Source organism: Callorhinus ursinus, unplaced genomic scaffold, assembly GCF_003265705.2.
Source record: "Callorhinus ursinus isolate GAN/ISIS: 27379988/994484 unplaced genomic scaffold, GSC_fseal_2.0 scaffold10, whole genome shotgun sequence".
Taxonomy (NCBI): Eukaryota; Metazoa; Chordata; class Mammalia; order Carnivora; family Otariidae; genus Callorhinus; species Callorhinus ursinus.
The window spans coordinates 33,616,021-33,688,109 of record NW_027397072.1 but is presented as its reverse complement, the minus strand read 5'-3'; positions in this window follow the sequence as shown (position 1 = coordinate 33,688,109).

Genomic DNA, 72,089 nt, shown 5'->3' with positions numbered 1-72,089 from the left:
TCCCAGATAAGCATAAAACCCTCAGCTGCTACCATCTAGACTTAGCTTTCCTTTTATGTGAAATAGAAAGAAACTTATTCATGGCTTAACCATTTTTACTTTTATTTTTTAAAAAGATTTATTTATTTGAGAGAGAGAAAGCAGACACAGAGAGAGACAGGCAGAGAGAGAAAAAGCAAGAGCAGGGGAAGGTGCAGAGGGAGAGGGAGAAGCAGACTCCCCGACGAGCAGGGAGCCTGATGTGGGACTCGATCCCAGGATCCCAGGATCATATCCTGAGCGGAAGGCAGACGCTTAACCAACTGAGCCACCCAGGTGCCCCCATTTTTACTTTTAAAATGTCTTGTTTTGAGGCAATTGTAGATGCACATACAGTTGTACAAATTAATATAGAGATATCTTATAAACCGTTCAGCCATTTTTCCTTCAATGGTGACATAATCAAAACCAGGAAATTGCAATTTTATTTTGCGTCTCAATTACAATCTTATTTAATGAATTAATACTTATTTGGAATGCACATTTAGGTCTCTGTCACAAACTAAGCCAAATATATGTCCTAGCTATTATACTTCATGCTATGAATTACTTAGAAATAAATACTGGGTTAAATATTTTAAAGTCCTTTAAAAATTATAATCGTTCTTGCATGAAATTTAAGAATTATCAGAGATTTTAAAAACTAGAGTATGACGTTCTCAGACTGATGCAGAGCAGGACTGGGGTGGAGGTGGGAGGGGCTGGTCTCTATTACTGATGAAATTCTATAGTAGAAGGTGAAGATGTGACTGTCGTTCCTCAAAAGATGGAGAGTGGCTGTACCTTCAGTGAAGGGGTTGACTAAAACCAAAGTAATCAATAATGGCCAGGACAGGAAAGAAATGTTTCTCAAGGTGTTCACCATCAACTGCCCACCTACCCAGAATCTGGAGGTCACATTTTTTACTCCCTGGATCCATCAAGAGCCTTCAAGATACAAAAAACAAACATAAAAATTTAGTGATACCCCTTAGACTTCAGGAATAATTAGATGTACACAATATACAAGTATCCTGGACATGAGGATCTAAGCAACCATGAGTAAGAGTAAGCAGATACAAGAAAAGGGAGGTTACAGTCTGTATTAATCTCGAAGGGATGCCTTAACAGATGACCATGAAGGGAGAGGCCTAACACAACAAAGATTTATTCTCCCAAGACCAGACATCTGAAGTCAAGGTGTCAGCAGGGTTGCACTCTTCAGAGGCTCTGGAGGAGCCCCTGTGCATTGCCTTTTTCAGCTTCTGGTATCTGTTGGCACGTCTTAGCTGCCTCCTTCATCTCCTCCTCTCTGGAACTCCTCTGTGTGTCTCATCTAAGGACACTTGTCATTGGCTCTAGCGCCCACTCAAATAATCCAGGGTGATCTCATCTCGAGATCCTCAATTTAATTACTACATCTGCAAAGACCCTTTTCCCAAATAAGGGAACATTGGCAGGTTCTGGGGATTAGAACAAGAGCATGTCTTTTTGCAAGTCCACCATTTAGCTCACTACACTCTCTAAAGAATTTCAGATAATAGGACCAGCAGAGAAGTTATTATATGTTTATTTAAAATAACTGCATTCTTTAATAAAAGAGGCACTAATATGACACTCTGGAAAAATACCTACCAGTTTTACAAGACCAAACTGGAATTTCAGATTATAGGTAATATAGTCATTGAAATAAAATAAACCAGTGGATGGATTACACAGCAAATTAAACACTGCTGAGTTCATTGGTTATCTGTGTTATATATATGAAAAATTATACAGAAATTATATAGTAGTAAGGTTAAAAACACAAAGGATATAAGAAAGATTTTTGTGTGTGTATATATATGTATGTACATGTATAAAAATATACATATATGTAATAGAACTTTCTGGAGAGACCTGAGTGACTGAGAGAGAGAAAATATAACAATGAGAATTTTCAAGAATTATTGAGGTACATAAATCCTTCTTTCAGGGATCAAAATGAGCCTTAAAAAGAGTAAATAAAAATTAATCCACACCTAGAAATGACAGCAAATCTGCAGCACAACAAATAAAAAGAGAAGATACCAGGTACAACCACAGACCAAATTTTTTTTTTCATCTATAAAGGCAAAACATTGAAAACAGACTTCTCAACGGTAACAATGGAAAATAAACTACAATAGAATAATACTATAGAGAGTAAAGATAAGCTTTTTCAATACTTCTCATTTACTTATTTTTTATCTTTATTATTTATTTATATTTATTTATTATGTTTTCTAAGCTCCTTCCTTTATTAGAACTCAAAGTGTTAAGATTCCTCAGACTCTCTTGCAGAGTTACAGATGTGTGTTAGATCCCACGAATCAGATGGGCACATACAGGCCTTATATATTTAGAACGTCATGAAGTGGAGTTCAAGGTAGTGGAATGAGAGGTGCCCATTCCTGGGTCTAGCAGCACAGCCTGAATCAACAGTTCCAGTGATGGTTTCCTAATCCCTGCACATGGCTAAGGTACCACAATCCTGGAACCAAAAGTTGTGATGGCCATTTCCAGATTCCAGCAAAGTAAAATTTCCATCGGTGGTCCAGCTCTGAAGTGCTCTGTAGGAGTCCTTTGGAAGGCCTAGCGTGGAACTTGCTTCTCCAGGCCTTCCAGTAATTTTATAAATACTCATTTCCCCATATCTGTTTAAAATTGCTAGAGGATTTTGTTATCTGAAACAAAATCTTAATCGGTAAACCATTTGGTAGCAAAAGCATTTGCAGGTTAATAGACTTTTAAGGATGGGAAATTGATTGCTCCTCTGACATGGTTGGTTGAAAAGCAAGAAATATCTTTTTCCACTACAGAATGGCATATGGCATAAGGGGTGCTCAGTGTTAAAAGCATCACTAAAAGTTTCACCTATGGATGTATGACTCTGGCAGATGACCTGGTAGCTTCCATAGTGTACTATACGAGCCACATCAAATTGGAAGTCTAAGAGATAGACTATTTCTAATAATACTGAATAACATACAAATGAAAATAATAGAGCCAAGGCTTTAAATTCTTGGCCCAAGTCACAATCAGAGAAACGGTAAATGTCTGTGATCCCTCTACAGTAATTTCTTTTCTGAATTAGCTGGAGAGCTAATACAGACAAAGATCAAACAAAATCTGATCCAGTGAGATGCTAAATTGCAAAATACACTAAATCCACAGACTCCCTCAAGACCCTAATGTGAAAGTTGATTGAGAAAAAAATGATGACCCCCAAAATAGAATTTGATATTTGAATGATTTTATAAGGGCAAGATTTTTAAATGCCTAAACCCCAAAGAGCCACACAGGAAAGCCAAAATAGCCCCTCATCTCTGAATAGGGGTCTGCTTTATTGGAGAGCTGAAATGATCTCACAGGTCACCTTGGAAGGGGATACCAATTATCTTCATGCTCTATCACTACTATCTAATTTCCTCCAGAACTATATTTAGTATCAGATCCCAGCATGCCACAGAGGCCAATTACAATGTCAAACCAAGGAAAAGAAAATTTGCATGCCAAAATAAGTGTAAGATCATGGTAGATTGTATTTTTGTTTAAACTATTTTCCGTGCCTTCCCTCTAGAGCAAATTAGCACATCCCTATCCATTGACTTAAGCCTTGGCCTTGTGGCTTTAATGTGACCAACGGAATGTGAGCAGAATTGACGTATGCAAACTTCCGAGAAGCTTTGAGAATCCCAAAGTGTAGTCAGCCATCAGGTGTCTTTTCCCCTGCCCCCAAACCAACGATGTTTAGAAAGATCCTATGGCTCCTTCAGCTTGGGCCCTGAGATGAAAACAACATAAAGCAGACTGTGGCCAACCCACAAAGGAGACATAACATGAGAAATATTTTGTGTGTGTGTGGGCAAGGTGTGTGTATATGTCCATCGTCATTCCCATGCTCGAAGTTCAATGCGTAATTCACTTAATCATTGCCTTTTTTCTCCATATTATCTTTTTAAATGGAAATTGTTCTAGAAACAATAAATTAGAAGCAAATATTTACCTTAGTGTAAATAACTTCATCAGTTGTTTTCTTTAGATGACAAAAAATAAGAAAACTTCAGTATCAAGAGAAAAATTAAAAAAAGAGACAAGCACCCCAGGGAGGTGATGGAACACCAAAGAAAATTGCATTATTGTTTCCAGCCAGAGGGTTTGATGATTATTTTTGATTGAGAATACACTGCTCAGAACTATTCCAATTCTGTTCAGAGCTACCCTTTGATGACTGTTAATGAAGACAGTAAATTTTCTTGTTTTCTTACCAGTGTTCTCTTTCAGTATTTCAGTGCAGTATTGCTAAGATTCTGTGACCAAACTTTAGAAGACACCCTGATTAATTCGCCTCCACTCATGGATGACACAAGCAAGCATTCTAATACTGTGACACTGTGAAATGTGTAAACACGGGCATTGGCGGTGCTGCAGTCTTCAATAGCAAACTGATGAGTGATGTTGGGTGCTCTGCACTAGTAAGGAACAGCCTGGCAGTGAGTCCTTTTGAGGGAGGGCAGATGCTTCTTTCCAGAGTATCTCCAAAATGTAACAGGAGTAGCATTTCCAAAGTAAGGTGGTGAAAACAGAGTGTCTCCACCTTTCTTTTGAAATTTGCTCAGAAACAAGGCAAACAGAAATTAGAAACACAATATAAACTCTACCTGTAATTAAAAATCAGAGATCTGTTCATTGTAACCAAAATAGATGAAGATAAAGAATGGAATAAAAGTAGATGATTTACCAAAGGGAAGAAAGTTCAACTCCTATTGCTATGTCTAAGTTCTGTTACATTGACCACCTCCAAATATCTACTGAGAGTTGGGGACTAGAAAATTATCAAATAAAGATCTTTTTATAAGGTAATTATTACTACACCAGTAACCTGATGCCAAGGCAGACTGATTACTCGTTGCTCACCCATTGTCAATTCCACACTTTTTCATTACTAATGGAACCTGATGGCATCCACTGCAATAAAATAACTAAATAAAAGATTATATTTCCCAGTCTTCTTTGGATCCAATGAAATATAAGCAGAAGCCATCAGAGAGGGTGTCTAGGGGGAAAAAAAAATTGTTTTTCAGAGAGAGCGTGGGGCTGGCAGAGGGAGAGGGAGAGAGCGAATCCTAAGCAGGCTCCCAATGTGAGGCTCCATCTCACAACCCTGAGATCGTGACCTGAGCCGAAATCAAGAGTTGGACACTTAATTGACTGAGCCACTCAGGTGCCCCTCGGAAACTTTTTTTAAAGACAGAGATTTATTCCTTCAGCTTTCCCTGTTTCCCCTCTCTTCCTTTCTGGAATTAGAGATGTATTGTCTGGAACCGCAAGTCTTCTTGTGCTGTGCGGCAATCTCAGTGATGGGAAACGTGCTAGGAAAGGCAGAATAGAAAAATAAAGCGAGACACTCTTCCCTAACACCAGTGAAGCCGCCATACCAGTCCTGGAATCCTTCTCTTCACGATTTCTGTGAGACAAAATTAAGCTTCTATCCTTTTAAGTCCCTTTAATTTGGGTTTTGCTTTATATGCTGCTAACTAAAGTCAGTCCTAACTGGTACAGAGATTTCATTTGGCACATAACAAGAATATTCTTAGAAAGACTGGTGATGGAGTAAAAAAACAAAAGTTAAGCCTTTAAAATAATATAAATTCAGAATTTACCACAGAGCTTTCCATGAGAAACATTTTTCAGTTAGTTTATTTTTTTGGATAAGAAATTTCTTTCTGTTTGTTTTATGATTATGTTTCTCCTCTGTATCATCAAACAGAGTGGCTTTTGTTTATTTCTTGTGAAGCAGATACAAAATTTGAATCCTTGCTTTTACTATTGTTTTTCCCAGTGTTATGAGCCCTAAGCTTTGATCAAGATTTGTGTCGGCATTGCGTGCCTCAGGCTACCATGCAGTAATGAACAGTGGACCGTTGCCGTGCTCATTATGTTCATAGTCAATAAAAATGCCATCGTGTGTGTGTTTGTTGGCAGTGCATGCATATGTGGGTTGAAAGACTAGGGGAGAGGAGGAACAGTAGCTTTTCTTATTTGAGTTCAAGTCTCTATTTTTGAGGTCTTGCTGAGGTCCTGCATATTATATATATATTCTTGGCTTCCAGTAACTTCAGAGATTTTATCATCCTAGTGCCACATGGAGATCCACAAATAGTCCCTCAAATATTTAACAAAGGTATGCATTTTTTACATAGACATGCATAGGTCAGAAGAAATTTTTTCACACTGTATATAGCCTTACATACCCTCATTACCGCACCAACATGATATGATAGGGACTAAGAGAAGATGTGGGCTGTTTGTAGAAGCCATTACAAAGAGGAACAGACAGAATAAAGGTATTTGCTACTGGAAATACACTATCCATAAGGTATACCTCTGATCATCTCTTTATGAGATTTTGCCAACCTTTATATTACAAAACCAGCCATCAGCACCAAGGGATCTGGACTTGACTGAACTTCTGCTCTTTGAGCTTTTTGCTATGTCTACGAGAATAACAAGATCTTATAGTTCCTATACATCGACCAGAATAAAGGAAGATAGGGAGTAAGCATTATTATCACTAGGTACCACTGTTAAAGGAAGAGGGAAATCCAGAAGTAATTTCTTCTGGAACACAGAAGACTGTCCTAATTTGGTAGATGCCTATCTGCCATTTTCACAGAAATACTATTTTTCCAAGGGGAAGTAATAGGGGAGAAAGAGAGGACCCACAATATCTTTAGATGCAAGTTATCTCAAGCCAGTTTTATTTTCACTCTGTCTCAGCTTCATTTTGGCAATCTTATCCTCCTTTAGAGAGTGGGAAGAGGGGGATCCGGCCAAGCATTTACTCCCTGGATTGGAAAAGTCAATGGAGGCTTGTAGGAACAGCAGTACTAGTAGTACAGTGATTCCCAAGGGCACAGCTGTGCCAGATGCCTAAGTAAGCACCGTACTTGTAGGCTACGGATTGGGTATGCAGGATAGAGGAGGCTAAGCAAGATGGAGAATTTTACAATACATGCTGGGCCAAAGTACCATGTTATAATAATAACCTTAAATTTTGGCTAGATTGTACATATATTATTACAGTTAATTATCAAATATTTCTATGTATCGGCTCACATATAAACTCTCTGAAAGTTCTCAATGATCCTGGTCCAATGGTATGCTAGACTGCTTGATGCTATTCCACCTAACATGGATACAGTATTAATTTTTTTAAAGATTTTATTCATTTGAGAGAGAGAGAATGAGAGAGAGAGAAGTATTAATTTTTAAATGTTTTTTGTGTGTTTCCTATGCATAGTTTCTATTGCTTGGACTTCAAGCACACTGATATTTTCCTTGACAGTGTCTAATCTATCATTCCCAGCCAGTGTATTTTTCACCCCAGACATATTGTTTATACCCAGAAGTTTGATTTGGATATGTTTTAACATCTTCCGTATCTCTATGTACATGCTGGATTTTCTTCTACCTTCTTGGACATATGGTATTAAGTAAGAATAGCTCTTTCAATCTCATTGTCTAGTATTTCTATATCATGTATCTGTATCATTTGTGGGTCTATTTTATTGGTTGATTTTTCTTATCATAATTAGTTGTATTGTCCTGCTTTTACATATTTGATGATTCTTGATTGGATGTAGACATTGTAAATTTGTTGAATGTCTGATACATTTTTATTCTTATAAATATTATTGAGCTTTGTTCTGGGGCACAATTTTTTAAAAAAAAATAGTTGATTCTATGAAAGCTCTACTCTGAGTAATTTTTGCATTAAGTTACAAGAGTTTTCACTCTGGCTGGGAAGACACAAACCATTTCTAGTCCTATGTAAGATTTCTGCTTGTCTGTTTCTTTTGGATAGTTCTTTCCTTGACTTCAGGCATTTTTTATCATACACATTCATCAGTTCTCATTGAAGACCAGGGGAGACTCTTGACAGAACTCCAATCTGTTTTTCTGCTCTGCGAACTCTAGCCACATTGGCCTCCCTCGATACCCAGCTTTGTCTCTTCAATTCAGAGAGATTGCCTTGTGCACCTGCTCCACCCCACCCCAGTCCTCCTTACCTGTACTGTGGCTTGGAAATTATCATTAGGTAGTAAGCTGAGTCAATTATAGGGCTCATCTTGTTTGACTCCCTTCTTTCAAGAATCACTGTGCTGTATTATCTAACATATGATGTCTGGAAACCATTATCGTCACATATTTTTTTCTTTTTTGTTCTATATGTGCTTTCTCTGTGTCAGAACCTTTGATCGATGATGTGTTGTTTTGCTGCATGTTTTATGCATTTTTTTAATAACATGGCATGTGCTATTTAGAGAAGGCATGCGTTAGAAATTCTGACACAAGTGCTTTAAAAAAAAGTCAATGCTTTTGCATTTTGACTTCCTATATATATTTTTTTCATTTTCTTTTTTTATGACTTTTTCATAAGGTAGAGGATTCTCGTCTTCTCTATTTTGGCTGATGTCTTAATTTTCCATGAACATAACTGAATCAATTATAACTTTGAGACGGGTTGGTTATGTTACTTGGTCATCAAGATTAGTAAATACCAACTTGTGCAGCTTGGGCATAATGACTGATAAGAACAGTTTTATAAGTTGTGACTCTTACTTTGTATCATATGACTAACTGTAACTTCTCATGGTTTGAAGATGTTTTGCATTATCCGTGTACAATTACAGTCTTTCTCTTATCTCAGCCCAGAGTTAATATACCTTAATAAGATTCCTGCTGACACAGACTGGTCTGTGTCTCAGACGCTGTCAGACTTGTTGCTTTTAGATTAGCTTTAATTATATTTAATAGCAATGATAATCAACAACTATCTAACTTTCTGGGTTTTTAATACCAACTATAATTAAGTGTTGTAGTGACTTACAAAAGATTTCCATAAATACACTCCTTTATTTTGAGAACTCATCCAGCAAACTAACTCTGTGATGCATGGAGGGGACCAAAAATCCCTTTGCACAATTAACATTGAGCTTGATTTGGAATGTCTTTATACAGAAGCACTTTGTTGCACTTGCACATGTACTTCCTTATAAAGGAAGAATTTCTTCCTTTCACACAAGTTGCTAATCTTAATAGGGTCTATTTCTAGAAAACTGTGTGGGTTTTTTTTTGAAAACTTATGAGTTTATTAGAAACAAAAAATAGAAAACAATTGGGAAATTTACTAGGGTCAGGTTCTATCAATTAACTGTGTGGAGCCTTCTTGAATGGGCAAAATCAAAAACTATAGACAACTAGTTAAAGATCTGAAAAACATTACAACCTAGACACCTATGCCTGCACTGTCCAATAAAGTAGCCTTAAGTAGCATGTGGATATTCAAATTTAAATTAATTAGCACTCAGTTGCACTAGCCACACTTCAAAATGACACAAATAAATGATACAGAAATACTAGACAATGAGATTGAAAGGACTATTATTACTCAATACCATATGTCCAGGAAGGTAGGAGAAAATCAGCCATGTTACATAGAGATATGGAAGATGTTAAAACATATCCAAATCAAACTTCTGGGCATAAAAAAATATGTTTGAGGTGAAAAATACACTGGCTGGGAATGTAGCAGATCAAGGAAAATATCAGTGTGCTTGAAGTCCAAGCAATAGAAACTATGCAAAGGAAACACACAAAAACCATTTAAAAATTAATAGTGTATTAATGTTATGTGGAACAACATCAAACAACCTAGTATACCTGTCACTGGAGTCTAAAATGAAGGGGTGGATAATCTTTTCAACAAATGGTTATGGAGAGGGGCACCTGGGTGGCTCAGTCCTTAAGCCTCTGCCTTCGGCTCAGGTCATGATCCTAGGGTGCTGGGATGGAGCCCCATGTCCGGCTCCTTGCTTAGCAGGGAGCCTGCTTCTCCCTCTCCCACTCCCCCTGCTTGTGTTCCCTCTCTGGCTGCCTCTCTCTCTGTCAAATAAATAAAATCTTTAAAAAAACAAAACAAACAAACAAAAAACCAAACAAATAGTTTTGGAGGAATTGGCTAAACATATACAAAAAGGAACCTTGACTCTTTAAATTGTATATAAAAATTAATTCAGAATAGATCACGGACCTAATTATCAAAAATAAAACAGAAAACCTTGGTGACCTTAGCCTCAGCAAAGATTTCTTTAAAACAACGCAAAAAAGCATGAATTATAAAAGAAAAAAAAATAAATTGAACTTCCTTCAAAGGCAAAAAGTTTGCTCTTCAAAAGACATGTTTAAAAAAAGGAGGGTGACAGCATGGGAAAAAATATTTAGAAAATCTATATGTGACAAGTAACTTACATCTAGAATATATAAAGAGTTCTTATAACTTAATAAGAGGCAAAAAAGAAAAAAATAAAAATGAGGAAATATTTGCATGGACATTGCACCAAAGTAAATACATGAGTAGTAAATAAGCACATGGAAGGATATCCACCCAGTATCATTAGTCATTTAGGGAAAGGCAAATTATGCCCATGGTGAACTATTGGGCTTTACATACCAACCAGAATGGCTAAAACTAGAAAGATTAATTAGATTAATTAATTAGAAAGATTAGAAAAAGTATATGGAGCAACTGGAACTCTCATGCTGTTTGGAATATAAAATGGTAGATGCATCCACCACTTTGGAAAACAGTTTGGCAGTACCCAGGAAGTTAAACATATACCTCTATATGATCCATTCTGCTGTATTTACTCCATTCCAACGGTACTTACTCAATATCATTATTGACTCAATTCTGGTAAACATTTATTTTACTAAATACAATCTAGGCACAATCAACATTTAGTCAACAGAAATGTTAACAGTAGGTTTAAAAAAATAAAAATAAAATGTTTAAAATAAAAAACTCAATGCATAAAGAAAGTTGCTCTTGTTCTTTCTAGTCTTTGACACAGAAGCTTCGCATTTCTTTCTTGGTCTCAAGCTGCAGTTCCTGTCCCTCTCTGCTCAGCCTAGGGACACTGACTGAGGGAAAATGTGGTATGATAGTACTGATGGCTTTTGTTACAATTGACCCATCGTTTTCTGTCTCTGCCTAAGATGGAAAGGTATGAGACTCAATACAAAATTCAATAAATTAACGAGTCCTAGTAGAAAAGTGAATAAAAATGATACATTAATTCCATTTCTCAGAGCTTAGTCATTTTTTTCAATATTGTGTCCCTTAGCCAGTGTTTTTGTAACTGTTTCAGCTTAGCAGAATTGAGGAAACTATGACCAACCAAATAATAACAAAAACAAATCTATTGATTCTCTTTACATTTTGAGAACTCTAAATAGGGTATATTGCAGAGAATTATGTAGGTCAAGAAATGCTTGATTGAGCAATAATCTTATTTGGAATTTAATTTAGCTTCTATGTGCTATTGCAGTGACCTAGAATTTAAGACACCAAGTTGTGAGACAGTGTTCAACTTGCTGTCAAGAACTGCTACTCACCATGAAGCTGATTTTCTCTGTGTATCTATAGGTAGGTCATGGTAACCTGAAAAATGAACTTTAACTATTCTCTCCAAGGAATTGCTGAGGAAACGAACAAAATTGTGACCCTAACAATGTGCCTGTATCCTTTTAAGGGTTTGTACTGCAAATGAATTCACAATAAAACAGAGATAAAGGGAGAAAAAAGTCCTCTAAATAATTTATACCAAAATTTGTCTTTTCCTGAAGAATCATGGACAAAACTCAGAGGGGTTCCACTGCTGCTTTTTCTTGTTCAAGAAAATTCTGGAAGTGTTATATTTAATTTGCTTTGTCTAGAGAGGAATGAAAGTAGGGCTTTCCACTAATGCAGTAGCTTTGGACTGATTAGAGTGCATAAGGTTCACTAGGGAAGCTTGATAAACATACAAGACCTATTTACATGGTATGGAGTGAGAGCTGAAACATGCATTTTAACAGATGGCCTCCAGATTATCCTTTCAAGGCATGATCTCCTCTTGGCCATTCTTGGTTTCATTCAAATGAATATTAGGTAAATTCCTTTCTCTGGAATTGGCATACTATAAAGTCTTTTAGGAAGATGCTCATGGGTTTTTGACAATGAGGCCTCAACCTCCTATAACAGGTTTTTTTATAACTGAATTACACCTGAATATACCTGGCCAAAGCGTAAAATGCCCATCAGAAGTACCATGAAGGTGTAAAATGTAGGTAACCCGCGGGCTGGTAAAACCAGCTGCTCCTCCCGAGGAGATATATGTAGTTGACCTGTTTTCAAGCTTTCAAAAGACAAGCTAACTCCATTTCTTTGTGTGTGCATGTATAATGGCATGTTGAGAAATCAGTTTTGTATGATGCCATCATAACAACAAGTTCATAATTGTCTCCCACTGTTCCTTTAACACTAATAATGAGCAAGAAATGAGCAATGAAGGTCTTTCTCAGCTCAAACTCATGGCATTTTGGGGCTACTCACAGGTAATAATAAGAAATTCTATACTTCATTAGAATAAGCAGAGACAAACCTAATTCAGTAAACATAACCTCCAGTAGCAAATAATAATAATAATTAACTATAATAATAAATTTGAACTTGTTAAGTTCAGTCTTTCCCCCTCTGCAGCTAAGGTCTGCTTGTGAGCTGGCTGCTTGCAAAGAGAGAACAGAATGTGGTACTTCCTCACTTTTCTCCTAAATTCTGCTTCTTTCCACCTCCTGAAACTGGCTAACAAGAATTTCCATCCTCTTAGAATGGAAGAAAGAGAAGGGGAGGGGGAAATGTATTAAAAAGATCATATGCAACTGGTATAATTATAAGAGGACCTTTACTTTGTGAAGGATAGCTAGATTTTTAGGCAGATCTTTCTTTCTTAGACACTTCTATTAGCTCTTTGGAAACTCCCTGCTGGCCCCTCCACCTGCACTTCTATTGAGAGGACAAGCAACTTCTTTTATCTCTGGGTTTTCCAGTGTCCATGCCAAATGCTTTCTCTCTGTGGGTGGCCCTTCGCTCTCCTAGATAGTTGCTTAGGCAAGATTTTTTCTTTTTAAAGATTTTATTTATTTATTTGACAGAGACAGACACAGCGAGAGCGGGAACACAAGCAGGGGGAGTGGGAGAGGGAGAGGCAGGCTTCCCACCGAGCAGGGACCCCGATGCGGGGCTCGATCCCAGGACCCTGGGATCATGACCTGAGGACGCTTAACGACTGAGCCACCCAGGCGCCCATGCCAAGCTCTTTTCTGAATGGCATGTCCTCATACACCTTGAGTTCACATGTGCTTCTGTCTAAAATAATAAGATTCTTATCTCTGCTTGCTGAAATACTAATGGGCCATTAAGACCCATTATTTCTTCTGTGACACTTTCCCAACACTCTTAGATAGAGATGACTTCCTTTCCATCAGGCTAATATAGCACTTGGGGGTACCTATTCTATTATAACTCTTGGCACATTACATCATAGACATTTATTTGTATGTTTCCTTGAGTATGAATTCCTGTAGGACATGAACCACATTGATCCATCCTTGAATCCTACTGAACAGCACAGGCCCTGGCACTCAGTAATGAAAGAGTGAAAGGAGAAAGCAGTAAGGACTATTTTTTGCCTTTCGCCTTCAAAATGGTGTAAGCTTCTGGAAGTTGCTTGAATTTTTCATTCCTGGATTGTGCTTTCAGGATTATTTTTGTTCTTCGGATATTCATGTTTTAATATTATGAATGCTTCTTAGGTTTTTCCAAGCACAACACTCATCAGAAATAACATTGTACAATATTTCTAATTACTGCTAATTGTCATTAATAAAAGAAGTTTTAAAACAACAAAATTAAATTAATATGGAGTTTTACTTTAACAGGGATATAATTTATATCTCCAGCCTGGAGTCTTCACTAAACTTCAGACTTTGTAACCAAAAATTTCCTTGATATTTCTACCTAAGTGCTAACAACATCTCAAACTTAACATGTCCAAAATTGAGCCCCTAATCTTCCCCTTCAGATGTGCTTCTTCCTCAGCCTTCCTTCCCTCAGTAAATGACATGGGTTCTCTTTCAGTTTCTCAGGCTAAACACCTGTATTCATCCTTGACTCATCCCTTCTCCGATTCATCAGGAATACCATCAGTTCATTTTAAAGTACATCTGAATTCTGACTGCCTCTTACCATTTCCCTCATCATGAACTCTTTTCAAGACATCATTATTTCCCACCTAGGTGATTCTCATAGCCTCCTAAATGGTCACTGGTTTCTGCCTGTGTCCCTGCCTCATACACGGAAGCAGAATAATCTTACTAAAATATAACCTAGATGATGTCTTTTTTCTGCTCAAAACCCTTCAGGAATTCCAAGTTGTACTTGAGGCAAAAGCCAATGTCCTCTCAATGACTTACAGGCCCTAAACAATGTAGCTTTGTCTTCTATTTTCCTCTCTAACCATGTCTCTCTCTACTTTTCTCCTGGTTCACTCCCTTTTGACTATATCAGCCTCCCTCCTTACCTCACACAAGCCAGATGTAGTCCCACTTCAGGGCAGTTGTTCAATATCACCACTTTACCTGGAATCTCCTTCACATAACAACTATATGGTTCATTCCTTCACCTTCTTCAGGTCTTTGTTCAAACGTCAGCCTCTTGTGAGATCTTCCCTTGTCACTCTATCTAAAACTACAACAGCCCCACTGATTGTGTCCTTGGAGAGTTTAAATGACACATGCAGTGATCTAATTTATGCCTTGGAAACTTAAAAGTTTGAGAGGTTGGTTGAGGTATATTTCCATCTAAGAGAGAGGTACCAGTTTAGTACATGCAGTTCTGATGAAGAGCCAAGGGAGAGTATCCCAGAGGTGGACCATGTGCATGAAAGAAAAATCCAGTTGGAAACTCCTTAAAGGAGTTTTACCCACGAGGGTCAACTGAGCCCCAGCAGAGATATGGTCTGTGTGGAAGTTGACCACCAAGCAGCCAACCAGTGAGGAGTGTATCATCTACATCAAGGGAACTTCAGGGGAGGGTTGCCAGACAATAAGGATCTCTTCTAAGAATCCATGAGTGTGTTGCGAAAGACAGTGGCGACTTGAAATATGTTCAAACCTCAGAGAGTATTACAATTATTCACAATAATGGATGTCAAGTGAGAACTTTTCCTGTGCATTTTCTTCTCTCATCTTCTCTCACTTATCAGCCCTGGTGGGGCCAACAACCACTGTTGGGGAGATGCAGAAGATGAGGAGGGAAAAAGTGATTCTGTCACCTGCACCCCATTTCTACTGGTGCAGGATCAGGTCAGGACTTAGGAGATGCTGGAATCAAGAAGGTTCAAATTTTATTACTATATTAATGGATAGGTTAATTACATAAATTGATTTCAATTTCTGAAAATGACACCAAAGTCGTGAGACTAATGAATTTCATCTCAGGGGCAGGAGGGAGATATTAACCTTACAGAATAAACTTGAAGCAAGATTGAGAATTGAAAAACTAAGTTGCTTGTAATTCTATCCCATGAAACATATTTTCCCAAAGATATTGTTACATTGAGAACCAAAACAATGTTCTTAGTATAATCATTTCTATAGAAAATACTTGTCTTTTTTGCATATGAAATATTACCCTATGAAAATTTTCTTATCAAGACTCAATTTCCTTCCTAATAAAATTTGTTCAACTTTCACACACAAGAAAATCATTACTCTTACCTCACTCCTCTTCTTGACCAAGGAGAAAAAATACCCATGCTTCAAAAATGTCACCAATACAAGGGAAAGACAACTGTGCTCAGTGTGTAGGTAGACTATAACAACAATTAACTGACTTTGGCGAATAGGAGAAATTAACCCACCTGTTCAGATCACTCTATAAGAATACCACCGAGCTTAACAGAACAGTGGCTTTCAATGCTGTGGGATAAATTATAACTTACTAACAAAGCACCTAAAATTGCTAATGCAAAGCATAGTCTAAGTATAGTCTTCAGATTAAAGGGAGTAGAAATATGATTTTTTCTGCATTGTTCGGATCATGCTGAGTTTCATTCTCAGTGTTGTATTATAATAAGGAAGAAACCAATCTAAAGTACCTACAGAAGAAGTAATCCAAGAAACTGCAATTTAATGAACATTAAAGAACAGAACTAAGCAGAAACCTGAAGGTTGACTTCATTTTAAAATGCTGCCATATAGAAGAAAAAAGGCATATTACAAAAAAGAAAATTCAAACAGCCAATAAACAGAGGAAAATATGATCAACTTCAGTGATCACTCAGGACATGCAAATTAAAATTATACTCACTATAAAGGGCAAAATTTTTAAATCTGATAGTACAAATGTTGGAAGGATGTAAAGGAAAGGGAAATTTTGTGCACTGCTGGTGGGAATGAAAATTGGAATAATAACTTTAGAGAACATTTTGGCAATATCTAGTAAAATATAAGATACATGTATCCTATCACAGAGAAATTACAGTCGTGGGTATATATCCCACAGAAATTATATACTTACATATTCAAGACACATGTACAATGATGTTTAGTGGCTTTAGGAATAAAAGCAAATTAATTGTGGTGTATTTTTACAAAGGTATACCGTAGTGCACGAAAAATGAACAAACTACAGTACAGCATCATGGTCAACTCTTACAACTATAAAACTGAGTTCAAAAAGCAAGACACAAAATAGTACAAATAGATTGATTACATTTAAATAACGTTCGAAGACAGATGAAATGTGTAAGTGGTACAACTACAAAGAAAGACTAGGAAATTCTTACACACCCAGTCAGAATACCAACCACTTCCACAGAAAAAGGATGGAGTGGGATGGGAAGAACACATACACATCTTTTGAGTGCTGACAGGGTTTCGTTTCTTGATTTGTATGGTGGTTACATGTATACCCACTTTAGAATCATTCAGTACACTCTTCTATATTAGTGTTATAATTAGAGACCATGTACACAAAGTGGTAATCATTTCAAATGTTAAAAACATGAGAAGACATAGTTGTTCTCTATCATGTAAGGGTTGGAAATTGTATGCTGGAGTACCTGCTGACAGTGATACAAACTCCATACCAATGAAGAATGTACTTTCTAATACTTAGAGCAATCCATACAGAAAATGAGTTGCTTCTGGTCCTTTGATCTTCCTGTCACCCAAGAATTCAAGCGGGTTCTAGATGATCACCATTCAGAACTATGGAAAGAATGTGTGATGTGGGTGGAGGTCCGACTTTGGTAAATTCCCTTTGACATTCTTGAATTTTGTAATTCAAGGATTTTGTTCTAACCATGCTCAACTGACCTGATAAAACTCATCCTGAACATTCTCCTGCTTGTTACATAGAAAATTTCCTGGGGACGTGTCATACCTTGTTCAGGATTTGAAGCCCTGGCTTCCTTGTTAGTTTCTCACCTCTGCTTTAAGGATTACAAATTTAAAACATCTAAAGAAATGAAAATCTAATGAGTGTTGTCATCTAGTAGGTGCTCCTTTGACCTAAAGGTCAGAATGTACAATTTAAATCAATCCTATACATGAAGCTCAGCTGCAAAAATATGGGAAGAAAGGTCATTGTGCACTTCAACCCTCTGAAATTAAATACTTAAAGTACAAAAAGGGTCCCTGAAAAACATACTGTTTTCTTCTTATTTGGCCAAATTATTTTTAAATGTAAAACTGAAGTAATTTCCTTGTCATTTATAGTTCCTAAAAGTACATGAAGCTTCTCTGAAATATAAAACATTGGAAATTGATTCCTCCACTAAGCAAAATTTAAGTAGATGAAATAAAGGGAAAAAAAAGTGGGAAGGAAAATGAATTAGCAAACATTGACAGGAATATAACAATGCCAAGAAAACAGGTAGAATTTAATAAATTCTACTTGAGATGCTTTGTCTCTTTCGGGAAAAATAAATACTGCCTAAAACAATTTTTCCCTGTTTACCTTCGAGAGAGGATGAATTAATATTTGAATTGTTCTCTGGTTGTTTTGTCATATGTGATATGTCTAGGAAGCAATAATTTCTTTGAATAAATCTGTTTCCACATATAAAAATGATTAGAAGTTCCATCTGATAATAAAGTCAGCATATCTCAGTAGTTAGGGAGGATAATGACGAAAACAGATGCACAGTTGTGTATCAGTCAGGATGGATTAGATTATTGTACACTTATGAATGACTCCCAGATCTTAGTACTTTAAGTTAATAAGGTACAGTATATTTCTCATTTATATACCACACATCCATTGTAAGTTGCCTGAGACCTCTGCTCCATGCTCTTCAGTTTTGCCTCAATTCAATATCTCAAATGCTATCAGGTCCTGTGTCTAAGGGAAAGAGACTTTTGAAGGTTTTTAATCTGAGAAGAATGCCCCACTCTGAAAGTGGCACAGGCTATTCTGCCCACAATTCCTTGGCCAGAATTAATCAGAAGGACCCACTCAACTCCCAGAAGGTAAAAAATTGTGGTCCTGATGGGGCCATACATTCTTTGGCACTCCTCTCCTTGAGAAGTTCGTTCTATGACCTCTGTTCTTGATTCTGGGAAGGTTTTATGACTACTTTTATGAATAGAATACAAGGAAATGACCCTGTACCAGTTTTCAAGTCCAGCTTTTAAGACACTGGTAGTTTTCACTTCCTACTCAGGATACTCACTTTGGGAGAAGCCAGTTGCTACACAACATTTCTGACTACCCTGCCCCTGCTGTGAGACCCCAGCCAAAGCAAGATCCATGGAGAGGATGTATGGAGAAAGCTGCATGGCCATTAGGCATAATGTAGAGAAGAACTAAAGAACCCATCCAACACCCTGACCTAAGGCCCCGGCTTTAAGGCTCCAGTCAAGTGACCCAGCTGTGTCCAGCCACTGAAGCCACCACAACTGAAATGGCACCAGTAATCATAGAGCAAAGAGCCCTTCTTTAATGTCTGACCCACAAAATAGAAAATATAATAAAATTATTGTTGGTTTACCCCGCTAACTTTTAGGATTATTTGCTATGCAGCAATAAAAAACTAAAACATGTACCATAAACTTAAATTGGAGAGCAGGAAATATTTTGTACCAAGATGACTATCAGAGTCTCTTTCTAAAATGCAGTGCACCTTTGTGTATATATTATGAATGGTTTCTAAATGCTTTCCCCATTTGATTTACTTACTACAATTCTTTCTCCTCCAGTGATAGGGATAAATTTCCTCTATAGAGATTTTAATCTGAGGATTTTGATTGCATCCACTATATTTCCCTAAAAGAACTGAAAGTTTATATGTCCCTTGAGCTTTATAATTTGGGAAAAATTCAGGGCAAAGATGAACTCCTATGCTTTTATGCACACATGGAACAGGAAAAAAATGAATAGAATAGAAGGATTATATAAATGAGGTGAAAAGTCTGGATATCAGAAAATATATTTTTCTTCCCCCCAATTCCCCTCAAAGCAGTCAAAAGGGAGCTGAAAATCTCTGTGAGCTCTGAGTAAGAACATCTTTCTGGCAAAAGGGAAGAGGTGACTGTCAGAATTCTGCAAGTTCCTGGCAAGATGTTTGTCTGTTCCTTGTCCATAGCACTTACAGTCTTGCTTCCACTCTCCACCTGAAACCATCGGGACTAATCTCAGCTTGCCTTTCATTCCCAGGAATCTGGTTCTCATTGGTTTCTAAGCATACTGGAGACAGTACCCAGCCCGTGCCCCCTTGTGCCATTTCTCCTCTTCTCTTCCCTTGCAATAGCACTTACCATATTTGACATATTGTACTGTAAATTATTTACTTGACCATTTTTATTCTACGCCCTTTTCCCCAGAATGTCAGTTCCATGTAGGTGTGGATATTTATCTGTTCTATTGTTTGTCATATTCCCAAGACCCAGAAGAGCATTAGATCAGATTAGATTAGATCCCCACTAAATTTTGTGAAGTGTGTGGTTGCATGGATAGATGAATAAATGTAAATGAAAAATAAATACAAGTTTTTAGTTCCTGTGGATATGACCCCACACATTTAGTTATTGGGAATGTCCTGTAAACTAGATGTATTCCACTTTTTGATTTGATTTAATGCCGTAATCTCAATGAAGCTTAGGGAAGCCTTTCCTTTTTTAGTTTTTATTTAAATTCCAGTTAGTTAACACACAGTATAATATTAGTTTCAACTGTACAATTTAGTGATTCAACACTAACATATAGAACACCCAGTGCTCATCCCACGTGCCCTCCTTAATCCCCACCACGTATTTCACCCATCCTCCCCCACCCAACTGCCCTCTGGTAACCATCACTTGGTTCTCTAAAGTTAAGAGGCTGTTTCTTATTTTGCTTTTTCCACTATGATTATTTTTTTTCTTAAATTCCACATATGAGTGAAATCATATGGTATTTGTCTTTCTCTGACTTATTTCACTTAGCATAATACTTTCTAGCTCTATGCACATTGTTGCAAATGGTAAGATTTCATTGTTTATAGCTGAATAATATTTTATCATATACATATACATATACATATACATATACATATACATTCTTTATCCACTCATCAGTCAATGGACATTTGGTGTCTTTGGGCTCTTTTCATATTAGGGAACTCCGTATCTTTAAAAGTGTACAATGGTTGTGAGAAATCCTAAAAATAAATAATAGAGGACATAGAGACTTATTTGCGTCAACCAGCAATCCTCTTGATGACTTGAGATAATGGGGTTACTTTTGTGTCTGTTATAACTTTCTTTCTTTACTTAATGGGACTCGGCCTACACTTAGGATTAAACTATTCATGAAGTGAATGGTGATTAACAGCCTGTGAGTGAGCAACTACATTTCTGCCAGAGTTGTGTTAAAAATTTGAGAGATCAGAGCTGTTAACACATTTATTCATCATATCATCCTTTAAATATGTTTTCTTCTAAGTGCTAACTATAGCAACACTAAAAAATTCTATAATAAAATGTGATACACATAAAAAGACAAGAAATAAAAAAGGAAGAAATACCTGTTTTCATGAAATATTAACTATCATAAATTATAAGACATGACAGGTGATAAAAGTTCCATATATCTGTCAGAAATGTGGAAGACACCAAAGTGGATACAAACCAGAGTAATTGAATTTCCAAAGAGAAAAAAAATTGACAATTTTAGAATCATTTTTAAGTATAGGAGTCTCCTATACAAAAGAGGAAATTATTATTTTTTAAAAGATTTTATTTATTTATTTGACAGAGAGAGAGAGAGAGCACAAGCAAGGGGGGCAGCAGTGCAAGCGGGAGAAGCAGGCTCTCCGCAGAGCAAGGAGCCTGATGTAGGGTTTGATCCCAGGACCCTGGGATCATGACCTGAGCTGAAGGCAGACGCTAAATGACTGAGCCACCCAGGCACCCAAAAGAGGAAATTATTTTTGAAGATTTTATTTATTTATTTGGCAGAGAGAGAGAGAGAGAGAGAGGGAGAGAGCACAAGCAGGGGGAGTGGCAGGCAGAGGGAGAGGGAGAAGCAGACTCCCCACTGAGCAGGGATCCCACCAGGGGCTTAATCCCAGGACCCCGGGATTATGACTTGAGCCAAAGGCAGACAATAAACCAACTGAGCCACCCAGGCACCCTTACAAAAGAGGAAATTTTAAAGGAAAAAAAAACCTAAAAAATATAATGCTTCTAATTGACACTAAATTCTTTAATATGAGTTATCTCCAGGAAATTTCCTAAACTTCAGTTCTTGTAAAGATAATCCAGGTCACCTTGAACACTTTTAAATTGGTAGCCTACTTTGTAATCTTAAATGGTAGGACTTTTCTTAGCCTTTAATTAATTTCCACTAACCAGCCCATTTTCCTAAAACATCTTTATTCCAGTCTTTCCCATCTCAGGAAATGGTAAGTGCATTCTTCCAGTAACCTGTGGAATTGAACAGAACCTAGAACTCACATCAACTGCTCTCTTATGTGATTCCAATTCATCATCAAGCCACAAATGCTCTGCCTGCAAAACACATCTGTACCCCTCCCTCCTGATCTAAATAAACCACCATTGTATCTCTCCTGAATTACACATATCACTATAGCATCTAGGCAAACACCTTGCTTCCCCTGTTGCCTCCTAAAATTCATTTTCCAAGCAGGAGCCAGAGTAACCTTTCAAAGCATCTTTCTGATCATGTTAGTCTTCTGTTTTTTTTTTTTAAATCTTTTTTTTAAGATTTTTTATTTATTTATTTGAGAGAGAGAGAATGAGAGATAGAGAGCCCGAGAGGGAAGAGGGTCAGAGGGAGAAGCAGATTCCCCGCTGAGCAGGGAGCCCGACGCGGGACTCGATCCCGGGACTCCAGGATCATGACCCGAGCCGAAGGCAGTCGCCCAACCAACTGAGCCACCCAGGTGCCCTAGTCTTCTGTTTAATACACTGCAATGATTTTTCCATCTCAATTAGCTATTGCCATGACTACTATGTCTTACTAGATTTGTCTATCCCTCCAAACTTATCTCTTACGACTCTCTCACCCTACTCCAGCTCATTCTATTTCCACTACACTTGCTTGTCTTCAAAAATTCCACGCTTGCTCTTGAATGAATATTTTCACTTTCTATTTATTTTGCTTGGAAAAGCCTTCCCACACCACATATAATTACATTGCTTGTTTTATCATTTTCTTAAGACCTTCACTCAAACCTCATGTTATCAAGGAAGCTTTATTTCTTCCTCCTCTTCTTACCACAGCAGACATCCCCGTTTCACAAAAGTTCACATTATTTTGTCCATTGTAGATACCATTATCTGATGGTTTGCATATTGTTTATATGCATACGTTTGTTTCCCTCTTGCCAATTGAAATATAAATAAACTCTATGGAAGTAAGGAATTTGTCTGCTTTAATTGATACTGTGTTTGGGGCGCCTGGGTGGCTCAGTCGGTTAAGCGACTGCCTTCGGCTCAGATCATGATCCTGGAGTCCTGGGATGGAGTCCCACATCGGGCTCCCTGCTCAGCAGGAAGTCTGCTTCTCCCTCTGACCCTCTTCCCTCTCCTGCTCTCTATCTCTCATTCTCTCTCTCTCTCTAATAAATAAATAAAATCTTTAAAGAAAAAAATTCTCTAATTGATACTGTGTTTATAGCTCTCAGTATAGAACTTGACACTTGACAAATTTCCTTGTAGATATGTTAGTGGTTCTGATCTGAAGACCAACTATATCCTGTGTGACTCAGAAAGGCCCCTGAAGGGCTGCATCTGGAAGTCTCTGGGGATACCAGTGCTAGCCTGCACCTTCTTTCTCCTACTCAACCATAGCCTTTAACTTTATTAAAGCCTTAGGTGAGTAACCCCTGAAGAGTCTTGTGAGTACTTTCAATTATCCAGTTCTGTGTAATTGATGTAAAGGAATACCATTGACATGAAAGGATAAGCTCCAGAAAGAACAAAACATTGTAATTCATATATCCAACAAAAGACTAATATTCAGAATATGTGTCAATAAGGAAAAAAAAACCAGACACAAACAGAAAAATGTGCAAAGGACTTGCACAGGCATTTCACATGGCTGATTTCACAATGACTAGTACAGTTATAGAAAGGTGATCAAATTCATTTGACTTTAGAGGAAATTCAAAATAACAAAATATGGTACTAGTTCCTACCTACTAAAATTGCCCTGCTTGTAGAAATAACACTGGTATAATCACTTTGAAAATTGCTGTCAATAGCTGTGAAAGCTGAACCTATTCATACCCGATGATCTAGGAGTTTCATTCCTACAAAAATGCCCAATGGAAATATATATATCTTTCTTGAAAGTTACACTAAAAAAGAAGTCTCTAAAAATGCTGCTCTTTATAGTTCAAACTGAAAATATCCTGAATATCCTTCAAAAGCAAAATGGGTAAAGTTTTGTACATTCATGTAATGCACTACTCTATAGCAATGATAATTAAGGAATTAAATCACATGCAACAGTATGGATTAAATCTGCCAAATATAATATTAAGTAAAAAGTCAGACACAAAAGTATACATTCTCCATGATTTCAGTTAGAAAATTTTGGAAAAAAATAAAGAAAAACTAAATTATGCTGTTAGAGTGAGGGTGAAGGCAGCATAAGAAGAGCTTCTGGTGAGTTGGTATTGTTTTATTTATTGATATGAGTGCTGGTCATACATGTGTTCTAATGTTATAAAAATCATCCAGTTGTGTCCTTATGATTTATACAATTTTAAGTGCTTGTGATTTCAATAAAAATTACATCATGAGTATTATCTCCTATAATCTTTGAAAACATGGCATTTGTTTTCATAATAGCACATAGTATTAGTGAACCAAATATATTGAATTAATAATGAAATGTTGGGCATTATTTTGAATTTGTTATTGTAATAAATGCAGTATATCCCTGTACCTACTTCAGTGTGGATCTCTCTGGTTATTTCCTTCTCATAAAATCCTAGAAGTGGAAATATTTAACAGTTAGGAACAATTTTTCAGAAATTGTTGGTATGGTACTTCATACTTGGTATAAATAACAAGTTGCCCCCTAGAGAGTTGATGCTTACTGAAGATTACTCTAATCTCTAGGTTATCTTCCGTACAATAATATAAAACCAAAGGAGTTAGGATAAATATGGAGTTGCCCCATGCTATACTCAAGAAGTTCTGAAAGATATTTATTTGTTTTAAAGTATATTGCCTTTGGCATGAGATTTTTCCATCAAGGGTTTATTCAAGGCAACAATGCATGAAAATTTCCACATTATAATCTTCTAAGCAGTGTTTTATAAACAGTATTATGATAGGTTTCCATTCAAGGCAAGGGAAAATGCCTACTTTGTCCAAGCTCCAATCATTTTTTATATCTTACTTGTCATTTGTTAACCATCCCTTCCAGGTAGCTGACTGTTTTCCTGTTCCTCTTCCCTGTCATATGCATTCCCACTTCCATGATTTTATTAATTTTGTTCCCTAAATCTAGATTTTCCATTTTCTACCAAACCATAACTTACCCATACTTTGAAGATTAGTTCATTGTCTGTCATATTCACAAATGTTATTCTAATCTTGTCATATTTGAGCCTTTTCTCTGCTGAATATCCAGAGCACTTGAACATAAACTGCTACTGTGTCAATTTGGAAGCAATAGCTTACTGGGTGCCATTTTAAATTTCTACATTCAAATCAGTAATATACATAGGTTTTATCTTCTTTGCTAGAATGAGTGTGCTTTTGTAGGTCACAGCTGTCTTATTGACTCCTATATTCCAAAACCCTATCAAGAGTATGGCATATGACAGATGCTAAATGACTTTTTTGAAATAGTTAATTCATGAATTATCAAATACTTATCTTCCCACATCAGCTACTCACACTGGGATATTTTATAGTAAAATAACTAAAAAAAATTAACTTAGGTGAAAATTGACTATATAGCTATAAGATTCAGTTTTCTTTATTTATAAGAGATACAGTCGGTACAGTAAATTATTGAACTTTAACCAATATGGCAGCCATTATCCACAGATGACCACTGAGCACTTGAAATGTAGGTAGTCCTAATAGAGATGCATTGGAAGAGTAAAAGACACATCAGATTTTGAAGATGTAGGAGGAAAATGTAGCATTTTACTAATAATTTTTATATTGATTGTGTATTGAAATGATAATATCTTGGATATATTGTGATAAAATATATTATTAAAATTAGTTTTGTCTGTTTTTATGTGTTTTTGACTCCTTAATGTGTCTTCTAGAAAATATAAAATTAAATCTGTGGTTTGCATTGTATTTCTATTGAACAGCATTTCCCTAAATCCTTTTAGGGTATAATCTATTATTGAAATATAGAGAAATGTTAGAAAATGTGTAAATAGATTTGCCCCCCACCCTCAAGAAGAAATCGGAAGGATCAGATCGAAAAGTAAAGCTTGCTGAAGTGTATTGTAATGAACTACAGTTAAGTCGTGAAAATGTTTGTCATGCCAAAGTTTATGGAAACTTAGGCATTAAACTTCTGAAAACATTCTGAATATTTATGTTTGTTCTTCCTGAAATATTTGACATATATAATTCCATGTTTTCCCTTTCTAAAAATTTCAGATGGCTCTACAAGAAATATTATGACAGACGTCTACTTATGTAACTGAAATCAAAAAGATTTTTTAATCTTTATTTTATCAAGAATAAAAACTGAAGATGTAAATATCCAAAGTAAGCTTTCAGATTAGTTTCTTTCTTTTAAAGTATATCAACCCACTTTTATGGGTCCATTAATTTCCTACACAAATATTTACTATTCTATTGGATTATGAGGATTAGCACCATTATTTGAATTTTCTTTTTTTCATGCTACTTGCATTCTTCATACTTCAATTTGCTAAGTGTATAGAAAGAAAGAATAATTTTTATGATAGATAACAGAAAGGTGTGTGCATTTGTGTGTGTGTATGTGCGTGTATGTAAAGAGCACTCGTTGTTGGATATAGACATAGTCTACTTGTTGCCACTACCACTAATCTTCCCTTTGAGAGTTAATTCACAAAATTTAGGTTATCACTCTTACTTCCTACTAAGTTCACCAATGGCTTTTAAATTGCCAATTTCAAAATATTTACCCAGCCTCTTTGGGTATTTATCACAATTGAGCACTTATTTGAAATTCTCTCTTCTCTGTTTTTATACTTTCTACCTCTCTCATTGTTTCTTCTTGAACTTTATGAAATTTTATTTATTTATTTTTTTTAATTTTTATTGTTATGTTAATCACCATATATTACATTATTAGTTTTTGATGTAGTGTTCCATGATTCATTGTTTGTGCATAACATCCAGTGCTCCATGCAGAGCATGCCCTCTTTAATACCCAGCACCAGGCTAACCCATCCCCCCACTGTCCTCCCCTCTAGAACCCTCAGTTTGTTTTTCAGAGTCCATCGTCTCTCATGGTTCCTCTCCCCCTCTGACTTACTCCCCTTCATTCTTCCTCTCCTGTTATCTTCTTCTTTTTCTTTTTTCTTAAAATATGTTGCGTTATTTGTTTCAGAAGTACAGATCTGTGATTCAACAGTCTTACATAATTCACAGCGCTCACCGTAGCACATACCCTCCCCAATGTTTGTCACCCAGCCACCCCATCCCTCCCACCCCCCAACCACTCCAGTAACACTCAGTTTGTTTCCTGAGATTAAGAATTCCTCATATCAGTGAGGTCATATGATACATGTCTTTCTCTGACTGACTTATTTCACTAAGCATAACAGCCTCCAGTTCCATCCACGTCGTTGCAAATGGCAAGATCTCATTCCTTTTGATGGCTGCATAATATTCCATTGTGTATATATACCACATCTTCTTTATCCATTCATCTGTCGATGGACATCTTGGCGAACTTTATGAAATTTAATGGTTACCTATATATTGACAGTTTTCAAATCAATGTTGTTGGGCATCCTTCTTTCCTGAGATGCAGGTTGGTATATACAGTTACCTGCTCAGGTGATACTGAACATGCCCAAATCTGAGCTCATCTTTTTGCTGATAATGTTTTCCCATCCAATTACTCAAATCAAATGCCTGCAAGCAATTGTATATTTCATCTTCTTCCTTCCTTTATTAATTCAGCTCCTAAATCCTGTCACCTGTCAATTCTAGCACTTAAATATTTTAAATGTCCACATTCTACTTTCTATTCATTTCCACCACTGCCCTAGTGAAGGCCCTCGTTACCTCCCTCTGAGAGTACTGTCATAACTTTCTTATCAAATGTATCATTCTGCCCCCAATATATCCTCTAGACTTTTCCAGTGTCCATTGTTAACAACATGAAAATCCAATCATGTTTTTCCCACATTAAATTTCTTTAATGCTTCCCCAGCATCCAGAGCAGCATTTCTCATGTGGTACAGACCATCACCGACAGAATCATCGGATCAGACAGACTGGAGATGGGCCAGGAACTTTCAGTTTTATAAATTTCCCAGGCAATAACATAACACGTAATTCAGTTTGAGAAACATTCCCTTAGGAGAAAAGCAACCAATCCACTTGCAAGGCATATATTACCCTTCGTTATCTGATTAATACTTTTTTCTTTCTAATTCATTATCTGTCCCAGCACTGTTGAACTGATCTGTAACCCTCTCAAGGTACCATTTTCTCTCACAAACTTACTCCTTTGCACAAAATGATCCTTCAGGTTGAAATTTCTTTCCATGTTTATTTCCTGGCAATTTGCATTGAACCTTTAAATCCAGTTATTTGGCATGGGGGAGTTATTTTGAATCTTTATGTCCTTTGTGCCTAGGAAGCATCAAGCATCCACCGCAGTGTCTAGCACAAAAGCTGCCCAAATTTACCATCCCTACACCCCATATTGCTCTTGAGTTATTTCTTTACTTTATTATTCATGTTAATTATAAGAGTCTTTTCTTCCTTTTTTTCACAAAGTTTACCTCATTACATGCAGGGATTCTGTTCTGTACCATATTCCTTTTACCTGAAAGAATGCATGGCATGTAAAATTTTGTTGACTGACTCAATAATTTAATGTTAGAAATAAATAGATAGGGCGCCTGGGTGGCTCAGTCGTTAAGCGTTTGCCTTCAGCTCAGGTCATGATCCCAGGGTCCTGGGATCGAGTCCCACATCGGGCTCCCTGCTCAGCAGGAAGCCTCCTTCTCCCTCTCCCACTCCCCCTGCTTGTGTTCCTGCTTTCACTGTCTCTCTCTGTCAAATAAATAAATAAAATCTTAAAAAAAAGAAATAAATAGATAATAAATCCCCAAATTCTATGATGTATGAAAACAACAAACCTGGAAGAAAGAACACTGGTAATCTGGAGAAATGTGTCTAGGCCTAGGTGTCTTATTAATAAGCAGTATGAGCAAATTTCTTATTGCCCCCAACTCTGAGGTTTCTAAAAAGGAAAACAAGAGGCTCTGGTTTGAATGGCTTTCAGCTTCAGCTGGGCTTTACAGTGATGTGTGGGGTTAAAATTCACTCACCCAATCTGGGTGTAAGGCCCTAGCATCAGTGGATCTGAAGGCCTCCCAAGTGGTTTCAAAGAACAGGTTGAGTTCCACTGCAGCAGGTAAGGGTATTATGGATCCTTGGTATTCACTGTCCTCTGTGACCTTCTGAATTTTCATGTGTAGAGAATGTTTATTAAACTTTTTATGCATATGAGGAACAGCTAAAATGATTTTCACGTGACATTATTGCCTCTGGTAAAAAAAAAAAATTCTTTTTTTGCTTTAACCTGAAGTCTGATTTAAAACTGGCAAAATATCACATCATTCACTTATGGGAAGCAAAACAAAAGCACAGAGGTGAACAAATGCATCTTGTTTTGATTTCTCCAACCATACATTCCTCCAACCTTTTGCTGTGCTGAGAAGAGTGTGTTCCTGGCACCTTTCAGAATCTCTGTCCTTCTGCCTGTCATTAGGCTGGTGAGTTCCACTAACATGACATTTATGAGCTGTCCAGAAAGGAGATAAACTGGCCCTGACTCATTCTGAGACCAAGAAGCCTGGTTGCTATTTACCTCTAACCTTGGTTTTGTACCTATACGATAAGCCTGTGAGCTAAAACAGAGATGGAAAGGGAGAGACAATACAAAGGTCGTAAAAGGAAGCTAAGTCTGAGCCAGCATTGTCCATATTCCATCAGTGAGGTGGCCCAGGGAAGACCTGAACCACTTTGAGTATGTAGAGAGGAGTCAATAAAAACAAGAGGTCTTATATTTAGTCAATCAAAAGAAAAAGTCAATACTCCTTACCTAGTATTCAAGGTTGTCTGCTATTTGACCTCAGTCTTCTTTTCCAACCTATTTATTTTTTCCTTGCATTCTGATTCCAGGCAAATTAAGAATACTTTTCAGTCTCTGTACAGGGTACAGATTTTGTTCTACTCATGCTATGCTTACCGGCTGGAATCCCCATTTTTTCCAAAGATACAAGCTCAAATCTTAGCTTTATTTCAAAGTCACCTTCAAATGCCTTCACCCATGCAGCCCTGTTCAAATGCCTTCATCCATGCACGCTGACACCTCCCATCCCTACTCCAAATGGCAGGTATCGGTCTCTCTGCTGGTGACTATTTAAGCTTATCATCTCACCTTTGGTATGATAGCTATATTTGTACATATATTATGTCTCTAACTGTACGATAGATTCTGTCAGGTGGATACTCAGACTGATTCATGTGTGTGCTAACTTTAATTCTAGTTAGGCACTCAGTAAAATTTAGTGATACATGAAAGATGAAAATAAAGTTATTTACAAAGTACATGTTGTTTCCTGACAAGAAGGAAAATATTGGCACTTGAGAGACTATAGGAAGTATTAGAAACTCTTATGTTGCCCTCAGAATAAATTGCTGACAACACACACACATCCACACATAGATAAAGTAGTGAATTTAATTAACATTTGCTATGCTACAGCTTCCGTTCAGAGTGCTTTACATAAGTTATCTTTTTCAAACTTGACAGTAACCCCATGAGATAGGTACTCTTCTCTTTTAAAGGTAAGAAAAACCAAGGCTCAGAAAAGTTGATAGTCAAAGATTATAGGCCAAGATAGAGCTTAAAATTGTCTTTTGGATTCCTAAACCCTTGCTCTTTCCATTATGCCCCACTGCTTGGAAAGATGTAAAATTTGAAGTGTTAAGATACCTTGAGATTGGTAAAAAAATTTTCCCAAATCTCTGTGGCCTTAAAGATTTACAATCTCTCAAGTGAGAACAAAAGCTATGAAACCGTAGACTTCCCTACTTCTACAGTATTTCACTTTCAGTACGGTGATCTTGTTATATTTTGAAAGAAGCAGATAATTATCACTACAGCCAATATAAGCATCTTATTGACAAGTACAGCCAATATATCTCAAAAAGTTCTATCTTTTTTTTTTGCATCTTGTCTGTGTAATTTTATTCTATCCAGAGATCAAAAATCTTTTATTTATTGTTTAAAAATACAATCAAATGAGATATAGGGAGGGTTGAAAAGATGTGTGGTTCACAAAAAACTTTTCTGGAATCCAGCTTTTTCATTAAATAAGTGAGCTCTGAATTTTAAACATTTATTTTTTTTAAGATTTTATTTATTCATTTGACAGAGAGAGACACAGCGGGAGAGGGAACACAAGCAGGGTGACTGGGAGAGGGAGAAGCAAGCTTCCCGCTGAGCAGGGAGCCCAATGCGGGGCTCGATCCCAGGACCCTGGGATCATGACCTGAGCCGAAGGCAGACACTAAACCAACTGAGCCACCCAGGCGCCCCTGAATTTTAAACATTTAAGTCAAGTAATCAGAGTATGAAAAAAGTAATCCTCGCCTCTTATTCCATTTTCTTATTCTTTGGCAGTTGGGACCAACAGCATTTTGGAGGGCATTCCAAGTTTGATTGGCAACCCAAGATCAGAATGATTCCATTTTGATGCAATTGTCTGCGCCCGTTGCCTCCTTCTGCTGATCCCATCACTCATGTCAAAGGAGGATTTTCACACGAAAAGAAAATAAGGATGACAGAGTGGACAATAGTTATGCAAGTTTTTTTTTTAAGATTTTATTTATTTATTTGTGAGAGAGAGAGAGAGAGAATGAGAGATACAGAGCACGAGAAGGAAGAGGGTCAGGGGGAGAAGCAGACTCCCCGCTGAGCGGGGAGCCCGATGCGGGACTCGATCCCGGGACTCCAGGATCACGACCTGAGCCGAAGGCAGTCGCTTAACCAACTGAGCCACCCAGGCGCCCAATAGTTACGCAAGTTTTAAAAGTATGAGGCTAACCAAGAAGCCGAAAGTTTTGCAAATCGAGAGTATTGGCATTGTGTAAGCAAAGTACCAAATCTCTGTATGTAATTCCTTTTGTTATTTCTCAGTTTTTTCATGATCCGAAAGAATGACTTCATAGTCAAGAGTTGTCGGGGCTGTGCTTCGACCACGTGCAAATACACTGAAGCACGGAGCGTGACTTCAGAGCGCCTCTGGAGGGTCTAAAGAAGACGTGGAATATCACAATTCATCAGCACGGGCTCTTCAAATACGTTTTGACACTTCTATGTTTAAATATTAATTTGTTGGTTTAACAGCCTTAAAATGAAAATGACTAACAAATGTAATCTAAACAGAGGAGAACCAGGCCTAGTATTTTACAAATGCATGCCCTTGAGAGGCTCCAGAGGAGATGAACGGCAACTCCAGAGTATGTGAATTCACATTATGTTGAGACCCACATCTGTAATTACCCTCCACCAAGCTCTGTCAGCACTCATACGCCAAGGGACACTGCTGTGAGATGCAGAGCCTGATAAATGGTGCCCTTTCAAAAAGACACCTTTTAATGTATATCAATTTAAGGAAATTATCTTTGATGTAGTTCAACAAATAGTGGTTACTCAAGGGTCTAGAAAAAGGGAAGGTCAAAATACCTGGACTTCCAACAGAACAATGTGTTTCATTTCCGGCCCTGCTTCCCTCCCCCCGCCCCAGGAATTAAAACTGTAGCAAAATAAAAATAATGCTGAATTGGACCTACTGAGTAAACACACATTCCCTAGTATTTTTCATATTATTCATTAAATAAGTTTTAATCTGTTAAAAAGTTAGCAATCTGTGCTGTTACTTCCATGCATGCTTCAGCTGTTCTGCAGAAGAAAATGACGTGGTTTCAACTTACACAACACTCTGAACTTGCAAATGTATTTGGGCAATTTTTCTTCCAATAGTCTTATCTCCTTCCAAATAAAATATTCCAAATAGGTATATAATTAAGTTAGATATTAATAGCAAATCCAGAAATGTTTCTTCTAGTTCAGTCTTACCACAAAGAAGCTTAATAAAAATTGTTACATTTTTGAAAAATGTATTTTTTCTGTCTCATACATTTTGTTGCCTTTTTGCTTCTCAAGTAAAGAAATTGGAGACAACTTCCTTCCTTGGTTGTGTAATAGCCAATAGCCAGTCCTTAATTCAGGACTTAGAAATTTCACAACATACAAAAAAGTAGGAGCTATTAACAACAATTTTTAAAAATTGAGTTCACTATGTCAGTGGGAATTCAAATAACAAGTATTCAATGAGTTAGTATTAAAGTTATATACATTCTCATGACATGTTCTTTTGAAACATGGAAAAGCAGCTGATCATTTTTACCCAGAATTGTTTGTTACACCTCATATTCAGAAAAATGAAAATTTGAGTCTAAGATTAAATTGTGGTAGATTATATGCACAAATGGCTGTAACCATTCTTTTTCCTGTACACCATTTTTGGCAATGTCCCCTCAGAGCTCCTCCTATCAAAAGCTAGAGTTTATTTCTTTACAACCTGAATCTAGACTGAACTTGTGACTTGTTCTTGGCCACAAGAATATGACAAATGCCACAACGGCCCATTCCTGAACCCAGGTTTAAGAATGAAGGGAATTAGGGACGCCTGGGTAGCGCAGTCAGTTGAGCCTCTGACTCTTGGTTTCAGCTGAGGTTGTGGTCTTGGTCGTGGGATCCAGCCGGGTGTCAGGATCTGCGTGCTCAGTGTGGAGTCTGCTTGAGTTTCTCTCTCCCTCTCCCTCTGGCCTTTCTCTCTCTCTCTCTGCCCCCCAAATAAATAAATAAATAAATAAATAAATAAATAAATATTTTTTTAAAAAATGAAGGGAATTATACTGGAAGATCTGTGTGTCCTGCAAGTATTCACATATGTGCTATGATAGTTTCCACAGGTTGGAGTAGAAAAAACCATAGCATTAAAAGGTGCCTGAACTAAGAACATATAGAAAGTGCACATGCATTTACTGAGTTAAATTACTATCAAAGCTCTTGTTTAGTGAGTTTGAATCATTCTCTTGGCTTTCTCTGGCATTATATTATAAATTTTATAATAAAATTTCATGGGATGATAGAGTCTAACTTACAAAAATTAGGTATATTCTGGCAACTTCTATTTATGGGATTTTGCAGATTTCAGATACAGATAACAAATTAATAATCCCAGCTATGTATGAGAAAAATACTTATGTCCCTATTATTAAAAATAAAAATGTCCCTATTCTATCCTTCCTCAGCACATAACCAGAAATTGCCAGTTTTTACTGTAAATTTAATTGCCTATTTCAGAAATCTGTCAAGTTCCTTGAAAGCAGGGACTTTATCTTACTCAAATTGTATCTCTGGCACCAAATGAAAATGTGAATTCCAAGTACAGGAACAATGGGTTTTCATACAAATATGTCCTTCATTCTAGTCCTCTGGGTACCTAAGAATAAGCACTGGTTTTCCAGCATTAAGTGTTGTTGGATTTAAAATGTCCCCAAATAAATGAGACAGGGAAGAAAGAAATTAGCCATATTTGAATTATCAGATCTCTACCCCATGGACAATGCTTAAACTCCTATGTAGTTCTCAGGACCCCAGAATCTAATACTTATGTAGAAACAAGTTCTTTATTTAGGAAGTCTAGGAGAGTAAGAAAATGAGGAAGAAAATTCTTACTGCCTCCTTACAGAAATCAGCACAGACCTTCCTCTCCCTTCGTTCATTATTTCTCCCTTTCCAATTCCAGTCAGAAATGTAGATAAAATGCAGTTCATGAATATATAAAGGGATACTAATACTCATTTATAAATATCAAACCTCCAGTTTATTTTGTTTTATATTTTTTAAAGATTTATTTATTTAGAGAGAGAGAGAGAGAGAGAGAGAGAGCAAGCTCGAGTGGGGGAAGGGGCAGAAGAGAGAATCTCAAGTAGACTCCAAGCTCTCAGCCAGGAGCCCTATGCGGGGCTCAATCTCATGGACACTGAGATCATGACCCAACCCAAAATCAAGAGTTGGACGCTTAAGCGACTGAGACACCCAGGCACCCCTCAACTTTATTTTACTAAAATTGTTAAGGAAATAATACATCTGATATACATGAGCTCCCTTAGAAACTTCTGCATTTGTGTTACTAACGCATTTCACTCATTATTGCTGCCAGTAGCAGAATAAAGGGGTTTATAATTCATCTCTCTGTTTCTGAGAGCCTGGCTAGCGGCATCACTTGGTAATGTTGTCGAGATGATACCAGCTAATCCTGTGGACAGGAGGCCACAATAGAGAAAACACTCAAATGATACCTTTAGACCCTCAAGGAAGGGGCCAACAGAAGACTTCATTTTTGGATATGGTCCCTGAGATGGAGCTTCTGACCACATAGCCCACTGCAGCCAGTATTAAATTTGCTTCTGAATGAATGACTCCCATTGCATCCTGAGATTCCTGTTTCCACTTTCTTTGCTCTTTTCTTGATATATCTCACCTTTATATGCCTCTTCAGGCCGCCTAGCTTGCTCTTATGTAAACTCCTTATAATGGAATATTTGAATTTTTCAAATGACTCTTATTTTTATATCAAGACATATCTCAAAATATACCTTAAAATGGATAAGATACCATAGACTAAAAATCCACTTTAGGGATAATAAAACATTTAAATATGAAGTTTATGGTGAAAAAGTAATGTCCCCACCCATCCAATTGACATAATAAAAAATATATAAATTTTGCTTTGTGATTTTATTTTAATGTAATACTAACAGTTCTTTTTTTTAAGATTTTATTTATTTATTTGACAGAGAGAGACACAGTGAGAGGGAACACAAGCAGGGGGAGTGGGAGAGGGAGAAGCAGGCTTCCCGTGGAGCAGGGAGCCCAATGTGAGGCTCAATCCCAGAACCCTGGGACCATGACCTGAGCCTAAGGCAGACGCTTAATGACTGAGCCACCCAGGCGCCCCAACAGTTCTTATTATAAATAAATTTCAGTTAATTTTTAGGGTGTCTTTAGCTCTCTCTCTAGTTATTATGGAAAAATAACAGTTTACAGTGGAAAAATAGTACTGATTGAAAGACTTTATGTAAATATTTTCATAGTGAAGAGATGTGATTTAAAAAATAGAGGCTTTAGAATTTTTGCAATATAATTTGTCTTCTTCCAAGCAATAAAGATTTCATAGATCTTCAGCAGGACTTGCCAACTCCATAGTCATCCATTTGTAAAAATGAAATTAATAATATATATTATTTATTCTTTCAACTTGTTTTATAATTCTATATACTATGAGGAAACATAGGGCATAAGTTGTGCTTCCTAATTTCTACAGTGTTCTCATACTACATCAATAACTGAATTCCTTCCCCAATGAACTTCCTCCAAATTAAAAGTAGAAATAGCAGAGTGACCTTTATTCTGCCTATAATCACATATTTCCCACACCAGTCTACTTAGATCTGTCATGTTTCTCTGACTACAGTATATTTAAGAATAGATTCTTCCTTTTATTTTTTAAACTGCCTTCTGCATTTAAAGAAATGAAATTACTTAAGAGACCACAAGCTTTTCCTGTACAGGAAACAGTGTACACATGTAATGCAAAATGGAGTAAAACACATGACAAACTCACCAATGCAGGTATATAATAGTCACAAAACCAAGCTCTTGTTTTAACAGTCATATATCGATCATTTAATAGTGATCCATTAAGCAAAAAATGCTCACATTTTATTTATGTAAAAGTTTTCCAGGATAACTTCACTCTATAATTTTATAACTATAATGTTTAAGATAATATGTATTTATTGGATACAACTGCAAATCAACATCCTTTATTTTTATTTTTAAATTAGACACATTTTAATTTTAATCACATTAATTAATATCTTATTTTGAAATGAATGATCTTACTTTTTAAAAGAGCATTATTTAAAATAAATGGCTATCTGTAAAACAATTTTTAAAATTTTGATTTTTAATACACTAAAATGAATTACTTAGGAAAAATGATTTTTGACTCAAAGACACTTGTAGAAAAGATGAGCTTACTTGATGATAATATTTTTAAGAATCAGTCTTACCAATTCACAAATTAACTTTCTTAATAAATTTTAATTTTCTTATCTTAGGATAGTCTTTATTTGTCAAATAGCTTTCCAGAAGGAAGAATGATAAAGTCTTTGTGAACTTGAATCTAATTTCAAAGAATCAACAATTTTAACAGGGCCAGTAACTCAATGGCAGGAGGCAAGGTTTATATCAATATTTCTTTCCTTTTTTGGTGATATGTTGCTGTAGAAATATTCAGGAAATTCCTGGACCCAAACAACATACCAAATGAGACAAAAATAAAAGTGTTTTCCCTGGTACTCTTCAGTTTTTAAAAAGGATTAATGGCAATCTAAATGTGCTGATTTTATTGCCATATAAAACAACAGGCAGATTGCATCAGCAAAGGCTTAGTGGAAAGAAACATCAAGGCTGAGATTTTGAAGATGTTGATATAAGAAGACAAATTGGAACTGTAAGTTCATAATGGAAACAATCTGGGGGAAAAGTACATCCTAAGTATTACAAGATGAGTCTCACCACCCTGTGACTTGGAGGACAGTTGCGGGAATGTGGGTAAACCACTTTTTCTCTATTAAGGCAAGTTCTTTGAGTGATGACCAACAATGTGATTTTAGAAGTGACAGAAAGAAACCTTTATTGTCCAAAATTTCTCAACCTGCTAGTTAGAGCCAGAATAGATTTTAGATTTCATCTCATATTTTATTACCATCTTTAAAAAATATTGAAAAGAAATATAGCACTTTAAATTTGGCTAAAAGATCAAAACACCCATTTTCCCACATTATTTTCATTTCATGTATCCTTTTACTAGCTACACATATTAACTCCTAATGTATCTATGAAAACATTTATTCATTCCACCATGGTTTATCTTGTGCCTACATGTCCCATGTAGAGAGTTAAACTTGTGAGTAAAATAGACACAAATCCTGTTGTGGAAAAGGTTATGATCTAGTGAAGAATATGGACATTAAGGAAATGATAGCATATTTTATTAGTTGCTGCAATCAGCTGTTTATCAGTTGTTACTATTAAATGTTCATCATCATTAGCCATCAGGGAAATTCAAATCAAAACCACATTGAGATACCACCTTACACCAGTTAGAATGGCAAAAAATTGACAAGGCAAGAAACAACAAATGTTGGAGAGGTTGTGGAGAAAGGGGAACCCTCTTACACTGTTGGGAATGCAAGTTGGTACAACCATTTTGGAAAACAGTGTGGAAGTTCCTCAAAAAATTAAAAATAGAGCTACCCTATGACCCAGCAATTGCACTCCTGAGTATTTGCCCCAAAGACACAGATGTAGTGAAAAGAAGGGCCATATGCACCCCAGTGTTCATAGCAGCAATGTCCGCAATAGCTAAATTGTGGAAAGAGTCGAGATGCCCTTCAACAGATGAATGGATAAAGCAGACGTGGTCCATAGATACAATGGACTATCACTCAGCCATCAGAAAGGATGAATACCCAACTTTTACATCAACATGGATGGGACTGGAGGAGATTATGCTAAGTGAAATAAGTCCAGCGGAGAAAGTCAATTATCATATGGTTTCACTTATCTGTGGAACATAAGGAATAGCAGGGAGAACATTAGGAGAAGGAAGGGAAAATGAAGGGGGGTACATCGGAGGGAGAGATGAACCATGAGAGACTATGGACTCTGAGAAACAAACAGGGTTTTAGAGGGGAAGGGAGAAGACGGACTGGTTAGCCCGGTGATGGGTATTAAGGAGGGCACGTACTGATGGAGCACTGGGTGTTATATGAAAACAATGGATCATGGATCACCACATCAAAAACTAATGATGTGGGCACCTGGGTGGCTCAGTCGTTAAGCGTCTGCCTTCGGCTCAGGTCATGATGAGCCCTGCATCAGGCACCCTGCTCAGAGGGAGGCCTGCTTCTCCCTCTCCCACTCCCCCTGCTTGTGTTTCCTCTTTCGCTGTCTCTGTCTCTGTCAAATAAATAAATAAAAACTTTAAAAAAAACTAATGATATATTGTATGGTGACTAACATAACATAATACAATTAAATTTAAAAAATACATCAATATCAATTCACATTTCTCCTCAATCCTTTTAAATAATCATATTTGCTTTCTGCCTATGTTTCCATTAAGGTAAATGAAATGTAATGTAACCACACTTCCACCCCCCAACTATGTATTCATTCTAATAATGAGGACATGGGGGCCCATTGGGAATAACAGGCATCGGTTGAAGATGGAGTCATGACAACTTGCTCCCTATTAGATTGTCAATATACCAGATAAATGGAGAATTACTAGGTCCTAAAAACAGAGCTCACCAGTGGATGCCTGAGGAGAGAACAAGTTGTGTCATGTGGGGGCACAGAATTGTGGAATGCAGAGGGAAATGGATGAATTTTATCTGCTTTATGGTATTTTGTAGGCCCAACCCTGTGCCCTGAAAGGACTCATTCACATTCTCTAAGGCTACCTTGCAACCTGAATTATCTTAGAGGGAATTGCAAACAGTCCTACAATTTCTTCTGACACATCTTACTGGAGACAATGAGGGTGTGTGGAGGAATCTAACCTATGAGTGATGAGAACCTCTTAAGGACTGCACCCTTTCAGATTTATTTTCTCATTTAATCTCTACAATGACTGTATAGGTTAGGTATACCTGTCCTCATTTTATGGATGACCAAAATTAAACTGAGAGATTGACAAAATTGTTCAAGATAATAAAGAGTAAAAATTTAAACCTGGATGTATCTGATTCCATTGCACTTAACCACTAAAATGTCTTCAATAAATACTTAAAAATTACCTGTGGTAATGAGTACACTTTTCTTTCTGTAATAAGGCAGAACTTGTTTGTGTTTCTAATCAGTAGATTTTAAAATTGTGTTGTAACTTCTCAAACTATTAACCAAAATCTAATTGCAAGATGTTATTCCCCCAATTTTTTTATAGGTGTTTGTTTTGACATCTAGATTCATATGAGGTGAAAAGGAAGCTATACCCAAATCTGCAATGTGGAAATCATCCCTGAAAAAGGTCAGATTTTCGTTATGCCAGTTATAGGACCCAACTCAACAAGTCACAAGTAATAATAATACCTTATGTGCTTTAGAAGGCAAAGCATTTTAACCTAAATTAGCATATTTTAAAAATACTTACCGATATACCTGGAGAGTATGCTGATAAGAATTAACACAAAAAACTTCATGTTTTTTTCTGCCAGCTTTTGCTTATTGAAAGTGAGTATACAATCAAGCAAAGAAGGCAATATTTGAACACAACAGAAGTTAATCATCTCTATGCTATAGAGATAAAGAAATTCTCTCTATGACAAAGAGTTCAATACATTTCGTTATAGGATCTTAACTTTTTTTTAAAACTTTGGTTTTATCCTAACATATATTAAAACTACAACAATCAAAACACTGTGCTACAGATAAAATAATAGGCAGATCAGTGGGACCGAATATAAAGTCCCCGATGACTGAGAATGAATATAGATTTAGAATAAAATTATTTTACATAAAAGGCAAAAATCAATTTTCAATAAATTATGTTAGAATGATTGTCTAGCCATTAAAGAAAAAAAGTTAGATTTGTATAGTACACATCAAAGAAATTACAGATATATGAAAAATATAAAGGCTAAAAAATAAAATTAAAAAAGTGCCAAAGATAACATGACTGATTATTTGTTATCTTCAGGTATAAGTTTTGTAAGTATTCCCCCAAGAAGTTAGCTAAATCAAGAAGATGAACTAGGACAGACCTCGGAGGCTGGTGTGGATTCAGTTCAAGCTAGGAGTGTATGGATGCAGCCCTGCATTGTCTGTCTTGGTTCCTCATGGACATGTGTGTGCAGTCAGTGGGTCATGCTTCTGGCCCAGAGTGTGACATGCACCAGGTGAAACAGGCAGGATCCCCCCCTCATGACTTTTGATATGAAGGGCTAGGAGCAAGGGCCCAGCAGAACTCAAGGTTATACTTTATTACCTATTGCCTTGTTCAATGAGATACACACACCCACATTTATTCCTGTGCCTTGGCCTCCCACAAAGGAAATACTGATATACTGAAATACATTTTTAAAACTTCCATATATCAAAACATTCATAACAATAAAATTTGGAAGTATTTTTTTAAGATTGATTTTATGTATGTATGTATGTATGTATTTATTTAGAGTGCACACACGAATGGGGGCGGGGCAGAGGGAAGAGAAAGAGAATCTCAAGCCGACTCTGTGCTGAGCACGGAGCCCGACGCAGGGCTCAATCTACACTTTCTCCTCCTGCCTTCCTGCAATACCCTTTTTGTAAAGGACAGAGTCTGGCTCAAAATCAGTACAGTCATAATCTTTGTATCCTGTTTTGAATCTCATTTTCTGGGGGAAGAAAAAAACAGTATCAGCCTCTCTATATGAAGAAAATATAACATTAGAAAATGAATGTTGTCTTTAAGGATAGAAGTCAGCTTTTTTGTCCCTTGACCTTATCATTCTCACATCCTGAAAACCAGAGTGAATAAGATTTTGTCTAGTGTTAATAAATTTGGTAGTTTTTAAATATATATTGACTCTCTGTATTATTTAGTTGCTTCAAACTTTCATAAAACAATTACCTACATCATAAAATAATGATTTCCATGAAAAGTAATTATGGTTAGAAAATAATATGCTATTGTAAATGATTTTTCTTAAAGGCACATTTTTAACCATAAAAATATTAATTTTAATTAAGAAGTTTTTAAAAAGTCTTCCCATTGTTCTCATTCTCTGCAAAAAAAAAAAGTTGTAGATACACAAGACCTGTAAATTATAAAAAGTGATTTTCTAAAAACCTAAACACACTCGATGCTTTTGTGAAATGTTATTTGTACAGTTGAAATCTCTGGGTGGTGGAATTATCTGCACTTGGAAGCCTAGCAGACATCTCAGCGTTACCTGGTTCAAAGGAAAGTTTTGTTTCTCCCTAAAACCTGTTCCTTCCACAGTCTTTCCTATCTCAGAAAATAACACCATTACCCACACAGTTCTCAGGGACAGCAGTATAGTGGTCAACCTTTATCTCTCTCCTTTCTTCCCTCAACTCCTATCCACTTTATAAGCAAGTCCTGTGGGTTCTGCCTCAAAAAACATTTTGAGTCAGGTCACTTTGTCTCTTCACTATGCTTCTAGCGTCTGAGATTGAGCTACTGTGATTGTTTCTGAACTGATCTGTCTGTTTCATGCCCTTATAATCCATGCTGCACACAGCAGTCAGAATAATGTATTAAAATTTAGATTACATTATGATATTAAATAATTATTGAGAGTTTACTATGTGATAATACTGTTGCAAGCATTTTACTTTCTAAATATTTGCTCCTCAAAACAACACTTTCATTAGGTCCCATTTTACATATGTGGAAACCAAACTGTGTAAAGATTCCACAGTTACCCAAATTAAAAAATGGGTATTGAAATCCAGGCAGTCTAACACTTGGGCTCATAACATTAAGCACTCCATCAACAGCCTTTGAACATACGATTCTCCTTCTTAAAGTTCTCTAATGGCTTCCATCTCACTCTTAATAAAATCCAGTCCTTACAAGGATGTCATAAAATAAGCATGTCCTCCACAGCACCAAGCACACAATATGTATTTAATAAATGTGATTGTCATCCCCATGCCAAATATTGCTGTGTTAATCCCAAGACTACTGAAAGCAGATCCTCCCTGTTCCATGAGTTGAAAGCCAGAGCAAGTCATTCACTAAGCATCCACAAGTAAAGGTCATGTGTAAGGGGGGATGTTGTTCACATTCTTCAAGTTCCTCATGTTTTCTGGCCATATATATATATATATATATATAGAGAGAGAGAGAGAGAGAGAGAGAGAGAGAGAGGAACTGACACACATGTACAAACGTCTCATAATAATTTTTTTCCAAAAACACAGAATGAATTTAAATCATCTCTAACCTAGAAAGAGGGGACATACTAAAAATGTTCTAGGAAGCAAGAGGTGAAATAAATTTTACATTTACTCTTATTTTTTAATCTTAAATTGCCATTCACTGCATTATGTGCTACTTTACTTTTCCATTTAAATTAGAACTGCACACACACACACACACACACACACACGCATTCTTAAGGCTTTCCATAGGTTTACTTGCATTCTGACTGTCAACCCCCATCTTCCTAAACTGGTTTTACACTTGAAGTTCTCCAAAAAGGAGTGATTTTGGAGCAAACCCTATATTTAAGAAAAGATTCCTGGTTTTGTTACCTGTTTCAATAGGCCCAGCGTTTATGTTAATTGGTTGGAATACATTTAAGCCTGTTGAACCTCACTCTGGAAGGGTAAAGAACCCAACTGCAGCCTGGAGCAAACGGACTGCCCACCATTGAGCTCTCCATGGTCCTGCCCTTGATGCATCTCTTATGCATCCACACATGTCAGACGGTGAAAACTGACACTTGTCTGGTTTCCAGAAGATGTGTTGAACCCTACTGCTTTGATTTAACAGTTACAACTACCCCACCCAAGCGCCTTGAATTTTAATTTCGTTCATGTGGCTCATAGCATGTCTTCAAGTAATCCCATCAGTCTACTTCTTAATTGTGTGCAATAATCTAGTGGATGAATAGTTTGTGAAGAACTACTGAAACTGTTGAAAGAGCAATTATGAATAAGACTGGATATCTATTCTGATTAGGTGTTAGCTATAGTACACATAAGATATACATGCAGATATTGTATTTTAAGTAATTTTTATAATTACTTAAGTAATTGGAAGACACCAAGTAAAGACAAAACAAAATTTAATAGAGCATTGTACAAAATATGTGGAGACGCATACACAAATTTCTGGAAGAATAACATACAAAGGTGAAAGTGGTAGAAAATTGTTTGCTCAGGTACGGGGAATTACTGTTCAACAATGACATTTTTGCATATTTTTATTTTTGATATCTTTAACATTTTTTATAAAGTCATAAATCCTTAAAAAACAAAAATCATAAAACACGTGAAATCTGCATCAGACCCAATATGGAGAAAGACTAAGAGACACTTTGATAAAATATAGAATACTTCTTTTTCTAAGTGATCAGACGAAGTTTGTTTAGTAATATTCCAAAGACTTGATTTCTAGATCTTCTACCACTTTCTGCCTGCATGCTTCTCCTGATCCTAGTTTTCTTATCTTTACCCTGGGACACCTCGATTAGATGATCCATTAGTTGCATTTTGGTTTAGATGACCTAAAAAGCTCTGATTAAAGTGTGCTCTATAAATACTGTTCTTAATAGTATTTCTAATCATACAACCTGATATCTGATAGATTATCAAGGGCACATGGAATCCTTAAAGTTCTAGCATGTTTCAAAACTTCCTTTCTAAAATATACACCAAAATAATGTAGTAAAACGTTTAAGGGAGTAGAGTGTAAGAATTTCACAAGAAAGTTTATGTATAACACAAAAAAGTGTAGAAAATAATAAGAAAATTGATGATTTAGTGATCAATAATTTGATTAAAATTGTAATTTCTTAACTTTATGAAATCTAATATATTTATTATGTATCTACCACTTGAAAAAATATTGGAGCATGTCATCCAAGTTATGATAAATGTATCACTCTTTCTCTGATTTTTTTTTAATTTTTTTATTGTTATGTTAATCACCATATATTACATCATTAGTTTTTGAACTTTCTCTGATTTTTTAAAATTAGAATTAAGAGGTTGTAGTAATAAACACTGTCCCCACAGAAGGTTCATACATTTTTGCCCAGAGGTTGCCAGTGTTCTTGAAGTTAACTGCTGTACTAGTTTCCTAGGCCTGCCATAACAAAATACCTTAGACTGGGTAGCTTAAGCAACATAAATTAATCACTCACAGTTCTAGAGGCTAGAAGATCAAGGTGTCAGCAGGCTTGTTCACTCTTGAGCCCTCTCTCCCTAGCTTGCAGATGATGGCCTTCTTGCTGTGTCCTCAGATGGTCTTTCCCCAGATCCCTAATATCTCTCTATGTGTCCCAGTCTCCTCTGCCTAGAAGGCCACCAGTCAGATTGATTAGGTCCTATCCCAATGGCCTTATTTTAACTTAATAACCTCTTTAAAGACCCTATCTCCAAATACAGTCACATTCTGAGGTACTGGGCATTAGGACTTCAACATTTGAATTTTAGGGGGTGGTGAAGGGAGGGACACCATTCAGCCCATAATAACTCGGGAAGAAGGCAGGAGGTCTCAGTAGTTATTTAGTACCCCAATTTTCAGTCTCTACCCTCAGCTCTGTTTGCTGTCCCCAGAAGCAGATACGCTCTTCACCTTTTCCAGAAGCTAAACCTTCAGTTTTCTGCTGCTGTGACTTCACTGCTCAGCGTGGAAGAGAATCTGAACATTTCTCCTTAATTCATTTTATTTCTTCTTAAGCAGTCTTTTCATCAATCCCCCTATTTTTAATCCCAGTTTCATTGCCATTTCCAAAGTTACAAGTGCTATCAGCTTTTGCATGTTTGGGTTGTTAAATGATATTTAATTGGTTGCTTTGTGGCTTTCTCTCCTGCTGGCTTTGAGATCAGATTTCTAATCCTCTTGAGTCAAGACCATTTTGGCCACCTGCTTTTTAGCTCTTGAAATTGTGTGAGCTTTATGTCCTCTCCCATCCTTTTTGTCTTTGATTATTTGTTCATTTTGTAAAAATCCTTCCCCTGGCTGACATTTGAGTGAGGTTTCTAGAGGGAATAAATATTTGTGTTCACCCTGCCATCTTAAATCAGGGGTTACATCCTAAAATTTGTAAGTGAGATTGAGAATATTCTACTCAAAATCGATATTATTTGTAACATTCAGATTTGTTATACCACATATATTTACAATACTGTTCCATTTGCTATTCAGTGCATATTGTAAAGATTGCCTCACAATGAAGACAGGGGCTCTTCTACTCTCTACTTATTTTTCTTGCTAATTTTCTGTGGTTGTTAAAATTCAGTTCTAAGTGAAGAAGTTGGAAGGAGGGCATACATTAAACTGTCAAGGAACTTTATTTAATTTTATGGTATACTAATTATAAAGTAATTTAGTTATACTTTATACTATTGATACGCAAAGTTACTATCAGAGGAAAAAGTTATTTTATTTTATTTTATTTTATTATGTTATGTTAATCACCATACATTACATCATTAGTTTTTGAGGTAGTGTTCCATGATTCATTGTTTGAGTATAGCACCAAGTGCTCCATTCAATACATGTCCTCCTTAATACCCATCACCAGGCTAACCCATCCCCCCCACCCCCCTCCCCTCTGGAACCCTCAGTTTGTTTCTCAGAGTCCATAGTCTCTCATGGTTCGTCTCCCCCTCCAATTCCCCCCCCCTTTGTTTTTCCCTTCCTACTATCTTCTTTTTTTTTTTAAACATATAATGTATTATTTGTTTCAGAGGTACAGGTCTGTGATTCAACAGTCTTACACAATTCACAGCGCTCACCATAGCCCATACCCTCCCCAATGTCTATCACCCAGCCCCCCATCCCTCCCACCCCCCACCACTCCAGCAACCCTCAGTTTGTTTCCTGAGATTAAGAATTCAGAGGGAAAAGTTTTAAAAACAAGATCAAATTGATAATTTCCATCTCAAAATATTAATATTCAAGAAGTGTTTTAATATTAATTAAAACAGTATTAATATTCAGTGTTTATTGAGAGTATTAATAAAAAGGATAAGAACTTTTTATAATTTTAAAATACTTATTTGTGCTATTAAAATGATTTTCACAGTTGGAAGTGTCAAAATTTAAAAAAAAAATCAGTAACTAACTGAAGGAGCAGTCAGTAAATGTTCACAGTTACATATTATAGAGTCTGTCTGGCCCAATCTGGGATGTACATGAGTGATTTGGTGATGCAGTTCTAGAGTTTGCTTGGATTTCTCCTAAAGTGTTTCCTGAGATTATTTTCAAAGGTAGATATTTGAGGTCATGACTCCACACAGCATAATAATACATATTTAAATCAATAAACTGCATAGATTGTGGCATTGATTTTCAGGATATAGCTTGGTCTTAACTAAAAGCTGTCTTCCATGCAAGATGCATAATTTAATTTTGAAATTTCACGTGGTTAGCCTGAAAACTACCAGCTGTGAAAGCATAAGAATTATGTTTCAATAAATCATACTTTTTCAAAACTGCCATGGCAACTTAATTCTAAAAAGATGATTCATTTTGGATTAGAAAATGAAAATGATTTTAATTATTATTAAATAATTAAATGATCTAATGCATGATAATATATGTAAGTCACAATGTAATTAAAGCAATTATAGATATATCTGCATATAGTACATGTATTATATATAAGAGAGAAATAGGCAGAGAGACAAAGACAAAGAGAAAAAAGATAACTAATGAAAAGTCTGGGGGCGCCTAGGTGGCTCAGTCATTTAAGCGTCTGCCTTCGGCTCAGGTCATGATCCCAGGGTCCTGGGACTGAGCCCCAAGAGGGAGCCTGCTTCTCCCTCTTCCTCTGCCTGCCGCTCCCCCTGCTTGTGCTCTCTCTCTCTCCCTCTCCCTCTCTGTGTCAAATAAATAAATAAAATCTTAAAAAAAAACCCACAAAAAGTCTGTCTTGCTGTATGCCAAGAAGCCAGGTAAATTGAGGGAAAGGTGGATAAGGAAGAAGAGGTAATACAGGTCCTCTCTTAAGTTACTAGCAAAGCAAATATTTTAGAAAAGCCCTGCTGTGAAAATGATGCCTGGAAACCAGCTGTTATTATTGATACAGAGATATTAATGTGATGAAAACCTAGAAATTGTTGTGATCTTGTTTGGAAAATCACATCGGATACCGCATATTATTTTCAAGAGGAAAAAAATTCACGTTTTTTTTTCCTTTTTGAATTTAAAAAATATTTTGCTAATTCCAATTAAAGAATCATTATTTTAAGCTCTAGTTTTTTTAAAAAAAAGCTATTTGTATTTCTTAATACCATAATCAAGATGAGAGAATTTTGATACATCTGCTTCCTTCCTTTCTTTCTTCTTCTTCTTTTTTTTTTTTTTTCTTTTTGCCAGAAATATGGCTCTGGGGTTTTTAAATAAGAATTTCCACATGAAGATGAGAATTTTAATAACATATTGGAACAATTTTATTCACTTTCCTCTTCCATCCAGATTGACTCAAGGAAATAAATATTAGAATTTTTAAAAATCATGCTCACATTTAGATGATTATTTATTGAACACTGGGCAAGGGCTGTCTAGGGACAAGGACAGCTTTGGCTCTAGCAGTGACTTCTGAAGAGCATCCAGGAAAATGTTCAGAAATAAATAAATGGTGTGTTATACAATTCCCCAAGATGGCTCAGTACATGATATGTTATGTAACTATGTATTTTCACACCAACATTCCTGCGGTCGCGTGAATGGCAGAACACTGTGAGGATAAAGCTTGACGCGTGCTGAGACTGACATTTCTATCACAAGAGTCATTTCTATGCCAGGCATTTAAATTTCCATAAAATTAGGCCGTTTGATGAGCTCTTCAAATACTCTTCTAGGTCCAAAATAACATGTTCTTTAAGTAGATGAACAGTTTTTTCATTTCTATATAAACTTAAGTCATATTTACAGACAGCATCCATAGTTTGAAAATCAGTGAGCAACAGGCATGAGCTACTTGTGTATGGGCACATCTTCACATCTTATTTAGGCTACAAGTTCTCCAGTGTTTTACCTGCAAGCTCAGAACAAATGAAACTGTCAGGAAGTGTCCCATAGTCATGATTTCTTTTCCAAGCCACTCATTGAGCAAAGCTTCTCCGTTAAGCTGTATATACATGCCAAATTCAAGAAAAAAGTTAATCATCTTGCACTTATCATCTGTTAGTCAACATTCTTCACTGAATGTATTCATGCCTTGACGCATATTTGGAGAATTTGGAAAATGAGTGACTGAACTGATTTCCTCTCTTTGGTAGTCTTGACTTTTCCGCTGTCAAGGTGGGCAGATGGGAGAGTAAAACAACACTTCAGTGGGAGAAAATAAAGCAGATTAAGTTGGATTTCAAAGAAATATAATAGCATGTTAATGAGTATCAGAGGACAGAAATCTAAAAAAATTACATAGGACTATTTTTTGAAGGCTGTGTGAATACTGGAAAAGAAGCCCGAAGTTATATTTATACCTATGTTATTGGTAATGTTCATAATTATTATGAAAAATTTTAAAGATTGATCTTTTCTTTGATTCTGTCAGTCTCTGATTCTTGAAAAGTGGTTGATGTGGTGTAGTGTGCATGAGAATGAATAGATTTAAAAACCGAAATTAAAAATTGGAGTGACTTTATTTTTTTTTAATTTTTTAAAAAAGATTTTATTTATTTGACAGAGCGAAAGCACACAAGCAGGGGGAGTGGCAGGCAAAGGGAGAGGGAGAAGCAGGCTTCCTGCTGAGCAGGGAGCCCCATGTGGGGCTCCATCCCAGGACCCAGATGCAGGTCTTGAACCCAGGACCTTGATGCAGGGCTCAATCCCAGGACCCCGGGATCATGACCTGAGCCGAAGGCAGACGCTTAACCATTTGAGCCACCCAGGCACCCCTGGAGTGACTCTTTAATACAGAGTCTATAAGGCACAACTTACGTATCTGAGGCCATTGAAAAGGCAATGTATAATTAAAAAAGAAAGAAAGAAAAGCAATGTATAATTATACCCAGGAAAAGAGAAGTTACATTGGGAAGGGGAGAAATAGGCTAAGAAACAAGAAACATTTCCTTTCAACATTGCAAAATTAGTATGAAATTTTAGAAAATGTACATGTTTCTTTTTAATGTTTGTTTCTGTATATAAGGGGAAGAAAAATGGAAAGGAATGCGAGGAAGTAAGTTCATCAGGAGGAGATAGTCACCGAAGCTCCTATGCTTCCTGCTTCCTGGGGCTCGAGACTCTACAGCAGCGGAGGAAAAAAAGTCCTCAAAAGTTAAACCTCGGGACTGTGTTATGCTTCCCGTCTAACTGGGGTCGAGTATTTGGGGCCACCCAGACACAGTAAGATTGTGAGTGAGAAGTGCTCTGAGTTCTTTAGAGAGAGATGTTTTATCAAAACTATCATTATTAAAACTATTATTAAAGCTGAGCCCTGGTTTTAGCTGATGTGTTTCTGGAGGCAGTGGGTAGGCAGCAGCCGACTCTACTGCCCTCCCAGAGGCGCTTACCCTCCTCCTTCCTTCCCTCCACACGCAGGGCATCTCACTTCCATTGTTTTTAGTTTCCTTGCTTTCTCAAGGAGCTCACCCTCCCACTTCTCAGAAGGTCGATCCCCAGAGAGGGAGGCAATCAGGCAGGAAATCTCAGAAGAACAAATCAAAGTAGCAATTTTGGTAAAAATAGCTGGATTTAGCCCATGATAAAATGTGGGGTTTTGGGGGGTTTTGTTTTTGTTTTTTTTTAAGAGTTTGCCTGGTGCACATGTTACTGTACGTCTCTCCCACACACTGCAGGAGCCCAAAGGTGTCAGCTGTCAAGGAGTTTAAATTTTCCTCAGGCATTCTTATCAGTGCCTGCAGCTGCCTCATAACCACCTGCCTTGGACAATGAGATGAACACTTATCAATTGTAGCCCATCTTAATTTATTCACGTTCATTTTGGCACCTGCGCAATTCTCCATACCCAAGGCAGCCCATCTTATAGAAACGTTTCTGGAATCTTTTCTTTTTCTCTTTTAAAATGAGTGTTTGGAATTATAGTTATGATGTCCAAAATTTAATGTCCTCCCCCACACATTTTAATTGTAGCTTGCACCTGGGAAGGTTCAGAATCATATTTGAAGCATATGTGGGATACAGAAAAAAAAAATATGCCAGTCGGGTTGGTTCCCACAAGAAACTCTGAAATGAGAAATTCCCAGCAAAAGATTCAAGATTGATGTTGAACTCTGCCACATTTATCACACTGCAGTTTGTAGAATTGGATTTTTCTAAGTTCCAGACACTTTGAGATCATTATTTCAAACCGTACTCAGAAATGCATGAAATGAGTCTTCTTCTCATGGGAGTTAAGTAACATGGTACAAAATAGTTCAGAGAGTCATGTTTATATGATGAACTCTTAGGTCCACAAGAGGAGGGTTTTTGGAGTCATTGGCCTCAGCCCTCTCTGTTCATAGATGGAGGAACTGATGGCCACAAAAGTTAAGTCCCTTCTGAATGACAGTCTGTGGCAGACCATGGACCAAAATCAGGGTTTTCTGAGTCAATGAATTTTCTGTTCAGTACACCTTCCATTGTTACTCTATTAGTTTTGTCACTTTTGAGAAGCAGGAGAAAAATTCCTAAATGAAAATGCAAATTTTAGTATTAAAACAGATAATTAAATTAGATGTTTTAAAGATTCAGGAACTCTATAGTTCCTCTTTGGTTTTAGAGTAATATATTTTTATGACAAAACATACAATATGATTGGACTAATTTTGAAAATACATTAAATACAAAAAATAAATACAGAAAAACATATATAAATAAAAATAAAATCACCTCCCAGAGAGAACAGCTATTATTTTGATGTAGTTCTTTCCAATTTTCTCATGCATTCTTATACCATAAGTATGTGTGAATATGTTTATTCATGTAGACATGTGCCAACCTGTAAATGACAGAGTTGATACTGGAAAAATAATTTTAGATTTTCGTTCTTTCCCTTAGCTTTGGTCATGAACATTTTCTCATGTCTTTATGCATTTTTAAAAATATTTTTAAAATAATATATACATTAAATCTCATTTGACCAAAATTTCAAACCATCTCCCAGTCAAGGTATACCATATTTTATATTTATATATAAATACATATTTTTTTCTGTTTTTCTGAATTTTTTGTTTGTTTGTTTCTGGGGGGGGGATAGCACCTACTAGGGAATAAATACCACAGCACAGCACCTACAAAGAAATTAATTCGTATTTACAAAGAAGTCTAAACCTCATAACCCATATTTGCCTTGTATTTTAATTTCTGTGGTCGTTTCTACCTGAAAGGCCTTTAAATCAGAATTGGCCCCAAAGCAGAATGATTATTCTTCTCTTATGAGGAGATATAAATGGCTATAGTAGGACTCATGGCCAGTAGGATGATGGGATAAACATCTTGTATTATAAAATCAACAAAAAAGAATTGGCTGTGGAATCTGGAAAAATTGCTAGCTCAGTGTACTGATAAACCAGGAAAAAGAAAGGCTTTGAAAAGAAATTTTGAAATAAATTTAAATTCTGATTATGCAAACTAAAGAAAATGGTATTTATAATGTCAACAAAAATGTCATTACCTCTATAACATGCCAAATATGGCATTCGGTGGCAGGAGCAAGAAGGTATGTAAGACATGATTCCAGTCCTCAAATAGCTTGCATCCTAATGTGACATACCAATATATACACCAGTGACTACTATAATATTCCAGTCTAATAATAATATTTGGAATGACAAAGGAATGGAATGGTGCAAAGTGGTGTGGAATGACAAAGGAATGATCAAGTAATTTTGACCCACGTTTGGGGAAAGATGTAGAAGATTTCTCAGAATGAGTTACAGATTACTACCCAGGGATAAGAGATAGGATGATCCACAATGAAACTATTATGAACAGATAATAGGTCATGTGCCAGAGGAATAACAGAAGATTCATTCAGTCATTTCTTCAACAAAAATGTATAGAATACATACCATATGTCAAGCACTATTTTAGACATTAATAATAGAGCTGTGAGCCAGACAATCAAAGGCCTGGCCTTCTGGAGTGAAAGAGAAAGTCTAGAGTCAGGAACTCACGGTTAATTTTCAGCCTAGAGATATAACTTTGAGAGTGAGGCATCAGCATGTAGATTTTTACTTAAAACCAGAGCACTAGCTGAGATCATCTAGAAAGTAAGGGAAAGCAAAAGAAGAAGAAGGAGAAAATGTGAGCCTTGGGGATCCACAACATGTCAAAGTTAGGAAGAAAAGGCAGAGGTGCTATAGATTGAGAAGAAATGGCCAGTGAGTAACTTCAGGACATGTCCAGGAAAACCATGACCCTGAGGAATCCCAGAAGAGAGATGAAGAAGTGTTTTGACAAGGAGGGAGAGACCCCCCCCTCCCCCAGGAGTCAAATGTGAGTCAAGGACTGAGAATTTACCATTGGGTTTATAAATGATGAGGTCACTGGTGACCTAAAGATTTATTTTGGTGGACTGTATATATAATTTTAACTTAAATCACCTTCCAGAGGGATCTTAATCTCTAAACAAAGTAGAAATTGTAGCACATCAAAGGATGTTGAAAATTTAGGTAAGAGGATGTTTAATATTGGATTTAATAAAATTACTGTCATTGAAGACATTGGCAAGAAGGTTTTCATGGGAGGGTTGAGAAAGAGAGCTTAATCAGTTTAAGAGAAAACAGGAGGTGAGGCACAAAAGACAACAAAAAGAATGGAAAACAATTTCATCAAATTCTCCTATAGGGGAGAAGAGAGTGCAAAGGTTAAAAAAGACATGACAGGGGGCCCCCAGTTTCCCTGATTCAACCATTCCCTCTGTTTCCGGGTTGTTGTTTCCTCTCCTCCATTTTGCTAAATCTCTCACCCTCAAATCTGGTCTAATCAACAAACCACAGGCTTACCAAACAGCTCTTAAAAAAAAAAAAAAACCGTTCTGACAGTTATTGGGATGTCATTGCGCCAACCATACCAACTAGGAGGAATGACAAACTGGGACAATCTCCTGCTGTCCCAACAGCAAGTTTTACAGGAGTTGGAGGTGAAAGCTGCCACCTGAGCCAAACCACATGTTCCCCTCTCTTATCCTTTCCCTACAAAAATTCTGCATTAACTCTGCGAGTTACCTGCTTTTCAGATGCTCCCTGATGTGCAGCAGGTGTGTTTTTAAACTTTACTTGATTTACTTAAACTACTCTTTTTTCCCTTTGGCAAGAGAAATGGGGCAATAACCGGAGAGAAATTTGACCTCCAGGGAGGCTTGTAGAAATGAAAGCCATTGCTGTTTGTTTCTATAGAAAACAATCCCCACTGTAAAGAAGGAAAGACTCATGATGTAGTTGTAAAGGGAGTGGATAATTGCAGGAGAAATGATTGTGTGTCCAAAGAGAGATGGGATCCAGTGGAAAGTAGAAAGGAACAAGGACTTAGGAAAGGAGAGAAGACCAATGCCGACCATGAGAGGATATGGTCATGGGAAGATAAGGGAATTCTCTTCTGATGGCTTCTAGTTGCTCAGAGAAACCAGAGAAGTCATCACAGAAGAATAAGCAGAGAGGAGGAGAGTGTTGGCAGAGGATGCCCAAGGAGAGAAGAGAAGGTAAGAAATGGTATTTGTGTATCACTGCTGTCTCATTTATTGGATTGTGATCCTGGAGCTTAGGCTTGTGAATTGCCTGGGAAATGCGATAAAGCTGAAACGTAATGCTAGGATTCCATTTGAGATGGAGTGCTGGGGAAACATAATTTAGATTCACATAGCAAATGGCATAAAAAGCATTTGAATGTTATTTGCTAATCAATGAGGACATATGATTTTTAAATAAGTGCCCATAGGATCAGTTCTCTTATAAATGTGCTGCTGCTTTATGATCTTTTTTTTTTTTTTAATGTAGGCTCCACACCCAGCATGGAGCCCAACACGGGGCTTGAACTCATGACCCTGAGATCACGGCCTGAGCTGAGATCAAGGGTCAGATGTTCAACCAAGGTGCCCCTTTATGATAATTTTTGACAATAATTTATTCCTAAGACATATTTATTTAATCAATTCTATAAAATATTAATGATCATTACTGTGAGGGTAAAAAATAAATAATTTGTGTAAATCTATACTTAATAATTACTTTTTAAAATCTGGCTCCATAATAACTTATAAGCCAAATAAACTACTTTTAACTTATTAATTGCTTATTATTTTCTCATATATTCCCTTACATACTATTGGCAATTATGAATATTTGGAAAGAAATTAAGTCCTATATTTTTCATGAAGTGTGTTTCAAAACACTGTGTCTTTCTGACCACAAAAATAATACATGCTAATTATTATTGGGAAATATAAAAATTTGCAATAAAGAAAAGTAAAAATTATCCATAATTCTAAAACACAGATATAATCATTTAAAATTACAGCATATATCATTATATACCTATATCACCATTTACTTAATTGGTGATATAGGTTATTTACAGATGAAAATTGTATTTATGAAGGAATTTTCTAATAAAAATTGAAGGAATGGGAAAGAAGTCTGTATAATTTGCAACCCAAGAGCAGATACTCTTGAAAACTATAGCAAATTAAACAAACGAAGGATGTAAAATTATACCACTAGCCTCCAAAGATTTATGTTTTATCATGGCCTCCTAGAATGCGGCTCATCTCCCCACCTTCCCCCACCGTAAGTCTCCCACATGAGCTGGACCCAAATCACGAATAAGCCTTGATTCTCTCTGAATCAGAGCAAACCATGTATTGTATTACTTCGGGAAACGTCAGATCAAATAAAACCAGGTCACGTTAACCATATGGCAGTGTTTTTTAAGCTCGCTGCAAGTCCTTTTTATCAATGCAGTTTATTATTGTGGCAAGGCAAGGTTTTCTGAGTCAGAAAATGTGTATGAACTGGGCCAGGGTTTTGATATTTTGAAAAATATTTTTAAATTAAAGCATTCTATATAAAATGAAGCGAAAGTGGCTTAAAAGAACATTTGAAACTACCTTCTCTCATCAAAAAAGTAATTACTGAATCCCCAGGATTTGAAGAAAAAGAGATATAGGGAAAAATAGATTCCCATCAAAATCACTTATTCTCAAGGTAACCATGTCCATGTTTAAAATCTTAGGACAAAAAAACCCTTAAGTTTTCCTGTATTTTTTGGCCTCATGGCAAAATCTGATATACCAAGGCAATCTGGTTTGTTTGTGGGTTTTTCCCCTCGCTTGTCAACTCCATAAACTCATGAAGTACAGAGATAGTAAGATCAACATGTACCTGGAAAAAATGAGTTCAGAGGAAGATTCATCAGAGAGTAAAATAAAGATTTCAAGTTAATTGCATCTTGCTTCACTATCAGCCCACTGAGGAAGTTAGGAGCCAAGAATGAAGAAAATAAGCAATTGCAGGAAAATGGTGAAAAGAAACATCATGTCCTTTCTCTTCTAGCTAGCATTCTCTTAGTTACAGATGCTGGACACATGCTGGGGTCTTATGCCTGGGTTGGCCTATTCGGAATGAAGCCAGTCTACTGAAGAGTATTAAACCCAGTGATCGGTCAGCCACAGAATGATAAAGTGCCTTGTCTAAAGATGTGGGAATGTGAAAAAAATCAAGCAATAAGGAGAGTTTTGACTTTTAGTAGACTCTAAAAGAATGTTGGAATTTTGAACTGAGTTGTCGCAGGAAACCAGTAGAGTGGTTTTCAGGAGCAGGGACCAGTCACAGGCAGCAAGGCCAGATCTTATTCCTTAAACAAACCAAAGAGATGAACTCAGCCTACAGTTCTAGAGGGGTTCATACAATAGGGCAGGGGCTCCTGACAGCAAGAAAGACAACTCAGAGAAAGAAAAGTTTTAGATGGGGATTAAATCTTGATAAAATTTAAGAAGTGAAGATTTTATAAACTGTTTCATCTTATCATGATTCAATAAGTTTAAAATAATTAAAAATTAACAGAAGAGTAGTATTTGGAAATTAAGAAATATTTTTGATAACTCAAATCGAAAAAGAAATCAAATGTGAAATTTAAAAACATCTATAAATCAATTAAAGAAATGAATATTGCTTCATACTTCCTATCAATCAGGCTTTTGCATTAAAGAAAAACAGGAAAATTTAACCAAAAAATAAGAGAGAATTGGTAAAGATAACTGAAATAAATAGAAAAAGAGCAAGTGAATTAAACACTAATTTTTGAGTATTTGAATTAAATACATTAATTATAGAAACCTCTTAAAAATTTGATCAAATACATAGCAAAATGACAAATTTGTAAATATTTTTTAAAAGGCATAACACATATCCTAATGAAATCAATAGAACTAGAGGAGCACATTATCTGCAAATCTTTTTGAAAATCTAAAGGAAATAGGTGATTTCCCAGCAGAATATAAATTATCAAAATTAACTCAAGAAGTGAAAGAACGCGAATATGTTAATTTCCATGAAAAACTTGGGAAGTCATCAATGTTCTAAACATGGAAAAGACCCCAGGAACAGATGTGTTCACAACTGAATTTCATTGTTAAATAAAAAATCATTCTGAAGTTATTAGAACTCTTCCAAAAAAAGGCAAATGGAAAGCTGTCCAATTTATTTTATAAAGCCAACATATATTCAGAACCAAAACCTGTTAGAATACCAAAAAAAAAAAAAAAAGCTATTTACCTACCTCTCTTCTGAATAAAGAAACAGAAACTGTTTTTTTAAACTTCAAATAGAATCTTGCCAAGTATCTACAGATCATTACACTATGATCAGGAAGGGCTAATTCCAGAAATGTTAGTGGGTGAAACAACAAGAAATTGATCAATATAGTTTATTAAATACATCATCTAAACAAAAGAGAAAAAATATGATTATGCAAATAGATGCCAAAAAGAATTTGCTAAAATCCACAAGTAATTCCTAATAAGAATGAGAAAAGATGAGGGGCACCTGGATGGTGCAGTCCGTTGAGCATCAGACTTGTTTTTGGCTCAGGTAGTAATCTCAGGATCGAGGCGCTTCACACTCAGTGGGGAATGTGCTTGAGATTCTCTCTCCTTCTCCCTCTACCCCTCCCACTTGTGCTCTCTCTCTCTCTAAAATAAATAAATCTTTTTAAAAAAATGAGAAAGATGGAACTACATAAATATGACAAAAATATTTATTAAAATACAATAAATACTGAAAGTTAATGATAATACACTAACATCACTTTATTTAAGATCAGGAATTAAGCAGGGGTGACTCAGAACCATTATTACTTAATATTGTCTTAGATATTCTAGCAAAAGTAATAAATCAAAGAAAAAATAATTTATAAACCCTAAAAAAGAAAAAATTTAATACATTTCTTTTTGCTAAAACACATATGTATACTTTTTAAGGAATAGAAAACCCATGAGTCTGTAGCATGAAATCAAACCAATATACAAAAATCACTAGAAAAATAGAGGAATGTTTGGCACTATGCAGATAAATGGGACTACTTTTTTAGCTTCTTACCAGTATCTGGTTCATTGAGAAGCTGAGCACTTATTTTTATTTTTTTAAAAGATTTTATTTATTTATTTGACAGAGAGAGACACAGCGAGAGAGGGGACACAAGCAGGGGGGCAGTGGGAGAGGGAAAAGCAGGCTTCCCGCCGAGCAGGGAGCCCGATGCAGGGCTCGATGTGGGGCTCCATCCCAGGACCCTGGGATCATGACCTGAGCCGAACGCAGACGTTTAACGACTGAACCACCCAGGCGCCCCGAGAAGCTGAGCATTTAAAGATGCCAGATACACAATGTCATTCTTAGTTTTAATTATATACTAAATAAAATGAAAGCATAACATCATCAAATACTAGAGTTGAAAGTGACTTTGAAGATTTATCCATTCCAGTACTTACCATACTATAGAAGCTGCTTCTATAAATCACAGAGATGACCACCGTGTCCATGCTTAAAGCATGCAGGTTCAGAAAGCTCTTCACCTCACAAAACTGTGTTGTACACGGAGCTGAAGTATGTCTTCCCGAAATTTCCTTCTGTGAGCCCCAGCTCTATTCTCTGAAAGCTTGTGACATGTACTTTCAACAGCTACTCTTTTTCCATCTTTCACTGATATTTAGTCTAGTATCAAATCAGACTCTTATTTCAACAACTATCCCAGTGGGAAAAAAGAGTGCTACTGCTGTCTTTGCTATTTTTTGCAAAGTTATCATTTTTGAAAAAACAGATGTTGGTACAGAGCTCGGCATTTGAGGACCAACTATTTGATGCTTGACGGATGGAGCCGTCTGCACAGTCTTCCATAACTGCGTCTTTAGTTCCTCTCACCCCCTAGTGTTTTATAAGCATGGCTGATTGGGGCAAATTTGAAAATCCTAGTTCATCTGATTCCCTAAGTCTTTACCATAAGGCTCACCATTAAGCACTCAAATATTTTATTCTTTCTGCTTTGGCACATTTGAAATGACATTGGGGAATCAGTGTCTGAAATTATATTAAGAGAAAAATAGGATTCCAAATCAAGGAATACCCTAGTTGATGAGGAGGAGGAGAAAGAGGAGGAGGAAGATGCATACTCTTCTTGGATACTAGCATCATTTTCAAAACTTTGGTTCCAAGGAAAAAGTAACTCACTGCAAGTTGACATATTAACCTAGAATGCACATCTTTGGTTTGTCATACTGAACTGAGTTAGGTCAAACGACAAAATTCGGTTCAGGAGGGAAGAGTGGAGGAGAGAATGACGACTCTAGACTCAGTTACAACCAGGCGAGGAGGTTAGAGGTACAAAGGACATAAAAGAGATCAAGGACACGAGGGAGCAGATGTAGCATGCCATTGCTCTGCAGTTCTTCACAGATGCTCGTAAAAAATTCTTGACTCCCAGTGCTGTTGCTTTGGTTTGAGGGCAATCTCCTACGTCAGAGGACCTTAGAACTACGCTCTTTTTTTCATATCATTAGCTTGAAGGAAGGGCCACAACTACATTCAAGGGGCACCTGGGTGGCTCAGCTGGTTAAGCGACTGCCTTCGGCTCAGGTCATGATCCTGGAGTCCCAGGATCGAGTCCCACATCGGGCTCCCTGCTCAGCGGGGAGTCTGCTTCTCCCTCTGACCCTCTTCCCTCTCGTGCTCTCTGTCTCTCATTCTCTCTCTCTCAGATAAATAAATAAAATCTTTAAAAATAAAATAAAATAAAATAAAATAAAATTGAAGACTAACTCTAAAAGAGGTAAAGATGACTCAATTTTATCAAGGAAGTGTGCTTAGATGAAAGAACAACAAGACAAAATTTAAAAGAAGTGGAATAATATATAATCATGGCAAAAATTAGCTCTTTTTATCCAATACATATGTGGCTTGAATTTTAGCCATGGTGCACTAAGATTAAAGGCCCCATGGTAAACGTTCATTTTGCATAATATTACATTAACTTGTTTATCTTCCTCACTGGGCTAAGCAGTCCTCAAGGACAGCCAGCATATTCTGTTTATCTTTATGTACTTCTAGTCAAAAGAGCAATACCTTAGGGGAGATAAATTAGACCTTAATTGAGGGCACTCCTGTCTCCAGCCATCCGATGTGGCTATAGAGGAGACACAAGTAGGATGCTAGAAATGTCATTACACATTTGTTCAGGAAATGTGGAAGTCCTCAATAAAATTAGATAGACTAACGTCTCTGTGAAATCTTGACTGTTATCTAAAGACAAAGAATGGCAAAGTTTCCTTAACTGATATTTCTTTCTGCCTCTAAGACTATGAAACCTACTAAAGACATAAGTAATAAATAAAATTACTTAATGGGTGTTCATTTCATTATGACACTGTACTAAGAGAGTTAAATATCTATGCTCTCTGCCCTTTGGAGGTTCATAATTGATGGTGAATAACAACTTATAAGCAAACAATTGAAGATTGTTTGACACAGAATCACACATACTTCTCTTGAGCTTTATACGCAGACAAACTTGAAATGGTCAATCTTTGTTCTTATGATTTTTAATCTAAGAGGAGAATAAAAACACACACATTTAGGCTATACTAGATTCATCATTTCATGGCAACAGAACTACCCATGTAATCTAAGTGCCTGATGGAGTGCTGAATAACTGAAGGAGTTAACACATCATTTCTTTTTTGTAGATTCCTACATGGCTTCTGTCCCCTTTTGATCCAGGTGTAGCCCCACAGAGTTTTCCTCTCCAGGGTACCCTGGCTTAGGAAAGATGGTGTAGATTTTGAAAAAGACCTTTAAAGGATCCTAGGAAGTAATGTGTGAAATGATCACTCACTTTAGATTTGAGGACTCTCCTTGGAGGAGGTCTGCTGCATGTCATTTGGATTGTCCTGCATACAGGAGGTGGCATCTTAAAGATTTTTTTAAGGTTCCCAACTTCAATTCTCAGTGGTTCTAAGATAGAAATCCTTCAGATAAGTTTGCCAATTTGTCTCATTTTTGAGACCAACTAAATTATTTTGCAAATTTTTTTTGTTCCAAACAAATTGTACTTCATATGACTAAATTTCCTTCCCAAGTAACATTCTGTCAACACAGTCTGTCCTTTTGAATTTTATTGCAGATCGGTATTGGCATAGTAAAGGCCATATTGGAGAGAAATCAGAATGTTAGTATGCATTTCTATAAAATATTTCCAATAGTGCCTCACATTAGCTCCAATATCCTATGACTTCAGCAATAATATAATCAAGGAAAATAGAATATGTGGATATTATTTTTGTAAAACATAATTATGCTCCTTTAAATGGGCCACATTTTCACACTTAACCTGTACATGAATAAGATAGAATTAACTTTAAAGAATCAAAAACCCATGAAATAGCCTTTGTTTACACAAACTTATCTCAAAAACGAGGCAGCTATCAGAAGCCTCACAGATCTTCTATTTTTTCCTTTAAGAATGAATCCTCCAGACTTGGTAAGACAAATTTTTGGTAGTAAATAAAAATATTTCCTCCTTGTGCCTTCTTTATCTCTTTCCCGTATGTGTTTGTGATCCTTATACATTTGTACTTGCTCCCTATTTAAACAATTTTATAGATTGTAATGGAGGAAAGAGAAAGAAAGGGGTCAGAGATGTGGTAATTTACTGTTTCCTTTGTTTTATTTTCGTTGCAATTTCTTTCCCACTCAGAAACATTTTCCCAGAGTATGATGTTTGCATAAATTAAAAAAAAGTTACGGAACTAAATAACGTAAACATAGGAATGATGAAGACCTGTGTCTCACAGAGCATCCTAAATACCTATTTGAACAATTTGAAGGATTTAAATATTTTCTTATTGAATAAAATTAGCTCTATATATATATCACTAGAGATGTTTAAGATTTTTTTTTTTTATTTGACAGAGAGAGACACAGTGAGAAAGGGAACACAAGCAGGGGGAGTGGGAGAGGGAGAGGCAGGCTTTCCCGCGGAGCAGGGAGCCCGATGAGGGGCTCGAACCCAGGATCCTGGGATCATGACCTGAGCAGAAGGCCGACACTTAAAGACTGAGCCACCCAGATGCCCGGAGATGTTTATTTTAAATTTATAAAAAGTTCTGCCTTGTTTGTAAAAGTAATACCTGCTGGGCTTCACTGTCATTTTCTTTAAATACTCATAGTTGTTTTATATATATTATCAGAGTGCAAGATTTATTATTTATAAGAATGAAACTTATGGAAAAGTGACAAAATAAACTTAGTACTCCCTTTATTCAACAGAGCTATGGGGGCAGGAAAGAAAAAAAAAAAGGAAGAAAGAGGAATACATAGGTCCAAAAAAGCGGGGGGAAAGGATGGGACCAGTTCCCAGTGAGCTATAAATCTAACCAGAGGGTTGATGGAAAATCAGCTGGGTGGATCAGGGTAAGAGTGGAGTGGGGGAGAAGAATCAAAAGGAAGGTGGAAGGTAGAAAACGCGGGAAGTAAATCTGATTACATGGAATAGGGAGCTGGTTCTTAAATCTGGTGTGCAGCATCGTTTGGACATTAAGATATTTCTCCAGGACTAGGTGTGTGCCTTGCAAGTTTCCTTGCAGACTGTCTTGAACGGTTATTCGTTTTCTATTGTTGCATAACAAATTACCACAAATGTAGTGGCTTAAAACAAAACCTGTTTATTCAAATTCTGTAAGTTGGAAGTCTGGGTAGACTCATGTGGGTTCCCTGCTTGGGCTCTCACAAGGTGGAAATCAGAATTTCAGTCAGATTAGGTCCTATCTGGAGGCTCTGGGGAAGAGTCCATTTCCAGGCTCATTCAGATTGTTGGCAGAAGCCAATTCCTTGGGGCTGTAAGTCTGAAGTCCTTTTTTCCTTGCTTGTTGTCAATCAGGGGACACTCTTGGCCCTGGGATGCCGTTAGCATTCCTTATATGACCCCCTCTGTCTTCCAACCAGTAATGGTCCATTAAGTCCTTTTCACAACTGAAATCTCTCTGGCTTCCTATTCTGGCACCAGACCCAGAAAACTTTCTGTTTTTAAAGGGCTCACCTCATTAGATAACCTCCCTATCTTAAGGAAATAGGGTCAGTTGATCTGTAACCTTAATTATGTCTGCAAAATCCCTTTGCTAGGTAACATGTATAGTCATGGGAGAGATGTTCCATTGTGTCACAGAGGAGAGAATTATAAAGAACAAGGGTTAGTGAGGGTCATTCTCAGAAGTCTGACTACCACATCCCTTCTGGAATTTAGATGACTGGATATTGTCAGACATTTATACTGAACTCCACAAAAGCATGATTTTAGAAAGTTAATTTAACACATTGATGATTCTACATAATCAAGTAAAGCTAAATCATAGATTCTCCCTCAAAAAAATTTTTTTTCTAAGATTTTTTTTATTTGTCAGAGAGAGAGAGCACAAACAGGAGGAAGAGGCAGAAAGAGAGAGAGAAGCAGGCTCCTTGCTGAGCAGGGAACCTGATGTGGGGCTCGATCCCAGGACCCCAAGATCATGACCTGAGCCGAAGGCAGACGCTTAACCAACTAAGCCACCCAGGTGCTCCCCCTCAAAATTTTTTTAAAAAAGTAAAATAATAATTACTGCAAACTAGCAATTAACAAAGGAAAGAAAATAGTTTCATACTATAGTCTTTGAAAAATGGTTTTCCGGGGGAGGAAATGACAAATGATTCCAGGGTTTACTACTCTTTCCCCATAGTTCTTCTCAAAGAAAGAATACGCAGTGCAGTTGAAGGTAAGTGGACATAATTTAAAAATCTCACTAACAATTCCCCAGTTTGGAGACCAGCTGAATGACAGGGTGTGTAGAAAGCTCAGAGAACATATTCAGGTAATTCCTTTAGTGCAAAAGCAGTGCTGGATCAACTTAGCAACTTACCAGAGTCAGAAAATTGCCATGGCTTGCCATCAGCTTTTTCCAGAATGGGAAGCTAGCTAGAGGAAGCTCGCTATTAATCCTAATTGCCCAGAGCTAATTATCCCCAGTAGGAAAAAGAGACGTAGCAAAAAAAAAGGCAGAGGAAGAATGAATATCATAAATAAGATCCTTCACCATGGAAGAACAGCGTAACCCCAAGCCCACATGCTTATCTATCATCACCTAACTGGGAAAGGACTGGGGAAAGCTCTTGGAGAGGGAGAGGCAGGTAGTAAAGGACATTGAACTTCTGAAGCTGATTATCTGTCTGGAGAAGGTTCCATGTGTTTCATCCTGAACTGGAAAGAATTACAGGAAGTCTGTGGGGAATACCCATATAAACACAACCAATAGAGGTCTACTGAACACTAGCACAAGCTTTTAAAAACAACTTCAGAAGGAAAAGCAAAGACCAAGCCCATCAACCACAACTGCTCAGAGCCCTAGCCAAAATACCCAGTTCCTCTCTCTGTACCTTCCGCAGTGCAATTGCATACAGACCACAGTCTTCAAACCGAAGTTCTAGAAAATAAACAGAAATCTAAGATAATGAGAAGGGAGTCAGGGGGAATTAATTTTTTTTAAAGATTTTATTTATTTATTTGTGAGAGAGAGAGAGAGAGAGAGAGAGTGCGTGCGCGCTCGCACAAGCAGGGGGAGGGGCAGACAGGGGGAGAAGCAGGCTCCCTGCTGAGCAATGTGCGACTCCTTCCCAGGACCCTGGGATCATGATCAGAGCTGAAGGCAAATGCTTAACCAACTGAGCCACCCAGGCGTCCCAAGGGGAATTAATTCTTAAAAAGGTCATCCAAGGTCCTGTAGCAGTTTTCATGTTAATCACCAGTAGGATAAGGGATCTGATAGTGTAATAATGCAAAGTAAGGCAAGTTTTGCAGGTTTGTGGCTCAGCTAAATAGAGCGCCAACACCCTGCTCCACCCTAGATCTGTATGTACTCAGCAACCCCCCCAGCTGGTCATGGAGTTCTGGGGCGTTAGCAAGTACAGCTGATTGAGGTCCTGAGGCCACAGTCAGATGCAAGGAACAGAGATCATTGTACATAATTTCCTTGGGATATTATCTGTAAAGAATGTCCAGCAAATACATTGCAACTTACCTCATTAGTCTTAGCACATGCTTGTTTTCAACCTATCATTATAGTCCATTGAATAAAAAATTTTGCCTAAACCTGTAAGTCTATAAACATTTATTCTAAAGCATTCACAAACTTAGATTAAAATCAGTGGGAGTGAGCAAGAGAGAGAGAGGCAAGAGAGAGAGAAAGAAGAAGCTCTTAATCACTAAAATTAATGTTTACTTTAAAGACATATATAGAACTCTAGAACATAATATTTTTCCGAGGCTCGTGTGAAATACTTTCAAAAGTTTATTCTGTGTCAGGCTTCAAAAAAAAAATAATAAATCTCACATAAGAGCATTGCTATATTAACATATCCTTTGAAGAAGCTTCTTTTCGATTCTGATTTAATCAGAGAGAAATTAAGTCCCATTTCCATTTCTTGGGTGGTATTTTCATGGGCATTTGCTTTACAAATATTATTTAAACTGTATATTTGTTTTTTTATGCAGTTTTCTGTACAAACTCTTTTGTATATTGTAATTCACAAATAAAAAGAGTATACAAATGAAATAAATACAAAAAATATTTCACAATTAGTCACAATTTCACTCCATATTTAAAGCACATTTATGGAATGATCTGGAGGAAAAGAATTTTTTTTAACCAGTCTCTTTCAGATGCTATAAAAGATAAATAAGTGATTTTCACCCCAAAGCCAAGGAACATATGGTACAAACACAAGAAAAGGTAGAATAGGACCAATTAGTGATGTGTACAGCCAATTAGAAATTGTGGGCATAAAATATAAAAATTGAAATATAACACTTGAAAATTTCAATAATAGACTGAGCTCAACTGAAGCATTAGTAATTAGATGGAAGTTGTGAGGAAGTCACCTTGAGCCCTGTCCAGAAAGACAAAGAGGTAAAAATTTGAAGGAGCATTTAAGAAGCATGGAGATGGAAGTTACAATGTACTTGTAAGAGGGCTTTTGGAAAAAGAGAAAGGTGGGCATATGTTGAAGAAATATTTAAAGACAAAATAGGAACAGCATAAATTTTACTTAGGACCTAAACTAAGGAATAGTCTTTAGATTTTAACAATGCACTAAAAATACCAAAGATGGGGGCGCCTGGGTGCCTCAGTCAGTTGATCGTCTGCCTTTGGGTCAGGTCATGATCCCAGGGTCCTGGGATCCCCACCCCCAGCCCCCCCAACCCCCCCACCCCCGCATCGGGCTCAGCGGGGACCCTGCTTCTCCCTCTCCTCCCCACTGTGCTGTCTCTTGTTATCTGTCTCTCTCAAATAAATAAATAAAACCTTTTTAAAAAATACCAAAATTGATGAATAGAAGTAAATTTTCACTAGATATTTGGTAGTGAAGCTGCAGATCATCAAGGATAAAGAGAGATGCTAAAATAGAGAAAAGACAGTCCAATTCACATATGACCATAAACGTGGAGAAAAATGAATTTAATGTCATTAATAATTAAGAAATTAAATCATTCTCACCTTTTTAAATATATTTGATTTTCTTCAGTGTAAAAGTTAAATAACATCCAGTGTGGATAAGGATGTGAAGAAAGAATCCTCTCACACACTGCTGGGGCCAGGATACAGATGAGGGCAAAGTTGGTGGGGAATCTGGTAGTATCTAAGAAAATAAAAAAAAAACATGTGCATATCTTATGACCCATCTGCAAGAACACCATTGCAATGTTATTTATACTAGAAAAAAAAAAAGAAAATAGCCCTAAAGAAACAGCAATTATTAACTAAAGAGAGGGAAATAAAATGAAATCGGTTGACATGTTCAGACATAGAAATGTCTGACAAAAGAGGTTTTTTTTCCACATCTTCCAAATATATGTACAGAATAATACCATTTATTTTTTAAAATATTTTATTTATTTATTTGTCAGAGAGAATGAGAGACTGAGAGAGGCAGGCAGAGGGAGAAGCAGGCTCCCCGCGGAGCAAGGAGCCCGATGCGGGACTCGATCCTAGGACTCTGGGATCATGACCTTAGCCGAAGGCACACGTTTAACCTACTGACCCACCCAGGCATCCCCCATTTATTTTTTTTAAAGATACGTAAGAAAAGATAGCAATCTAACAGTGCTTATGTTCTGAGAGAAGACTGGATTTTGTGCCTGATCAGAGAGGAAGTAAGCTTTATTTATATATTTAAAGATTTTTCATAATTATGTAATTTAAATATTTTTCACAAGAAGTAATAAATGCAACCCTAAGTGCAACCAGGAACAGAGATATTGCAGATGTTTGTATGGAAGGAGAAAAAGCAAAGAATAGCTGACAAGTGTGTTTAACTTCCTCACTAAGCCCAAAAGTATATAAAACCTCATATATATAGATTTACACATATTCATCATATTCTAGATCATTCCATAATGTGTTTTTAAATGCTAATTATTTTCAAATATCATTATATTAGTTGATATTTTGCATATTTTGTTTTTTGAGGGTAATTCAGCATTTACAAACATATAATGCCTTGCTTTTTTTTTTAAGTGAAAATTGCCTATTTCTCATCACTATTTCTAAGAAATATATACTTTGGTATTTGAGTATAGGTTTTTCTTCAAGAAAGACCATGGTTTGGGACCAATAATTGAAAAGCTTTTATGTAATTTTTGTGTTAATAATCTTATAAATTTTAACCAGTGAATAGTTAGGAACCTTCTTAAAAGGAGTAGACCCTGTTATAGAACATAATTTAGATTTCAAGTAGAGTAAACAAAAGTGACTTTTCTTGGTTTATACCTAAAAGAAAATGATGTTTGGCTTCAAATCACACAATTACACAAGAAAAAAAAAGACAAAATAACATGATATGTAATGTTTCTATTTTAAAACCTTTAAAGAAGATTCTGTTTCATTTTAATACCTTCACTATTTTTAGTGCTATTGAAAACATTTTAATTAATGCCATTAAAAATAAAAAACCAGGTTTAAAAGAATGTGAGAACCAAATGGATTATAAATGAGTTGAATTAATATTCTTAGCTTGAATCTTTACCTGTGTGTGTGTGTGTGTGTGTGCATGCCATATACATGGCATTTTTGCACTAATATTAAATTTTAAAATTAGCAATATATCATATCAATGACAAGGTCCAGGATCACACACTTATTTCCTCTCTCTTCGGGATAATATTACTAATACTTTGCAGTAGATCTTCTCAGTAGTGTGTTTTTATTTCTACCATACATTTCCTAAGTGCGCTAAAATGGATAGTAGGAAGAGTTGATAGATAATAGAGAAGAATAGTTATGCACGCACAAACACAGCACAATGGGGTTAATTTATTTCGTGAGTAATCCATGCATAATTTATTGATGACTACACAAAATACTTCTTAGAAATTTCGAAAAACATAATGTCAAATTTTCTACTTATTTCTGGTAGTACTTTTATACGTAAGTCATGTATAGTGCTGAGAGCAGAGAGCCAACGTAGTAAAATAAAATACATTTCATGATTTGATATGAATCTAAAGTACAGAAATATAGCATGGCTCTCTAATGATTAGCTTCTAGGTCCAGACCTAGTTTTATAGAAAAATTGTGCTTCTAAGCTCAGCCTGTGTCTGTGATTTCTTACCCACCAAAAAATTACCAGGAATGATTCATAACTGGGTTGAATAATGGATTCAAGATGGAAATGCACTCATTTCCATGAAAGTGATGATGACAGATGATTCATTTTCTTATTAGCTCCGAGTGTATTTGTTAATAAAAATGAAATATAATAAACTCATTACTGTATACTCTACAGGATTATGCTGATTTTTCTCCTATATGGGTAGGCAGTGCAAACCATAAACAGGACATAGTTAACATAAGACATGAATAGGCTTCCTGAGACAAAAACAGATCAGTTATCAGGGGGGGAAAAAAAGGATTATGATTTTTACTATTGTGTAGAAAAGAATACCGGACATAATATGACAAAAATACAAAATTGCCATCATTTTAATATTTGCATAGATCTGAATATCCTGATGACTTTGCAATTTTTGTTTGCAAAAGATATTGTTACAAAGGATGCTGAAGGGAAATTTACAGCTCAGCATGAACAAAAATGGTTTTGAGTTACCTTAAACCATTTTCCTTCTAATTTTTGTAGCTTCCAAGTTATTGGAAATTTTTTTAAAGAAAATTCAACACCTCAGGCTTATAAATATATTTTCTTATTTTAAAAAAACCAACGGATTCTTTGGCAGGCGAGATAATCTTCAAGCAAAGACCAGTATTTTAAAATGTGTTCTCAGGAAACCTAAAAGGCTTATTTTTGGCAATACTAGTCAACATGCTGTCAGTTACCTCCTCCAAGATGCAATTACAGTCAGCACTAAATAATTTTGAGCTTCCGGCAAGAGGCTATATTCAAAAAGGTTTCCACAGACCTATAAGCACTTCTTCTAAAAGAACTAGCAGAGCAAAACCTCACAAACCATTTTCTGGCAATTAGATCATGGTGGAAAAGTTTGGATATTGCCTGGTTTTTATTATTGAGTATTACCTCCAAGACACAAAACATTAAGATTAATTTTCCTTTTATAAATGGCCAAGAAATTCTTTGTTACCAATTTTAAATTTTCTGAGAAGAGAGAGCAAATTTAAAAGCCACCTGCAGTTTGTTGTAGCTTTTACTATTACTGTCTTACTATGTGGACTTAAGTTGCATATCATCTCCCTAACTCCCAGATGCTTAAAAAATGTGTGTATCCTCCAAACATCTCAAAAAAAAAAAAGAAGTTATGAGATGACTAATATCATTTTCATAGTACATTTGTGGAAACTTAAACAAAGACATAAAAATGAATTCATCACATGTCTTAAAGATTTTTAGTGGTCTAGTGATAATTCAACCCTTGTTTTCTGCTAACTCCCCAAACGCAATTGTCATTGTCACACTAGAAGTAAAGTGTACTAGAGAGAAATTGTTTCAACAATGTAAGCAAAATTGTAATTTATGACTATGGTCTATGTTCTAAGGGACGTTGCTAAGATCTCTTTTCTGAGTCATGGGCTCAGCAAATGATGAATAAAACAACTTTATTCCATCAAATGATGGAATATAGTTAATCGGCTGCTTAAATATGAAAGTTTTAAAGATGGGCTTTAATGTAATAGACTACTTTTGCATTGATTCATGCCACATAGAATAAAAATTCAGGATCCGTGAATCAGATGACCTGTAGACATAAATCTTGATGTTATAACATTATTCTCTCAGTAAAATGATTTTACTGTTCAAGTGATTAAAAGTGTCTTTTGCCATTGCATACATAATCGTTGTAAGTCCACCTCATTAAGTCACTGCCCAGGAAAGTACCTTAACAATACTAAAAAATATAAAGTGCTATTTCAAGTTAAATTCTTATCTATTTCCAACATAGAAAATATTCTACAATTGGCATGATGAGAGACCAGAGAAAAGCTAGTATTTTTATTCACTGTTAAATGATCCATTTAAATAACTAGACAGGCATACTTCATTGGGGTATCATATATTATATGATATTAGCTCTTTCCTCTAAACTCAGTGTTTATATAAATTGAAAAGTACTGTCCCGTTGATGGATACTATGGAAGAATGTTTAACTTTAACTTCATTTGTGTTTATTCTTTTACAGCTTTTCATGCTGTATGTTAAAAGAACCAATTGATTCATTTAAAAATATTTATATTGAGCTATTGCTATACGTCATTCCCTGTAGGGATTCAGAGTTGATTCCTTAAGAAACTCATGTACAAATAATGAATTTTCTAAAAGCTAGTCATACCTCAGCACTATAATTCCAAGTTTTGATGTTCTGCTTAAAATTATTAATATATAATGCTAAAAACCCTTCAGTAATGAAAATAGTCACAATAAACTCAAATTTTGTGTATTTTCATTTGCTTTATAATTTAGAAATTTACTATTTTGGGTCCTTTTTAATTGGAACATACCAATATTATGATATAGAGACAAAAAAGACAACAGAAAAGATCAATGAAATTAAAAACTGGTTCTTTGGAAAAATAAACAAAATTGACAAATTTTTAGCTAGACTCACCAAGAAAAAAATGAGATGAGACTCAGTAAAATCAGAAATGAAAGAGGAAATGTTATAACTGATTCTACAGAAATACAAAGGATCATAAAAGACTACTATGAATAATTATAAGCTAACAAATTGGACAACCTAGAAATTATGGAAAAATTCCTAGGAACAGCCAAGACTGAATCACGATGAAGCAGAAAACATGAACAGACCGATTATTAGGCGATTGAATCAGTAATCAAAAACCTTCCAGCAGGGGTGCCTGGGTGGCTCGTGGGTTAAGCATCTGCCTTCGGCTCAGGTCATGATCTCGGGGTCCTGGGATCAAGCCCCAAGCGAGGCTCCCTGCTCAGTAGGGAGTCTGCTTCACCTTCTGTCCTCCCCCACTTGTGCACTCTCTCTCTCTCTCAAATAAATAAATAAAATCTTTAAAACAAACAAAAACCCCTTCCAACAAACAAAAGTCCAGGACGAGACGGCTTCACTGGTGAATTCTACCAAGCATTCAAAGAAAATTAATGCCAATCTTTCTTAAACTCTTCCAAAAAATAGAAGAGGAGGGAACCTTTCCAACCTTGTTTTACAAGGCCAACATTAACCTGATACCAAAACCAAACAAGGATGCCATAGGAAAAGAAAATTACAGGTCAGTATTCCCCGTGAACATGAATATGAAAAACAATCCTCAAAAAAAACATTAGCAACCAAATTCAACAATACAAAGGATTGTACACCAAGATCAAGTAGAATTTCCATTATATATATATATACTAAGCTCATAGATACAAAGTGTGGTGTTTGCCAGAGGTGGGGGATATGGGGTAGGAGAAGTGGGTATAACTGTTTTTTTGTTTGTTTGTTTGTTTGAATAAATTGAATAAAAAATAATTTGAATATTAAAGTCATTTTGTCTGATTCTATGTTCTGTTCCTTGGCATCTACTGATGCTACAGTCTG